Source organism: Peromyscus leucopus, chromosome 5, assembly GCF_004664715.2.
Source record: "Peromyscus leucopus breed LL Stock chromosome 5, UCI_PerLeu_2.1, whole genome shotgun sequence".
Classification (NCBI taxonomy): domain Eukaryota; kingdom Metazoa; phylum Chordata; class Mammalia; order Rodentia; family Cricetidae; genus Peromyscus; species Peromyscus leucopus.
The window spans coordinates 2,267,142-2,339,230 of NC_051067.1; the positions used below are offsets into that span (position 1 = coordinate 2,267,142).

Consider the following 72,089-nt stretch of genomic DNA (forward strand, 5'->3'; position numbering starts at 1 on the left):
TGCCAATGTGGCTTCTGCAGCAAACTGATCCATGGTTTGTTTTTGTTTCTTTTTGTTAAACTCTACACTCAAGGAGGTCCTGGCCACAAAGAGAAGAGGTGTTCTGGTACACAGTAGCTGTTCCGTAACTGTTCTGCAAATCAGTCTGTGACTCCCGTGACAGCTAGAACAGGAGCAGTTCAGGAAGCTGGCTGTGGAGGTGCCTGCAATTGTTTCCCCTGCAGAACACACTCAACAATTCTCCAACTTTAGAAACTTCGAGGAGGCCACAATTAAGGATTCAGACCGGATGAAGGATAGGGGAATCTCCTTCTCAGGAGGTGAGTCAGAGAGACAGGTGACAGGGTGCAGAGAGGTGATCAGAGCGGTTGGTAGGCACTGAACAAGCCAGCTTGGCCCCCTCCAGTTGTGCAGGGAAAGTAACTGAATTAGTTACTCAACCCCGCTGGATTTGCTTTGTATTTTTACTCTTTTGCAGGTTATTGCGGGGATCGAAGGCAATCACCATGCAGGTAGTCCAGAGGAATGCTGCACAACGCAGGTCGGGCCTTGGGGCAACAGAGGAGGAAGTGGCAATGTCTGCGTGGCATCTAGGGGAGGGTTCATGGAACGGAGGGAGGGGGAGGTTAGGAGGATCTTGGCCCGTGAGCAGAACAGTCAGTTGGGTGGAGGCAGGGAGTAAGGAGGTGTTTCCTGGGACAGGGGGCGGAGACCTGACGACTATAAGCTCCCGGAGGACTCAAGTTCATTGAGCTTCTGCAGACACTGGGCGGCCTTCAGTACTCCCGCTGTGACCATCACCTGTGGACCCTACCTGCCAGCACCTGCAGCCGGCACTTGTATCAGGCCCCAGCAATGACGGACCAGGCGTCCTTCGACACGGATATCGACACCCTGACCCGCTTCGTCATGGAGGAGGGCAGGAAGGCTCGGGGCACCGGCGAGTTGACCCAGCTGCTGAACTCCCTCTGCACCGCCATCAAAGCCATCTCGTCTGCGGTGCGCAAGGCGGGCATCGCACAGCTGTGAGTTAGACCTCTGGTGGCTGTGTCTGGTCTATTAGAGCGCCGACGTGTCCTCCTCTCTGGACCCCCTACTGGTAGCCAGTGTGCCCTTTTGACACCTGAGATTCCTGAGATCTCCTGCTGCACACAGCCTCCATTCTCCTTCCTGGTGATGGAGCAGGCACCCTGGGAGGGCTGTCTTACAGGTGCACAACTGCTCTAGCCCTCCTCGGGTCTCAACTCTCCTTGCTGCTCTTCCCAGCCTCGTGGTAAAAGTGGGTGACTTACCAGCTGCCCACCTGCCAGCACCGGCACCTTCCTGCCCATTTCTCTTTTAACCCCTGTTACTCTCTTTGGAATTTCGGCCCAAGTTCAATTTCTAATCCAATATCATCCTCAACCTAGACTAGTTTCGTTAAGCATCTGGGAAGAAGCAGATGTCCAGCGAAGTCTGGCTGTCCACATGGTGCCCTGGGCGCTCCCTCTTTCTGGGGCTAGCTGCAGAGACTCACCTTGTGAGCAACAAACCCTCTCCCTATTTACATTAATGCCATGAGCAGATCCTGCCCAATTAGTGAAGAACTCAAAGACAGGGCAGAAGTAGTAGATTGCTTTTTTTTTTTTTTTTTTTTTTTTTTGGTTTTTCGAGACAGGGTTTCTCTGTGTAGCTTTGCGCCTGTCCTGGAACTCACTCTGTAGACCAGGCTGGCCTCGAACTCACAGAGATCTGCCTGACTCTGCCTCCCGAGTGCTGGGATTAAAGGCGTGTGCCACCACTGCCCAGCAGTAGATTGCTTTTGATGGAGCCAAGGAATGGATCTCCTTCTTCTGAACCATTTGGGGACCTTGATATGCTGACCCTCCTTCAGGGGCAATTGGGGAGGATTTGAGATTCTGCCTTTCCAATAAGTTTCCTTGCAGTGGGTGATTATTATTATTATTTTATTATTTTTTGGCTTTTTGAGACAGGGTCTCACTTATATAGCTCTCACTATTCTGAAATTTACTATGTGTCGACAGGCTGACTTTGATCCCACAGAGATCTGCCTGCCTCTGCCTCCTGAGTGCTGGGATTAAAGGTGTGCACCACCACACTTGGCATGGTGGGTGATTTTAATGCTCTGATCTATAGTTCATACTGTAGGTAGTAGGAAGTGAAGGAACATGGAGTCTCAGAGACACCTTCTGTTTTAAAACTATAAACTCTTTTTTACTTTGTTCCAGTCTGAGCACATGTTTGGTATCTAACTGGTCCACATACAACTGAATGGAACCTGGGTTTTCAGATTACCTGTATACTTCCTTAATATTTCTCATACATATGAACAATGCAGAAATGCTATGTGAGGTTTGTTGCTAACTTGAGCATATAATCCTTTGAAATGCATTTTTAAATTCTCCTCCAACAATACGACATGGGTTATTTATTTCTTTATGCATTTATTTCTCAAAACCTCCGTTTCTACTGTGTGTTTTGGTTGAGATAATTCTTAAGAACAAAGCATCTGGCCACACTTACGTTCAGATGCCAAGCAGGGCTAGGCCTTGCTAGAGAAAGCTAGGAACTGCTATGTTAGAGGTGAGGACTCCTTCACTATTTTGTTTTTGACCCTAAGGAGTCTTTCAGCAAGCACACACAGGTAAAGTCCCACTTCATAGTAAATCTACAGTGCACAGATTTAACTCTCTGAGGACCTGGGGGCTTTGTAAGAGACAGCAGTTGGTGTTTTTTACATTATTTTAAAATGCACCAGTACTTGTCACAATTCCAGAGAGACCTAGAAACCCTAAATCTGCTGTGAGATACTCTACTTTTTAACTAACCTCAGATAATGAGAGTGGGTTTTAGTAGAAGGTGCTAGTTTTGGCACAGAAGAGAATGTGTATTAATAGACTAGACAATCGTGACATCAGTTTTGAAAATATTATCACAGATTTCTTAAAGATTTGTACCCATTGACAAAAACACCAAGCCATTCAAAAGATATGAAGGAAAAAGAGGCCCCCCTCACCCCTGACCCATGCCAAATCCTCAGGGTACCCACTGCTAACTGTTGTTGATTATTTTCTCAGAGGTTACTTTATGCTAAAGTAAATGTCTACATGAACATGCATTTACACATTCCTATGTAGCTAGAAAACAAAATGGGACTGTATTTGCCATGTTTTTCTCCAATATATAATGAACAGTCTCTGCCATCAGGGTGTGACATCCTCCATCTTCTTTTAAACTGCTGCATGGTGTTTCACTGAGCAGACATCTCATGAGTAATGAAACCCTTCTGCAGTTTTGTGGCATTTAAGTCCTCACTACTCTGGTTATTACAGTGGTACAATAGGTGTTGATGATGATTACATGGGTAGCTGATGGGAAGAAGTTGAATTCTTGTGGGACAGGGAGCATGTGACTATTAACTGTATGACATGCAGTGGAACTACTAGCAGACAGACATGATCTCGACAGGCCTCCAAATGACCACTAGCAGCCAGATATGATCTTGACAGGCCTCCAAATTATATTCATTTGGTCTTTGAAGTGTTGAATGAAGAGCCTTCAAAGAGCTTATTAATCCTACCAATTGACCCTAGAAGAGCATGCACCCAAAGGGATGGGGTGGTTGCAGATCTTGCAAGAACCTCATCTGGACTGGTTTACAAAGCTCAGCCTGATGTCTCACAGGGAGTCAGAAGAGTTGTAATTACGGATCATGTTGCTACCCTATCTCAGTCAACCTTAAAGTTGCCACTGTTGCCATTTCCATGGTTCCTAACATGATATCTTGAGGCAGCATCTCATATAGCCCAGGTCAGGTTCTGGGGAAGGGAAGGCTAGAGGTATGGAGTTAGAAGAGAAAGCATGGAAAATGGGTGGAAAAGATGAAGGAGTGACCAGAGCTATAGTAGCAGAGAAGGCAGAAGAAGAACCTGGCAAAGGTAAAGTATGGATTGAATTTGAAAGGCAAAGAGGGTTGTTCTCAAAGAGCTGGTTCTAGCAAATAAGAGTAGAATCATTCTAGCAAATAAGAGTAGAATACAAAACTCCAAAATGGAATTCCAAGGAGGACTTGACTTCTAGAGGCTGGGGAGCAGTGAGGGAATGTGGAATTTTGGAAGCCTTATCTTAGGCTATTGCAGAAACATACAGTCATATTCTGAGGGCATCTATGCCACTGGACTTGACACATTGGCCCTGAGAATGTCACAACTGGGTTTAGAAGAGCAGGGAAATGTGGAACCAAAGAGCCCATTTCAGAGAGAAGGAGCTGGGCTTAGATTCCTGGGCTGACATTTAATTAACGTGATATGGATGAGTGGTGAAGCATGTGTGAGTCTCAGTTTCCCCTCTTGTAAGATAGGAACAACTGTTCTTCAACCTTAGAGTGTTGTGTGAAGATGAAGGAGCTTACTAATCACATATTGATATCATGACTGCTTTCCTGAAGACTTTTATTTATTTCTTTTGTAAACTGTTTTCTTTGTGCTTTGCCTTCATTCTATTTTGCAGCCACCCATATGCATATCAGCTGGAATATATTCTAGGCTACAACATCTGGAAAAGTGTGTGTGTGTAGGTCAGGGCCAAACCTTTGCTGCTGTTTCTCAAAGGGTATCTACCTTGTTTGTTGAGACAAGGTTTCTCATTGTCCTGGAGTTCACTTACTGACTAGGCTAGGCAGGCTGGTCGGTGAGCTCCTGGGATCGGCCTGTCTCTGCCTCCCCAGCACTGAAATTACAATTGTGTGCTGCCATGATCTGTTTTTAATGCTTTTTTTGTTTGTTTGTGTTTTTCGAGACAGGGTTTCTCTGTGTAGCTTTGCGCCTTTCCTGGATCTCGCTCTGTAGTCCAGGCTGGCCTCGAACTCACAGAGATCCACCTGCTTCTGCCTCCCGAGTGCTGGGATTAAAGGTGTGCACCACCACCGCCCGGCATGATCTGTTTTTAAAACCCTGGTTCTGGGGATTGAGTTCACAAGGGCAAACTCATCACAAACGGAGCCATCTCCCCAGTTCTCCAGAAATGTTTCTTTTTTATATATGAGATCTTCCTTGTTTGATGGAGGAAAACAATAAAGAAATTCAGCTTTAAGTCTAGAATTGTGGGATAACTAATATGTGCTTACACTTGTCTTCACATTTGCAGAATTTGTGGCACAAAATTACTTAGAACAGTACCAGATTCTCTTTTGTTTCTTGGCTTATCTGCACCACTTGACTTGAGTGCATTGCAAATCTCATTCCAGGGCAGATTCAGAGCTGGCCTCATACCCTGACATCTGTCCATCTGCAACCTGCATGAACAAAAGCCAGGGTTGGGGTTTGTGACCCTGAAAAGAGCTTGATTGGCACCTCTTCCATGGATTTCTGAACTAACCCTTGGATTTTCCCTCTGGGTGAATGGTTGGTCATTTACCACAAGATGAATCAATAACAGGGTGGAGGCGGAGTTACCCAGGACTTCAGTGATAAGACTTAAATCATAATCTACCTCCCTTGTCCTTGGTTAGATGTTCTGACAACTAGTATGGTCCTCCTACATGCTGCCAAAGGTGCTGCTGCTCACAGCTCTGCTGTAGACTCTGGGAGAAGGGAAATGGCCTGTCAATCAGGAAGTCAAGGATGTCATTTTAGGGAGTCAGACATGCCAAGGGACATGTCTCTAGACCAGGTGTGTCACACTCCCTGTTTCTGGCTAAGTCCATCAGGTTGAGCTTAGCCAGGGAGTTTGGACAGATCAGCAGGGACCACATACTTGGTAGGAGGAACATACAGAATTTGAATGTAGGTCTTTGTGCTGCAGACTTCTTGCTAGGACCTCTCTTTGCTTCTCAGCACGAGCATGCTGATGTTGAAAGAACTAGGGGGAGGCGTAAGATGATAATATTTCTTGAATGTCTGTCTATACAAGGGCATCATTTAGAGCCTTTGACCCTTACAACTCATTCTTCACCCTCCCCACACACTATGAAGCTGATCGTCTGTGTTCCCATGTTATTTATAGTTGAAGAATCAGAGGCCGGGGTATGAAGTGCCTTGCACAGGGCTGCTAAGTATGTAGTAGAGCTGGGATTAGAATCCTGGTGATCTGGAGTTCCAGCCTGTGGCTTTGACTGTCACCTCTTTTGTTCTTCTGACAAGCTGGTGGGAGGGAAAAACCACTGTCCTTGCCTACACAAGTTTGTGCAGGAGGTACACATTAGTTTTTTTCTTTTTTAAAAAACACTTTACTTATTTGTTGTGTGTGTGTCTATGTGTGTGTATGCATGCATACTATGGTATGTATGTGGAGGTTGGAAGACAGTTTGCTGGAGTCAGTTCTCTCCTTCCACTATGTGGGTCTTGGGGACTGATGGTCAGAGTTGGCAGCAAACACCTTTGCCCACTGAGCCATCTCCTCAGCCCACAGGGTGCACTTTGATGGAGGAGTATGCTCATGTACAGCGGCTTTGTGGTGGGTTAGGGCCCGCTCAGATGGCAGAATTCATCCATTCAAAACATGTTTATGGAGCACTTGCTGCACATTGGTTTTACTCCTGAAGCTAAGGATTTGAGCTGAAGGGAATATTCTTTTGTTTATGCTCAAGAACTGTAAATTCTCAGTTGTGTAAGGTCAGTTCCTTTAGCAAATGCCATTGTTGTGTGATATTTGCTTGTGCTCCTACCACCACGACAGTGTTATTGCCTGGCAAAATCCACTCTCCTGAGCCCAGTGTCTACCTTCAAGTCACATTACTGTGTTTCCTTGTGGTGTGTCTTAGTACCTGGGCTTAACGGGGGGAGCCCTCACACTTCATGTCCTAGAGACACTGTACAGCGAATAATCTTTGAGTTTGGAGGTTTCTGGAAAGGACTGTCCTTCTGGAAGAGGCAGGCCCTCACCTGGGGCAAAGAAGGGTTCTAAGGCAAGATGGAGGAGCAGTGTCACCCAGTGGCTGCCACATGAAGATGAATGGGGGTCCTGCCTTGAGCGAGACTGGTACCTCAGTGCAGGAATAAGGACGGTCTCCATACTGCTCAACCTGTGGATTGTTATCTGGCCCACAGGGCTCTCAGCATGGACAGGCAGCAAACCTCTGTGACCCTTAGCTTCCTGAATGCTGGCTTCTCTGTGACCCTAGGGTCAAGCTCTCTCAAGATCCTGGAGCGTGTACACTACAGGCTTGACTTATCGAGTCACCTCTGCGGATAGCACCGAAAACACTCATAGCCCAGGACAAGATGATGCCAGGCCTCATGTTATTTATGGTTTGGTCAAGTGTTGAAGATGAATGCTCAGAAAAGTCAGCTGAGTGGATCAGGGGCTCTCTTTTATTGCATCTCAGGAACTTCCTGGATCCAGGCATTATGGAGAAAGGCCCCACAAGTTTTAAAAAGATACTTCTTTAGATGTTTACACAGCACGAAGCCTCTTACTTCTGGAAATGCAGAAAAGCAGACTATTTCCTCGGAGGTGTTTGTACCTTTGCTTTGCAGTTATAGCTGACTGGTTCAGGGTTCTTCAGGTATTTTGGGTTTCTTCTCTTTCTTAAAAAATAAAACAACGACAGAAAACAAAACAACAAAAACAAAACAAAATAAAACAACCAACCGAACACTAAATTCCAAGCAGTTTGAAGACTGGCATTGAGTGCTTTCTTGATCATCCAAATTAATTCCCCACCCTGCTACCTGACTTCTGGCCCTCCCTGACTATCACACTCACTTGGAAACAGCCATTTTCTTGCTTGTTTTTCCTCACTGCAATATTAAGCCCCCCGAGGCAAGGGGCCTGGTCTGTCCTGCTCAGCACTGCAGCCCTGGCTGAGGAGGTCCCCAGAAAGTTATTTGTAGATTTTATGAAGGCTTAGTTTTTTAAGTAAAAGGCACTGGGGTACAGGAGTAGGTGGGACTGGGATCCATAGAAAGGAGGTCCATCCTTCCCACAAGTTGTGGTTTGCTGTGGTGTAGCATGAATCTTAGCAAGTCTTATTAATTCAACAAACCCGGGGCCAGTTATTGGGGTCAATGCTGGTAGATCAGAGAGACGGAACAAGCCACAGCTACCTCACCTCGCTGGATCCTCAGCTGGCCTTGTTTCCTCAGACTGGAGGCCTCTGAGTCCTCATCCGGAATGGGTCTCAGCTGAATTACTGCTCAAAAGCCTGAATGCTTAACCAGCCAAATGCTTAACCAGCCAAATGTTTAACCAGGCCAAATGCTTCTGGTTTCTGGTCCTCAGGCCTTATATACCTTTCTGCTTTCTACCACCACTTCCTGGGATTAAAGGCTTGCTTTCTGGGATTAAAGGCATGATGAGTCACCATGCCTGGCTGTATCCTTGAACACATGGATCTCTGCCTCTGGAATGCTAGGATTAAAGGCATGTGCTACCACTGCCTATCCTTTATGTTTAATATTGTGGCTGTTCTGTCTTTGACCCCAGATAAGTTTATTAGCATGCACAATATTTGGGGGAACACAATACCACACTGTGGTGTGAATTTCAAGGGATCTTGTGCTGGGAACCTAGTCTCCAGTGTGCTGGTGGTGTTGAGAAGTGACAGTGTCTTTATGGGGTTGGGGCCAGTGGGAGGTGGCATGCTGCCCCTCCCCCTCACACTGGCTTCCTGTCTCACCTGTGGTCTGTCCTTCATCCAGCCACTCTAACTAGCCGTGGGTGCCAACCACCACTGAGGTGATGCAGATAAAAGGGTTGTTGCTACAGCCAGTGCTGTGCTTGTGCCTTCCAGCTCCCTCATTGAAGCAGCTCAGTATTACTTCAGGTTCTTCATCATAGTGTGGCAGACTATGGCACAGTGTCAGTCTGCAGGGCCCCAACCCTCTGCTTGGGGCTCTTCTTTCCTCGGCCCCCACGTCTCAGGGTCCTCAGAACGGTTCCTATCAATCTGTGTCCCCATTTTCCAGGTTAGAAGGGAGTAACTGTCGTTCATGCTGACAAATAAGCCAAGCAGGCCTTCTGCTTGGTGCCCAGACTGTGCTGAGCTCTGTGTGGAAGATACCATTCCCTCTGTGCACATGCGAGAGGAGAGGGAGGCTCAGAAACTAGGGATTCACAGAGCTGAGGTCTGCACGGGGACTGTGGTTGGTATCCTGTATGCTTCTGTCCTCACTTGTCAGCACTGCTCCCCTTCTGAGTCAACGGTGGCTACAATGATGGCAGCTTCAAGCTAGAGGGAGGAAAACTGTCACCATGGGGCCGGTGAAGGAGAAGCACCAGGGATGGTGATCCCTACCAAGAGTCGAGACACCAGTGTGGACTTCACAGTTGACTTCAGAGAGAGGCGGTGTAGAAAGAGGAACAAAGACAGCAGACTGCCAGTCTACATGCTGCTTGGTCTCAGTGAAGAAGGAGGGGCAAGGCAGAAAAGAAGAGGTGGAGGGGCCAGAGGGCAGGGTGCTGTTTTCCAGGCCAGAAGGGGTGACAACAACAGTGGCTGATGCTGACAAATGAGCCAACCAGGCCCTTGCTTGGTCATTTCTAGACTGGGCTGTGATTTGCCCAGCCATACAGAAGCAAGTTAGGTTTCAAGGGAGAAATATGTTTTCAACAGCTGAAGCAAGGGGCTGGGGCTGCAGCTAGTGGGTCCAGTGTTTGTGCAGCATGCACAAAGCCCTGGGTTGGATCCTCAGCTCCTAAGGTTTGGGTGTGGAGGTGGAGGCAGGAGGAGGATCAGTTCAGTTATGTAGAGAGTTCAAGGCCAGCTGGGATACTTGAGATGTCTAAAAGAGAAACACAAAACAGAACAACAGCAAAACAGTTGACACACTCAGTCACTGAAGTACTGATAACTAGTTCTCAGGAAATACAATAGACATCTCAGGGTACCATTGTGCCCCTACCCACTTCCAGCTCTGTAACTTAACCCTCACATCCTCTCTTCATCATTTGCCTCCTTCCTGTGTCTTTCTTCAATCTGTATCAGTGACAACCTGCCTTCTCCTCATTCAAACACAGCCAGGCTGCATTTTGGATGAGCCTCTTGGATTCTGGGAATTCTGCAATGATTGATTGCAGGTAGCTCACAAAGAAAGAAAGAACTCAAGCTTCTCAATTCTTCCTCTCTGGAGGACTGATGTCATGCAGGGGCTGAGGATCATAAGAGCAGACCCTGTTGGGAGTTAGAGGGTCACTGCCATCCACTCTGCCTGCCTGTGTAGTTTGACGTCCAAGGGTGTTGGCATTCAATCTTTCTTCTCTGTAAAATGAAGTGTGAAACATTTATTGCTGCTTTTCTTTCAGGATGATTTCTGTTACAAGTCAAAGCATCCCCGGGGTTAGCTCACACACCAGGCTCACTCCAACCCAAGCTTTCTTGCTTGTTTTTAACCGATGCACTGAACTTCTACATGTGGGGGTAAACATTGGTTCTTGCACAAAACAAGTGGCATAAAAACCACCCATTATTATGTGTAAATCATAGACACAGTAATAAACACACAATGTGAAAACAGGGTAGTGCTCTGTTCATGGGGGAGGAGGAGAGATTGTTTTAAAAGGTTTAATAGGGTCACTACAATGATTGGGAAACATGAATCTGACCAGAGATGTGTGATCTCAGGACCGGAACAGGGCCCCTCTGCCAGCCCTTCCAGGCAAGGCCACCCTGGCATGCTGGTTTTCTTTTTTAGATCCGCTCATGCTTGCCCTCAGTGAGGTTCTGGTGGCCTTGGCTTATTTTCTGTGTTTTTTTTTTTCCCCTCTAGGTATGGCATTGCTGGCTCAACCAATGTGACAGGGGACCAAGTGAAGAAGCTGGATGTCCTTTCCAATGACCTGGTTATCAATATGCTGAAGTCGTCCTTTTCTGCCTGTGTTCTTGTGTCTGAAGAGGATAAACACGCCATCATAATAGAGCCTGAGAAGAGGGTGGGTCTGTGTCTGCACTGTTGAAGGCTTGCATGTAGCTATTTCCCTTCTTGGCTGCATGCAAGATTTCATTCACTTCTCCAAGCTAGATTTCTAGGGATTTCCCAAGCTCCTTCTATTCAGTCCTCCTGTCATCCTAAACCTCTGAACTCTGTCCCAGAGGCTCCATTGATCCTGTTCTTCCCATTTCTCCAGGGTGTGTCTCCATTCCTGAGTGGTCACTGCTGTGTTTAGGTATCTTCAAAGCCTGGCTTCTGCTAATTGCCTTTTCGATATGACCAATTCCCAGCCTTCATGATAGACCCACTGCCAAGCTGAATTGGCTCCACATTCCAGTGCCAGTTCAGGCGATGGGATTCCCTGGAGGTCAGATTGCTTTGTGAAGGCAGAGAACAAGAGACAGTCTGTGTGACCCAGCATCTAGCTCCAGCCTGGCATGCTGTAAAGCTCAATGACAGACATCTGGGGGATGTGGAATAACCACTGAAGAAATGTTCAACATTGCAGAGAGGCTCGGGGATTTCGGACATGACATGCTATAGGAGAGAGTTTGTTGAGCTCTTATGAGACAGTGGCAGCTAGTAAAGCAAACCTGAGACTAGAAGCAGTTATACTTACTGTCTTTCCTGGATGAAGGTGAGTTGGGGGCATGGAAGAGTAGCATTGGGAAAGAAAATCAGAAGCTGATTAAACATTCAGCTTGTGCTGACCTTAGGAAGGGGCAGCAGCCAGCTTAGAGTGACGTGCTCGACAGCCCTTGTAGCAGATCGCCACATGTCTCAGAAGTCCCCATCTTTTCTGCAGTGTTGGCCAGTGTTCCAGCACCCCCCCCCCACCCCCGTGACATGCCATCACAGTGGCTGCAGTCTTATTTTCCAGTCTGCAGTTTCCTGCATCCACAGGAATGAATTGTTAAATCAAGCAGTCAAGGAGTCCCCTGAATCTGGTGCAGAACATTAAACATTCTCTCCACCCCCACATCTAAAGAAGCTAATTGGAGATGGAAAATTCCCAGTGATGAGCTGGTAAGCTGGCTCCCCAGAAAAATTTCTCCAATTTGTTGTACTTAAAAAGCTCAAGGGTGTAAATGTTCAAAGGCTGGACTGTACACTTGGAGTCCCTGACAGAGCTTGGAAAAGCCTGTCCAATGAGCTTGTGAACTGGAGCTGGCCAGCCCAAGCATGCCACTGATGTTTTGCTCCCACCACAACACAGGGCCATTTCTCTTAGGAGTCATATCAGGGATATTGTTGAGAAATCTGTGCACTACAATTTCATGTAGCACCTATCAAACTGAGTGACAAATGTCTTACAGACATAAGTGCTCAGGACATCTTCCCTTCCCCTAAGGCATTATTTCTTTGCCTTACAAGAAAGAGAAACAAATGACTGCTTTTGTTTTTCTTTTTTCCTTTGGCTGCCAGGACACTCCCAAACCAAAATTATGATTCAGTTATACCAGTGATGTAGGAAGTTGTGATTTAATTATCTGTGTTTTACCACTTATATACTTTCTACTCTAAATGATATTTTCTCTGCCTAACATTTAACTGTCTGTCTGTCCATCCATCTTCTCATCACCTTCACTGACAGAATATAAACAAATAAGACTTTATTTCCCACCTTGTCCTTTAGCGTTCATTCAGTGTGTACTTACCTTGTTTGCATTTTGTTTTCTTTGCCCAGGGTAAATATGTTGTCTGTTTTGATCCCCTCGATGGCTCATCCAACATTGACTGCCTTGTGTCAATTGGAACCATTTTTGGCATTTACAGAAAGGTAAGTGTAGTGTACAAAGCCACTGGATTTGATCAGAAAATGAATGTGGAACAGAAAGCTGGGAGCTTGAATAGATTCACGGCAAGGTCTCATTGCCCTGCACATTCTGTGCATGAAAGATCCACAAAACTGCTAAGATACAGTAATAAAATACTGGTGGAAGAAGAGACCATTTCACTCTTTCAGCCATATCTCTCTTTTACAAAGAAACTGAGATTTAAAAAATGTCAAGACAGATACAGTGACAACCTCCCCAAACCAGCCCAACCTGCTTTGTTTTTTTCTTTAAGCCAAAAATCTTTTTTTAAAAAAAGTTATTTTCATACAATAAAGAAAACAAAACCAAACAAATGTTTCCCATGAGATGATTCATCTCTCTTTAGTCTAGTCTTCCTCTAGAAATTGGCAGCATCCTTAAAAACACATTTGGTTTCCATAACTAAGGATGGGATTTTAAAAAGAATGGTTATTTGCCCTTGTGAGGGAAAAGCTTTATGAATGATCCTGCCCATTCTGCTTGATTTTCCCCTCCACCACCTCAGTTGATGGAAACTACTGTGTGCTCCTTATGGGGCGACATGGAATGATACAACCTAATGCTTGTGACACTTGTGGCCTCTGAGGGAGGAGAAGAAAGACAATGCTCAGCAAGTGCTGGCTGTGCCCAGTGCTCTGCACTTGACAATCCCAGGCAGCTGTGAGGGCGTAAGCTATACTTCCAGGGCAAAGGTGTTCATTGCTCTGACTTTTCAGGAGAAAATGCAATCAGGAAGGGTTAGGGTTGGCTGGGGGAGGAACTTCTGATCCAGAGATTCTTTTGAGTATGTGAACATCGCAGAGAAGTGGTCAAATTCCTCATTTCAAGGGCACAGAAGAGTATAAGGGTGTTGGATGACACCATTCAGGGGTGGCATGAATGCGTGGTGCTAGGCATGGTGAATCTATGCAGGACTCTCCTAGGTGGACAGCTGTTTCTGTGAAGCCTTAGGGCAAGGGAGGAGAGATAATTAGAGGCCTGTGTCCCATCTTTGTGTCACTGGCTTCCAGGGACACAGGTTACTGTTAAGATAATCCTGGCAAGCAATCCAAACCGACAAAGGATGTTCATTTTCTTTTAGTGACACGTGGACCAAATTTGGCATTTAGGGAAACCAATTAAAAATTTTTTTTTTCTTTTTCTCACCAACTGTCCAGCCTCTAGTAGCCCTCATTCCCTCTCAGGTTCTGTGATGCCAGCTTTAAAATGTGCGTCTTACTCTGGGTCGTGGGGGAGAAACGTCAGCAGCATCTGGCCTGTCCTTTAATGACTCCAGAGAGAGGCCACAAACTATATTTCTGAGAATTTCTTTGATGTGGGAGTAACTGACCACACTGCTCAGCGAGTGTGTGTTTCTATTGACTGATGGAAGCACACAGAATCGATTTTCCCCTGAGACATTCAGCCCTGCAGCCCTGCGCTAATCTGTTTAAATAACGATGGAAGAAGCAGGTGAAGACAGAGGCCTATAATCAGGTTTCATTAGTGGAGCTGGCGAGAAGGCGTGCTGCTTTTTGGAAGTGATAATGGAGACATGAGGGAATATTACATTAGGAAGATGTGAAGGGGATGTTGATTGGAAAGAAGAATCCTGATGCAGGAAGCTGGGCTGTGGTAGTGATGCAATCAGAATGCTACTGTTGTGCAAAGGGAGGCAACCTCGGGGATGCTGCTCGCTTTCCTTAGCAGTGGTTCTCAACCTGTAGGTCAAGACCCTTTTGTGGGTTGAGTATTGGATATCCTGCATATCAGATGTTTACATTAGGATTCATAACTGTAGCAAAATTACAGTTATGTAGGAACAGTGAAAGTAATTTTACAGTTGGGTGGTCACCATGACATGAGGAACTGTGTTAAAGGGTCATGGCATTAGGAAGGTTGAGAATCACAGCATTAGAGATATGCTGCCATGCATCCAGTTGATGGCTGGACTGGAGAAAAGGACCACAAACCAAAATGAATATATGTTTTGTTTTCTCTTTTGCTCTAGAAATCTACTAATGAGCCTTCTGAGAAGGATGCCCTGCAGTCGGGCCGGGACCTGGTGGCAGCTGGCTATGCTCTCTACGGCAGCGCCACCATGCTGGTCCTTGCCATGGATTGTGGTGTCAACTGCTTCATGCTGGACCCGGTGAGACATCTGTGAGGTTGGGTATTTGACTGGTAGCTTTGACCTTGTGCATGGTGTGTGTGTGTGTGTGTGTGTGTGTGTGTGTGTGTGTGTGTGTGTGTGTCCCAAGTATGTGGTGCCCTCGGAGGTCAGAAGAAGATGTTGAATCTCCTGGAGCTGGAGTTGCAGGTGGTTGGGAGCCATTCAACATTGGTGCTACAAATCTATCCTGAGTCCTCTGGGAGAGCAGCAGTGCTGAACCATCTCTCCAGCCCTTCTTTCTTTCCTTCCTTCCTTCTTTCTTTCTTTTTTCTTTCCTTCCTTCCTCCTCTCTTTCTCTCTTTTGTTTTTCACAAACAACAACAAAACACACACACACACACACACACACACACACACACACACACACACACACGGTACAAAGCACAGCATGGTGTCCTCTGTGAGGGGCAGTTCACTCTTGAAAGGACTGTGGGAGTGTGTATGGGGTGTGGCAAATCTGCTGTAAATCAGAACATTGGCTACCTTTGATCCTTAACACAACTGCACTTTCACCTCCCTGGGAGCACGGGCACTTAATAAATAAACTAAGACTGGAGTGGAGGGTGAGAGCACAAGTCAAAAGTCTCTGCATGAGGCCTCAGGGGAAAATAAGACAGGTTCAGAGCAAAGTTTCTGAAAGCAGTGATGTTTGCTGAAGTATCATCTTAACTCCTCATCCTCCTGCCTCAGCCTGTCTAGTATTGGGGTTAGAGTTGTGCCCTCTCATGTCTGGCCTTGTAAGCTTTCTTTCTTGTTTTATGGAAATCACTGGCACCCTGGCACCTTGGCACCCTCCATCCTTCTCACCACTAGAGACTTTGGCTGCAGTCACTGCGCTGAGATGAGGTGTGGTCACAATCCATGCTCTGTTCATCTGTCTACCTTTCTCCCTTGTTTTAAAGGCCATTGGAGAATTCATAATGGTGGATAAGGATGTGAAGATCAAGAAGAAAGGTAACATCTACAGCATTAATGAGGGCTACGCCAAGGACTTTGACCCTGCCATCGCGGAGTATGTCCAAAGGAAAAAGTTCCCTCCAGTGAGTGAGTAGGCAGGTGGGACTGGTGTGGTGTTCCTCTTTGGGAGGAATGTCCTTGAGAGGAAAAGGGACACTTGGCATTGAGAAAGGCCTGGACTTCATCTGGGACTCTTGCTTTATGAGTAAATCTACTGATGTAAATTATCCTGGAGATGAAAGGAGAGAGAGGTGGAGACCATAGAACATAGGTGTTGGGGCTGGAGTGCTTGCTTGGGGACACCAAAATTGGAACATTATTTAGTCTTTATCTCCAAGCATAACCTAGACAATAAAGTCAACCAGACGAGCTCTTTTACGACAATAAAGCATTTGTGTTTCTGGGGCCCCTGGACCCCAAGCACCTACCACATGGGGTTTGTGCCTTCAGGCTTATGTTCTTGATGACTTTCTGCCTGTTGTATGGATGGTCGGTGGCTGGCAGGAGAGATGCTCAATGGCAAACTGCGTGCTGCACAAGTGTGAGGACTGGAGCCTGGTCCCCAGGTCCAGCTCACAGTGGGCCTGCTTGCCGTACCAGTACAGGGAGGCAGAGAAAGGATGGCCTGAGCAAGCAGGCAGCTGGGACAGCCAAATCAGAAGCTCTGGGTTCACGTGAAAGACTGGGTCTCAATATATAAGGTGGAGAGTGATGGAAGAAGACACCAGGCACCAACCTCTAGCTTCCACATACACATACATTCCTACAAACCCATGCACATACAAACGTGTACATAACTGCATGCATACCATCACACAGACACAGACACACAGACACACAGACACAGACACACACACACACACACACACACACACACACACACACACACACGATGGACAGTGTCTACTTTAGTATCTCACTACAGAGGTTACTAGTTAGTGAATATGAAGAAGAAAAATGGCTGACTGCCCAGGGGGCTCTATAGGGGTGTTTGATTTTGCCTTACCATTGCTGCCTCTTCCTGAGGATGAAGCCCACATATTAACATGGCAATCGGGGTCCTCAAAGCTGGCCCCAGGCTTTCTTGATAGCATGATTTTCCCTCCTTTCCCATACACAACCCCTAAACACATGCATGCTGGCATGCCCCGTGGCAACAGCACTTACCTCTATGCTGTTAAGCCCTTGCTTGTACCAAGTCCTCTCCCACAAAACATATAACTTTGCATATGCTTAGTTCTTTAGTTTGACAAAATCTTTGTCAAACTTCAAGTTAAATTTTTTCATATTGCATGTTCCAACCTCATAGCCAGAACCAATCACACTCCCTTGAGACTATTGCTGGAAGGTGGACTGCTGGAGATATTCAGGAGGTCATGTGCCCACGACTTCCCTTCTTCTTCCCTGGAATGGGGTTGTCTTAGGGTTTACTATTGCTGTGAAGACACACCACCATCATGGCAACTCTTACAAAGAAAATATTTAATTGAGGGGGCTTTCTTACAGTTCAGAGTTCAGTCCATCATGGTGGGGAGCATGCAGGCAGTGACACACTTCCAATAGAAGGTGCCACCCAAATTAAAGGTGTGCCCTCCAGCCTCAAGGTCTGGATTAAAGGAATGTGCCATCCAGCCTCCTCATATAAGACCACATTTCCTCCAACAAGGGCATACTTCCTAATAGTGCCATTCCCTATGAGCTTATGGGGGCCAAATACATTTAAAGTACCACAGGGATTTTCATTTCAAGTCTTAGCTCAGCTCCAAGTGAGCATTTTGTAAGATACTTGGTAAATGACTATGGAATGGAATAAACATCAGGGACACTAATACTACGCCCTTTATCTTCCATAGCTCTAATTTTTTGCTGCTCTTAACCTTGTAGGATAATTCAGCTCCCTATGGTGCCCGATATGTGGGGTCCATGGTGGCTGATGTTCACCGAACTCTGGTGTATGGAGGGATCTTTTTATATCCTGCCAACAAGAAAAGCCCCAGTGGAAAGGTATGTATATCCCCAAAGAAGTGAGCAAGAAGCAGCGGGTTTTGTTTCCAGCCTGGAGATATGATTTCCTTAGGTAGAAAGGTCATAGAGCTGATGAACTCTCCTGTGGTTGCTAAAATGTCTGTGACAGTCTCTAGATTTGAGGCAAGGCCCGGACTGTATCAACTAAATGTGAAAATGTCTCATGAGGGCCCTTCCAAAGCTATGGCAAAAGAGAATTAATGGAACTCCAACAGGGGACTAAAAGCACTCAGAGCTTCCAGGGGGCATGGGTTTGGCTTGCACAGAATGGGTTCCATTCATAGAGAGAAATGAAATAGCCCTGTCTCATTACCAAGATAGCAAATCAAATATGCATTGCAGAGAGGGGTCTGCTTTGATGGCTCCCAAAAGGCATAAAATAGGATGTAGCTAATGAGCTTGGCATTCGCTACTTGGAAAGCGATGTTGTCTGATGAGGGACAAGGCTGTGGGGAAACCCAGAGCTTCCAGGTGGATTTTTCCACTGACTACACTGACCATGTTATGGCCAGCTCTCCAGCAAGTCACAGGGCTGGTGTGCCTTCCACTGCTGGCTAGGGGGCATCCTTTGCGTCTTCATGCAAGGCGACAAAATGTTTCCTTGTCAGATATTCTGTCCTCTTCCCCACCTCTTTTGTTTTTTTGTGACAGTCTCATGTGAGTCAGGCTGTGTAGCCAAAGGTGACTTTGAACTCCTGATCCTCCTTCATCCATCTTCCTAAGGCTGGGGTGTGTGAACCACCATGCTGGGTTTACATAGTACTACAATCAAATTCAAGGTTCTGTGTATGCTAGATAAGCACTCTTAGCAACTGAGCTACACCTCCAGCACCTCTGTTTTATATGAAAGAAGAAATAGGAGGAACAGTGCCCTTAAGATGTCAGGAACTGAGATTGTGGGTCTGATGGGTCTGTTCACGGCTCATGGTGTCTGCTTCACTGAAAGCATTTTTTCTTTGTTCTTTTAGCACACCTGTCTTGCTGTAACAGTCCAGAAGTATTTAGCCAACTTGCTTTATTGCACTTTTCTCAAGTGATTCACTTTCTTTTCTTTGACAGAAATGTGGAGGTGCTTCCCCTTTTTCAAGTTTTCAAGTCTGGCCCTGATTCCCATATGGAAACAGAGTCAGGAAATACTAGCACAGTCTGTCTGCTCTACAGGCCAACTGCATGAAAATGTGCTCAATAAAAAAATTAATATTCACAAGCAAACATCAAGATATATGGCAGACAAAATCCCAACCCTAGAGCATTAGGAGGCTTTCAAGAGGAATGTACAGGGCTGTGGACAATAGTGCACTGTTTGGAGGAGCCAGTCTGCCTTCCAGATGTCTGCAGCCAGACACCACTGTGGATTTTTAAAAATGCCTTTAAAACAGACAGAGCTCCATCCAACACACACGGAATCACTCATTAGGTCCAGTCTCTGGCTGTAAAGAGTTGGGAACTGTTAGTACTGCCAAAATGTCACTCTGTCCCAAATCCAGGTGGTCTGCCTTATGTTTGCATCAGGTGGCTGGCTAGCTCTGGCTCCATGAATGGTTTTATTCAACCAAACAGCTAATGGTTTTGTCTCAGATGCATTGTGGGAGCACTGAGGGAACTTTGCTAATTGAGAAGGAGAGAGGGAGAGAGAGGGAGAGAGTATCAGTTACTATGGAAACTTCCACCAGCTCTGCAGAGCTTTACAACAGAACGAAGTCCCCCACCCTGATGGTAACACCTTCTAGCTGAAGGCCTTGGTCTCTGGTCTTGTTTTCCAGCTGAGGCTGCTGTATGAGTGCAATCCTATGGCTTTTGTCATGGAGAAGGCAGGAGGACTTGCTACCACAGGAAAGGAAGCTATATTAGACATCATTCCTACTGACATCCACCAGAAGGCACCAGTCATCATGGGGTCTCCTGAAGATGTACAGGAATTCCTGGAGATCTACAAGAAGCATGCGGCCAAGTGAAGGCTGGCTTTGCCCTTGCCTCAAAGCAGAGCCTTTTATCTGGACTTGCAACCTCAAGTGGCACCACCCCATTCTGACTGTGTGTTGTATATTCCTAGACAACAGACCTAACAGTGTGGGTAGTTTCACAGCTCAATGCTTTGCAATGCCCAGGACTGCCTCACCCACATGCCATAATGCCATTGTAATAGGCAATATGTATTTTGAGCAGGAGAAGGAGAAATAAACACATTCTTCCTTTATATTTTTTGCACTTTGTGTCAACAGAATATTAGACAAATCATCTAATCTCTACAACAGCTGCATAAGTGTAATGCTATGTTGAGTTCATTTTATCCATGATGAAATGGAGAACTGAGGGTTGATGAAATCTGGTGAAGGTCTCCAGCCAGTGGGTGGTAGGCAGGACTGGGAGATGAACCCAGGCATCCTAGTCACTAAACCCAGTTAATGTCACTTCTTATATGTGCAGTCCTGTTCAGTTTTGGCTGTCTCTGCCCTTCTAGAAATAAATGAATATCTGGCTTCTCAGCCTCCTGCAGGTACCTATAATGACCCAAGATAAAATGACAGTTTATGTTACTATTCAATGGTATTTTTCCTGCAAGAATGGCATTGAACAACAAAGTTGTATAATTTCTAGGGAGGGTCTAGTTGTCATAATGAAAATGATTGACCATATGAGCTAAATTTATGGAAGTAAGCTGTGTGCCAAGCAGATATTTTTTGGGTCACGGGGCTTTCCTGAGAGGACCTGCCACAGCTGGTCGTATGCAGATGGAGCACAATGAGAAATACACCCGTTTGGCACACAGTCTATTCTGCACATGGTTCATCCCTTTCTGGATCAGAAGTTCAAGATCATGGTAAGTTATACCAGGTGTTAGGAATTCTGTCTGTCTGTCTGTCTGTCTGTCTCTCTCTCTGTGTGTGTAAAATGTGCTTTTTTCACATGTGAATGCTCCACCAATTCCATTAGGAAACTTGGTTCAGTCACAAGCCTTAGATTTGCTTTTGTTTGCTGACCAAACTGCAAACAGCCTGGTATCGTTTGATTGAGATGTGGGTTCAGGGTGGCTAGAGTTTTCCTGCCTGGCCCATAGTCAGGACAAATCTCTCTCGCCCGCCAGTCCCACAGCTGCTCAGACCCAACCAAGTAAACACAGAGACTTATATTGCTTACAAACTGTATGGCCTGGCAGGCTTCTTGCTAACTGTTCTTACATCTTAAATTAATCCATTTCCATAAATCTATACCTTGCCATGTGGCTCGTGGCTTTCCGGTATCTTCACATGCTGTTTGTCATGGCGGCGGCCGGCAGTGACTCCTTTTCCCTTCCTGTTCCCTTAATTCTCCTCTCTGTTAGTCCTGCCTATACTTCCTGCCTGGCCACTGGCCAATCAGTGTTTTATTTATTGACCAATCAGAGTAATTTGACATACAGACCATCCCACAGCACTTCCCCTTTTCTTTTTTTCTTTTATTTTACAATACAATTCAGTTCTACATATCAGCCACAGATTCCCTTGTTCTCCCCCTCCCACCCTCTCCTTCCTCCCAGCTCACCCCCTATTCCCACCTCCTCCAGGGCAAAGGCTCCCCCGAGGACTGAGATCAACCTGGTAGACTCAGTCCAGTCCCCTCCTCCCAGGCCGAGCCAAGCGACCCTGCATAAGCCCTAGGTTTCAAACAGCCAACTTTTGTAATGAGCACAGGACCCAGTTCCACTGCATGGATGTCTCCCAAACAGATCAAGCCAATCAACTGTCTCACCCATTCAGAGGGCCTGATCCAGTTGGGGGCCCCTCAGCCTTTGGTTCATAGTTCATGTGTTTCCATTTGTTTGGCTATTTGTCCCTGTGCTTTATCCAATCTTGGTTTCAACAATTCTCGCTCATATAAACCCTCCCCTTTCTTGCTAATTGGACTCCTGGAGCTCCACCCGGGGCCTAGTCGTAGATCTCTGCATCCAGATCCCTCAGTCGTTGGATGGGGTTTCTAGCATGACAATTAGGGTGTTTGGCCATCCCATCACCAGAGTAGGTCAGTTCGGGCTGTCTTTCAACCATTGCCAACAGTCTATTGTGGGGCTATCTTTGTGGATTTCTGTGGGTCTCTCTAGCACTTTGCTTCTTCCTATTCTCATGTGGTCTTCAGTTACCATGGTCTCCTATTCCTTGTTCTCCCTCTCTGTTCTTGATCTAGCTGGGATCTCCCACTCCCCCAAACTCTCTTTCCCTCGATCCTCGCCCTTCATTACTCCCACTCATGTCCAGGCTGTTCATGTAGATCTCATCCATTTCTCCATCATTGGGTGATCCCCATGTCTTTCTTGGGGTCCTGTTTTCCAGGTAGCCTCCCTGGTTATGTGAGTAGCAGTCCAGTCATCTTTGTTCCACATCTAGTATCCTCCTATGAGTAGTCTTGAATGCATTGGCATAGGAGATCACTTCCTAAATATAATACCAGTAGCACAGACATTGAGAGAAACAATCAATCAATGGGACCTCTTGAAACTGAGAAGCTTTTGTAGAACAAAGGATACGGTCAACAAGGCAAAGCGACAGCTTACAGAATGGGAAAAGGTCTTCACCAAACCCACATCTGATAGAGGACTGATATCCAGATATATAAGGAAATCAAGAAATTAGACATCAAAATGCCCAACAGTCCAACTAATAAATGGGCTATAGAACTAAACAGAGAATTCTCAACAGAGGAAACTCAAATAGCTGAAAGACATTTAAGGAATTGCTCAACATCCCTAATCATCAGGGAAATGCAAATCAAAACAACTCTGAGATACCACCTTATGCCTGTCAGAGTGGCTAAGATCAAAAACACTGAAGACAGCTTATGCTGGAGAGGATGTGGAGCTAGGGGAATTCTCCTCCACTGCTGGTGGTAATGCAAGCTTGTACAACCACTTTGGAAATCAATATGGCACTTTCTTAGAAAATTGGGAATCAATCTCCCCCAAGATCCAGCTATACCACTCTTGGGCATATACCCAAGGAATGCTCAATCATACCACAAGAGCACTTGCTCAGCTATATTCATATCAGCATTGTTTGTAATAGTCCAAACCTGGAAACAACCTAGATGCCCTTCAACTCAAGAATGGATAAATAAAATGTGGTACATATACACAATGGAATACTACTCAACAGAGAAAAACAATGATATCATGAAGTTTGCAGGCAAATGGATGGATCTAGAAAAAAATCATCCTGAGTGAGGTAACCCAGACTCAGAAAGACAAACATGATATGTACTCACTCATAGGAAGATACTAGATGTGGAACAAGGATGACTTGACTGCTACTCACATCACCAGGGAGGCTACCTGGAAAACAGGACCCCAAGAAAGACATGGGGATCGCCCAATGACGGAGAAATGAATGAAATCTACATGAACAGCCTGGACATGAGTGGGGGTAATGAAGGGCGAGGGTCAAGGGAAAGAGAGCTTGGGGGAGCGGGAGATCCCAGCTAGATCAAGAACAGAGAGCGAGAACAAGGAATAGGAGACCCATTTTCTTTTTTAAAAAGGAAGGTTTTAACTTTTACACATCTCCAATGCCAGCTTGGTATATTTGGGAATTTGGGCGTAGCTTCTCTTACTACTTCCTGCTGGAGGGGGGCGCTGTATCTTATGGGGACACAAAGAAAATTTAAGGATCATGGAGTAGTCCGTGAGGCTGTGTTCTGAGCCAGTTGCCTTGAAACGATTCTGGATGTTGGGCCATAGTGTCATCAGAGACCTTTCAGGTGGTCTTGGCTGGTCAAACCTGATGTATCTTAATCTGGAACAAATCCATAGCCTCTGGCTTTCTGTGGAAACAAAAGCAGAGCCTCTTTTTCAAAGAAACATATCCTTATATCCAAATTTTGAAGCCAAGGTACCTTTAAAATATACATTTTGGCATAACTCAACAGCTTTTACAATCAAATGTTTTTCTTCAGTTACAAATATCAAAGAGAACATAATCCAGATTCTCTGTGTGGTAGCCATGTTTACGTGGCTTATTTTTTATATTACCTTGAGCCTATTGCTTTAAACTGCAGCATTCTAAGACTGAAAGGGTGCTGGTGCTGTGGCTGCTGGCTCTGCCCACTTCAGCTTCCCAACATGGCAGTGGTACATTTTCCACCAGCTCTGGGAGCCATCAACTCTCAGAAATAGTGGGTCTATGCTTCTGTCAAAGCAGCGTATAGCCCAGAAACTTCTTTTTTTGTTTTGTACTAGCAAAGGCTAAATCCATGAAGCAGCTTAATGTGCCACTTGCAGAGGCCTCATTCCCGCCATACTGCAGGTCGAGCGCACACACCAGGAACCCGCCATAGTAGCTCAAACACACAGGTTGCCACTAACTTGAGAGAAACAACTAGGAACTGTTTTTAGCTCTGTTTTTAGAATCTTTTTACTCAGGTTTTAGGTGGAAACTCTTGCCAACACATTGGGCACCATTTGTAGATGTAACCAACCATCTTATTAAGTAAGAAACACAGAACCAATGCAAAGAAGAAAGCCAAGAGATCAGAGCTAAGAGCCTTACCCACCTAACCTCTTTAGCCAAGAGACCTCTCTGAAAGAGACCTACTTCCTGTCTGTTTGTCTTTATATAGACTTTCTGTCCTGCCTTCTCATTGGTTGTAAACCCAAACACATGACTGCCTCGTCACTGCCTGTCTGTACAGCCCTCCAGGTCTTCTATGGTATTGAGATTAAAGGCGTGTGTCTCCAATGCTGGCTGCATCCTTGACCACACAGAGATCTACCTAGCTCTGCCTACCAAGTGCTGGGATTAAAGGTGTGCACCACCAACGCCCAGCTTTTGCTATGGCTCTAATAGCTCTGAGCCCCAGGCAACTTTATTTATTAACATACAATTAAAATCACATTTCAGTACAAATAAAATACCACCATAGTTCAGTTAATGGAATGCTTTTCAAGAATGCTTATTTGTATGCTCTGAGTACCTCCAAGTTTTTCTCTGTATGTAGCCCCGAGCCAGGAACAGGATCAAGAGCAATAACAGCACAAATATCACTTCTCTTCTGATCACTCGTAGATTCAGTCCTGGAGGTTTTTGGATGCTGTCCTTGGACAGATGAGGTGATGGGACACACTCACTATCACATAAAAATGAATGAGACATGGTTTGTACAGAGTGGTCTTGTTCTGAAGTAGGGGTTCTTTCTACTTTCAAACACACAGCATCTCCTCCCCTCACATAGCAGGCTGTCAGGTCTCTTTAGTGTCAGCAGAAGCAGGAAGTGTCAAGAGACTCCAGTCCCCACCCACTTGGTTTGTTCTTCCAGTTTTCATAGCTCTGCCTCTCACCTTCCAACTTAAATCACAAAGGAAACCAGCAGTGGGTGCATCCATCGTGTATGCAAGAGGGAATCTTTCAGATTGACTGGAAGCAATTCCTGCTTTGGCTTTGACAAGGGCAGGTTACACACAGGGCCTTGGATGAAACAGGTCAGGCAGGGCAGAGACAGAAGCTCCATTTTAGCACCATTAGCTCTCAAAGCCCTTGGAGTAAGTGCAGCTTGATCCCTCAGCCTTGGGTGTGGGAATCATTTCAAGATGCCTGTAGTTGGTTCACTGGTTCCCTCTGGGAAGACACATTTAAATTCAAATCTCCAGGATAGGCTGACATGGCCTTATTTGAATAAAGGGTCTCTGCAGGTGTGATGAAGCTCAAGATTTTGAGATGGGTTTATCTTGGACCCCATGGGTGGGCCCTAAACTCAGCAAGTGTCTTTATAAGATCACATAGAAGGCCATGTGTATTAGTCAGTTCTCTAAAGGAACAAAACTGATTGTGTGTGTGTGTGTGTGTGTGTGTGTGTGTGTGTGCATGTACATGTGCACACACACATACACATGCACACATATGCATGCATACATGCACACACACACACACACACACACACACACACACACACACACACACACACACAGAGTTATTGGATGGGCTTGCATGCCACAGCCTGTAGTTCAATAATGGCTGTCTCCAACAGAAAGGCTAAAGAATGAGTTGTTCTGTCAGTGAGACAGGAGGTCTCAGCAGTTCCAATCTGGTGTTGGAGGTTCATTTGTCCTGATCCACTTAGACTTGTGAGTGTTTTCCAGGGAACACAACCAGGTCACCAATAACTCTGTCACTAACATGTCAGCAGTCCTGAAATACCTGTGAGGGGCAGCTGTCACCCCGCCTCTGGACTGTCACCATGGCTGCTCTAAGTTTACACTCTGTCATGTGCCCCCAAAAAAACTTTGGCATTTGCAAAGGTCAGCAGCTGCCATCACAGACAATGTCAGCAACTTGAACTTCTACCACTTAAATGCCTCTGTGCTCTCACTGAGCACAGTGCTTACTGATTTGATTAGACTGGCTGGCCAGCAAGGCCCATTGCTCCTGCTTCCTCCCCAGAGCTGGGGTTACAGGTATACTCCAATATGTCTGGTTTTTAACATAGGTCCTGAAGAATCCAAACTCAGGTCCTCAGGCCTATGTGGCAAGCACTTTACTAATTAATCCAATCATCCAGCTGTCCCTCCAGCCCCAGAATGAAGCTTTTAAAGGGACCTTTGACTACTTGAGAGGCAGACTGTCAAATCCATGGTCTTTTGAGAAAAACAAAATAATAATACAAAAAAAACCACATGCACAAATTACTCTAAATTTTCAATGACTTGTAGCTACACACAGTTTAATGAAATAATTATCAATGGAAGATTTAAAATTGTAGGGCAATGTACAAGCCCTCAGTTTTGTTATTTACTTGATATAGAATCTTGATATGTTACCCAGACTTGGCACTCTCCTACTCAGCTCTCCGGTGGAGATAATTGACATTGTTTATATATATATATATATATATATATATATATATGCTTATGGTTCTAGGTACACTAAAAAGCGACAAGGGCACAGGTTTCTAAGACACTGAGCTTCATACCAGGCCTACTGACTGATTTTTAATCCTTACAACCATTCTACAAGTTGTTATCTGAATTCATGAGGAAACTGAGGTTTCAAGAGTTTAGTAATACTCCCAAATTATCCACATAGCAGGTAGCCAGCTTAGGACACATAGACAGGTCTGTCTGCAGTCACAGAAAGTGAGGTTCTCATATAAACAGAATGCTGCCAGCTCCACGCACAGTTCATTCTAGGGCACTTTAAAAAAGTGTTTCTTTAAACATTTTTACTAGATCATTTTAGGTATATGAGTGTTCTGCCTGCATGGTATGCCTACCACTTACATGCTTGGTGCCCTTGGAAGTCAGAATAAGATATTGGGTCCCCTAGAACTGGAGTTACAGATGGTTGTGAGCCACCAAATTGGGTGCTAGGAATCAAACCCAGATCCTCTGCAAGAGCAGCCAGTGCTCTTCACAGCCGAGGCATCTCTCCAGCCCTGATGTTTCTTTTCAGATAGAGAAATATTTTTTAAAGTAAAAATAAAAATCCAGCTAAACTAATAAATCAACCCTGGAACTAGACATTTTTCTAGGAATGTCGTATTTATATTCCAGGTTTGGGTACCTCCTACGGACATCCCTCCTGCCATACATGGGTAATGGAAATAAACCCAAAGGAACCCTTGTACAGTCATGGTAGGATTGCCATTAGTTATGTGACCTATGCCCTAGACAAGGTATCTGCCAATCTGCCATCTGAGACTAACAATGAGGCCCTGTGGCAGCTATCTGCAGAGAACACTTTTGTGTCCACATAAGAAGATTTTGTGGGTCATTTTGATAACCTGTTTTTCTTTCCTCTCACCTGCGGCTGATCGTGGCTTCTTGGGACCTTCAAAAACAGGAGCTCAAGTCGAGAATGAGGCAGCCCTTCCTAGCAGCGCTATTCTATTTACAGCCTGCTTATTGCGCCTTGGCAGCTGCCACCATCAGGGAGGCCAGGGAGGGTTCCTTGAGGGCTTGCCCAGCTATCTGAGTCACGTGGGCTGGGGCCCTTTTCCCTTGGGACCTGGCAGAGTCAGCAAGGCTGTCTCTTAGCGTGCAGGCTGTGAGGCTGCTGCCCCAAGAAAGCAAGGATTCCTGTAAGGAGGAAAAGAGGCTCTGAGGTCTCACCTGCCACAATGACGGACAGAAGCCCCTTTGAGACAGACATGCTCACCCTGACCCGCTACGTTATGGAAAAAGGGCGACAGGCCAAAGGGACCGGGGAGCTCACACAGCTGCTCAACTCGATGTTGACCGCCATCAAAGCCATCTCCTCGGCTGTGCGCAAGGCGGGCCTGGCCAACCTGTGAGTCCTGGAGAGCATGCACAGGCACATTTGCCCAGGGCCCAGGTCAGAGTGTGGGAGCCACCGGTGCTTGCGGTAGAACCCAGGTCCAAAGCTGATTTGCCTTTTGTGCCCTGAGGATACCGCATTTAAGTCCTTTGTGTCTGCTTTGATAAGACAGACTTTGGTATATTTTGCCAGAAAAGGGCTGGGCTGGGGCAGGCAGGGCAGAGTGCCTTCGATTGGTTCTCTTTTGCAGAATGAGGCTGCATTCATGCTGGAGCTGCTGGCGGCCATAGCCAGGGGTCTGGTTTTAAACCACGATAAAAAGAGATCACCTTCCTTTAGACTTCCATTTTTGATTGCAGTTATTCCAGTGAAGGCCCCCTTGGAAGGTGAATGGACTTACATATTTTGGGAGGGTGGGGTAGGAAAAGCCCCAAAAGGAGAGCCAACAAATTCCGCCCATTTGAATATTTCTTCTTAACAGTGTGGTACCTTTAACCCCAAACTGTGACAGCAGTCATATCATAAATGCAGTCATAAAACCATTAAAGAGCTTATTATATGAGTGTCAAGGACTAGTAGTGGGGTCCACATTGAAGATGCTTGTCTGCTTCTCTTGCCCATGGATTCGATTAACAGTATTATTATCTCATTTGGCAGAATGGCCAAGCTCTGCCTTTAAGAACACGATTCCAGAATGTGAGGTGCCTACATGTGTGACGATTACCCTGAGTGACATTAGATAGCATCTTTGCCTCTCCTGTGTCCCAACTCTGCTAAAATTAGGGCGGTTGCCTGTGACCAGTCAGGACTTTTGCCCACACCTTTACCTTTCTTCTGTGCAGGCCTCTCAGCTCCACAGCTGCTGTCTTGGCAGAGCACTTACATATCTGCTACAAACTGCTTCTCAGTGATTCCCTGTCCGACCAAGGGATCTTGGGGACTAGATAATTAAGTGCTTTATTTAACTTGGTTTTCCTTACCTTGTGGCTGTGAACAGTGGTTTATCTTGCTAAGATCTCCCTGTTTGTGAACTGGGGAGGTACTAATTGCTCTGACTCACAGGGTTGTGGTAAGGGTTGGTAAGTTATTGTCATGACAGTTCTGACAGTGCAAGGCCTGTGATAAATACTCAGGAAATGCCCCTACTTAACAAACATGGTTCCAAGACCAGACTGGAAGAAACTTGAAGCCTGGGCTATGTGGGATTGACCACTAGGTGGCAGTCACCACCCTAGAAATGGTGTCAGACTGGGCCCTAGGCCCCTGGATCTGTTCCTCCAGAGAGAGACAGTAGCCACAGCTGATGAGACAGGGGCTGCAGGTGTCCTGGCACTGTCCCATGCAGGTGTGTCTAGCCTTTTGGCATTATGACAGCACACTGTGGTTTACAGATGTGTTGGGCTACATTCATAGCTATCCTGGGATGCACGTGGCCTATGGGCTGCAGGCTGGACATTTGCCCAGCTCTTCATGCTCCAGCAGCAGCTGCCTCAGGACTCATTATTACACATGAGGCTGTGATCCTGATGCAAAATAACCCAATTTTATTGTTCCTGTTGTTATTGGCTTGAATGCTTCTGTTTTACACCAAGAGGTAACAGCCTCTCACCAGGGTTGTTTCCCAAGGCTCATCGTACCATACATCAAATTCTGGATGGGAGTGAATTGGGGGGGGGAGGCTGTCAGTTAGGGAGGAGAGGGAATATGTTTGCCATAGTCAGGGTCCATCAGAGGTTCTCAGTTTAAGCTACCTGCTCACATCATCTGAGGATTTCTTTAACAAGTGAAATTAAAATAGAGAGCAGAGGTAAATGGCTTTTTTGCCATCCTTTCTCCACAGCACAGCAAACACTTATTGTGCACAGACTATGGAAATGCAGATAGCAAGATGTGGCTCTTGTCCTTAGCAGGTAGATGATACAGATGGAAGTCTCCCACAATCAGTCTGTGCCTCACCATGAAGGTACCACAGAGGTGTGCCTGGAGTATAGACAGCACATGGAGGATTCTTAAGGTGCTTAGGAAGGTAAATAGAAAGCATCACACTTTGGGGATGGCAGGAGCAGAGAGGTAAGGAGAGGACCGGCTGCCTGGGGTGGAACCGGTCAGATGAAGCAGGGTGTCTATGCTGGTGGAAGTGGAGCAGCCCAGGCAGGGTTTGACAGTCTTGCTGCTGGAGTGGGAGGGGAGACACTGAGGCTGTTCTAACAAGATGGTCTTACACATCTGACATCCATATAAGTACCCGGCTCCCAGGTTAGCTCCCCTGTTGTGATAAATACCATGATCAAAAGCAACTTGGAGGAGGAAAGAGTTTATCTTATCTTACAGCATGCAGCCTATCACCCAGAGAAGTCAGAGCAGGAACTCACAGCAGGAACCTTATGGTAGGAACTGAAGCAGAAACCATAGAGGAAGGCTGTTTACTGGCCCGCTCTTCATGGCTTGCTCAGCCATTTTTTTTTTTTTTAAGAATCCAGCACCACCACCTGTTCATGGGAGACACCACACAGTTGGCTGGGCCCTCCCACATCAGTCAATAATAAAGAAAATGCCTAATGGACATTTCCACAGGCCAATCTCATGAAGGCAATCCCTCAATTGAGGTTCCTTCTTCCTAGGTGATTCCAGTTTGTTTCAAATTGACAAAATTAATGTAACAGAGAGTGAGGTGAGATTGAGGTTATTGGGAACACCCTGAAGGGTTGAGGCATGAGAAGGGGATGGTTGTATATTACTGTTCTAAAGCACAAGCCTCTGTGGGTGTCTAAAGCTGAAGCTTGATGTTCCAGAGTTGAAAAGCTATGGCACCCTTAGTTATCATGATGATTTTAGGAGCTCCCCCATCCTCTCTAGCTGCAAGTGCCAAGGAGGGGTCTGCATTTTAGTGAGGCTGAATCTGGTCAATCTCCCTGAGAGACCAAGGAACTATGACAATGTCCCCAAGGTGTAAAGGAAGTAATATTGATTGCCACTTTGAGTCATAGCACACTCCCTATATATTTACAATTTGGAGATGGCAGAGGCATGAAAGGAGGGTAGGTGTGCTGTTGGTTTGGTCTTGGGAAGTTCTTTACTGGAGTTAAGACTCCTTCAATGACTTAATCCACCCTGTCTTCTTAGGTATGGAATTGCAGGAAGTGTGAATGTGACAGGAGACGAGGTGAAGAAATTGGACGTGCTATCTAATTCCCTGGTCATCAACATGCTCCAGTCCTCCTACAGCACCTGTGTCCTAGTCTCCGAAGAGAATAAAGAGGCAGTTATCACAGCCAAGGAGAAGAGGGTGCGTCCAGGATGGGCTGCAGTGCCCCACTTCATCAGTAGATGGCGCTACTGGAATGAGAGACGGGCTATCTTGCTTAGTCTTTTTCTGGGACGTTTGTTTTAGGAAACAGGGTTTCTCAGTTCTTTAGTTGGAAATCTTATGTGGTCTCATATCCTTTGGGGTATATGCCATCTAGCGCATCATTAAACAGGCCTTGGCATCTTTGTCTTCTTTTTGGGAAGAGCTACACAACGCACTCTCTGATTCAGTTCTTCGCTATTTCTTATCTTTGGCCGTCATTACACATGTCCTCATTTGAAGATCTGCCTGGCTGGCATTCTTCTGCCAAGTTCTCTATGTGTGTGCTTTTCTTAGTCCCAGCCAGGTCTGCATCAGACGTTAGCTTTGCTTACTTTCTGTCAACTCACCTACTTAAGTTATCTACATAGCACTTGCCACACCTTATTGCATATTTGCCATGTATTGTGCTTTTGAGCTTGAACATCGGTTCACCCACTTGAGCCTTGTGGTAACTGATCCCTAGTGTATTTCTGAGCACACACCAGACGTGTAACGGATTCCTGCTGAGCTATGCCCATGAGAAATGGCTTTTGAGGACACAGAAACGCAGGCCCATGTGTCTAAACCTCTTGATAGTGTAGATATCAGTCACAGTTGTGGCCATGGGCAGGTGTGCTGACTGGGTGTTTTTCTCTGTGATTTAGGGGAAATACGTGGTTTGCTTTGATCCACTGGATGGATCTTCAAACATTGACTGCCTGGCCTCCATTGGAACTATATTTGCAATCTACAGAAAGGTGAGTAGACAAGCTGACATCTTTCCAGATAGCTCCCAGACTGACAACTGAGCCTAGAGGTCTATCTTTTTTCTCCACTCACTAGACACAACACTATAGACAATTCCAGAAACATAACAAACCCCTGCCTTGGGTTCTCCATTGGGAATCTCCATCTATCTTTTCCTAGAATCCCCTAGGAGGGCAAAATGGTAGGACTCCCATGGGATCTTGTTTCGATTGTCTGGATGGACCAGAGATGCCAGGCACTGCACATACTGAATATTCTTTATCCAAAATGCAGGGACCAGACATATTAGGGTTTCAGATTTTGGATACATAGTGAGTTGTTTCTAGGGATGAACACAAAACTCATTATTGTTTTTGTTACACTCCTTGGACCCATGTATGTAGCTTTATACAATATATATTTTAGTGTACCTGCAATTTGGCTCTGGCTCACAATACCAGGACAGATATAGAATTTGCCTTGCATGACCTCATGTTGGCACTTAAAAAGCTTCAGATTTTAGAGGATCTTATTTCTTTTTCTCTTTTTAAAAATTTTATATGCATTGGTGTTTTGCTTGAATGTATGTCTGTGTGATGGTGTTGGGTTCTATGGAACTGGAACTACAGATAATTGTGAGCTACTATGTGGGTGCTGGGAATTGAACCGGGTCCTCTGTAAGATCAGTGCTCTTAATCACTGAGTCATCTCTCCAGCCCCTTATTTATTTATTTATTTATTTATTTATTTATTTATTTATTTACTTTTAAACATGATCTTGGTAGGTAGTTCTATCTGGCCTTGAACTTCCAATGTTCTTGCCTCATGTCCCTGAAGGCTGGGATTATAGGCATGTACCTCCATAAGCAAAAGAGTAGGGACACTTAGCTTGCATTAGGTTCTCTAGGAATATGCATCCTCTACTTCTTTGTGAGTTTCAACACTTACTGTTAGTTTTCTGTTGCTGCTGTGGTAATTTATCACCCTCTTGGAGGCTTAAAACACCTGTTGACTGTTACTAAATCAGAGAAGGCTTAGCAGCATTATCTGCTTAGGGCTCATAAACCAGCCAGTTTGATTTCTTTAGTACCTAGAAGCTGGGGTAAGGAGTGGGGAGAATTTGCTTCTGAGTGAGTTAATGAGAGTTTAGGTTGATGGTGGAATTCAGTTCCATTTTGTGGTAGGTTGGAGGTATTGCTACCTTTGCTAGAGGTCCTTTTCAGCTTCTAGAAGCTGCCTTTTGTTTTGTTTTTTGGATAATCTCTAAGATAGCCCCTCCTTACCATTGCTTCACTCTCCCTGACTCTAGCCATTCGAAGCCAAATGAGTTCAAGTTTTCATTTGATTAGATGGGACTAATATTATCAGGACAACCCAGAGTCATCTCCCTACTTTAAATCTATAATCCTAATGTGATGGTTTGAAAGAAAATGGCCCCCAAAGGGAGTGGCACTATTAGGAGGTGTGATTTTGTTGGAGTAGGTATGACCTTGTTGAACGGAGTGTGTCACTGTGGAGGCAGGCTTTGAGGTATCATATATGCTCAAGCCACACACACATCATTTCAGTTCACCTCCTGTTCCATGCAAAAGATGGAGAGCTCTCAGCTACCTCACCAGCAACATGTCTGCCTGCACATTGCCATGTTCCATCATGAAGATAATGGAGTGAACCTCTGAACTGTAAGCCATCATATTAAATGTTTTCCTTATAAGAGTTGCCATGGTCATGGTGTCTCTTCACAGCAATAGAACCCAAAGACACCCCATCATATGGGCAAAATCCATTTTGCTCTGTGATGTAACATACCGATTCTGGGAGTTAATGAAGTCTTGGTGCCATTCTGCCTACCTTACAAGTTTACAAGCAACAAAAGAGGGAATCTTAAGGGTTGGCCTGTGACCACCCAGCATGACCATAAGTTCCACACCAGACTTCACAATCCAGACACCATTTGTCTGTATACCTGTGATGGATTCTCCACATGTGCCTTGCTGGTGTTCCTTCTGGATTACAAACTCTCGAATGAGCAGGAGACAATCACACGAGACAAGAATAGGATAACGTTTCAAGGTTAATTGACACTGAGATGAAGAAGTGAAGGGGCTTTACTTCTAAGAAGAAAGAAAGAATGATATACAGTTTGAAGAGAGGCACCCAGTTATATCTATAGGTGGCTTTCCATATTTTTTTTCTTGGACATGAATCTTTTCTGTACCACACTTGCTGTGGGATAGTCTGTATGTCAAATTACTCTGATTGGTCAATAAATAAAACACTGATTGGCCAGTGGCCAGGCAGGAAGTATAGGCGGGACTAACAGAGAGGAGAAAAGAAGGAACAGGAAGGCAGAGGGAGTCACTGCCAGCCACCTCCAGAACAAGCAGCATGTAAAGACGCTGGTAAGCCACAAGTCATGTGGCAAGGTATAGATTTATAGAAATGGGTTAATTTAAGATATAAGAACAGTTAGCAAGAAGCCTGCCACAGCCACACAGTTTGTAAGCAATATAAGTTTCTGTGTTTACTTGGTTGGGTCTGAGTGGCTGTGGGACTGGCTGGTGACAGAGATTTGTCCTGACTGTGGGCAAGACAGGGAAACTCTAGCTACACACACTTCTGGTGCTTTTCTATTGCTGTGATAAAACACTGTCCAAAAGCAACTTGGGAGGAAAGGGCTTATTTCATCTTACACTTTACAGTCTGTCACTGAGGGAAGTTAAGATAGGGACTCAAAGTAGGAACCTGGAGATAGGAAATGAAGTATAGACCATGGGGTAATGCTGCTTAGTGGCTCACTCCCCCAGCTTGCTCGACTATATTTCTAATATAACCCAGGCTCACCTGCCTGAGGATGGTGCCACCCACAGTGGGATGGGTCTTCCTCCATCAATTAGCAGTCAAGAAAACATCCAATAGACACACCCACATGCCAATTTGATGGAAGCAGTTCTTCAACTGATTTTTTCTCTTCCCAGATGTGTTGAGTTGACAACCACCATATCTGGGCTAGTCTTTGCCTCAGACCCAGGAGGTGGCTACCCACAACACTGCAACCTTTTGACTGAGGAACAGTGGAAGAACGGAGAAGGAGAGTTAACTCAGCTTGACTCACTGAGTCAGTAACTGCAGGATATTGATTCAAATGTGTTCCCCAACTCCATCATTGCAGCTTTTAACATCTGGAGACCAACTGCGTTGGAAACAAGAGTATAATAATTCATGGCATATAGCCATTATGCTCAAATTTAGATGGACTTAAACACAGGGATTTTGCCTTAAATTTTAAATAAAGTACAGGCTCTGATGGCCAGTCCAAATAAGCATGAATCTCCTTGAGTGATATTTCTAAGGAAAATGTAGACTTCAAACACACCAGTGGAGGAGTGCTAGTGTGTTGAAGAAGATATGTTGATTATCTCATCACATATCTGGAACCCTAAATCATAAATAAAGTCAGAATGTTAGGGCTGGGGCTGTATCTGGGGCCACAGTCAGTAGGCAAAGTGTATTAGTTACAAAATATGAAGACTTGAGTGTAACCCCATGGACCCAAATGTCAGGTGTGGTGTGCTGTCTATGCTGTAAATGTGTTGCTCTGATTGCTTAATAAATAAAGTGCTGATTGGCAGGAAGTATAGGCAAGACAAAGAGAGAGGAGAATTCTGGGAGGAGGAAGGCTGAGACAGGAGACACTGTCAGCTGCCTCCACTATGAGAAGCAGATGTTAAGATACCGGTAAGCCATGAGCTACGTGGCAACTTATAGGTTAATAGAAATGGGTTAATTTAAGATATAAGAACAGATAGCAAGAAGCCTGCCACAGACATACAGTTTATAAGTAATAAAAGTCTCTGTGTGTTTACTTGGTTGGGTCTGAGCAGCTGTGGGACTGGTGGGTGAGAGAGATTTGTCCTGACCGTGGGCCAGGCAGGACCAGGAAAACTATAGCTACAGTGGTGGAATGCACTTGAAATCCTAGTGCTGAGGCAGTGGAGACAGGCAGATCCCTAGGGTTTGCTGGCCAATCAGTGTATCCTAGTTGGTGAGCTCCAGGCCAATGAGAGACTTTATCTCAAAGGAAGTGGACAGTGTTCATGAGGATAAACCTGAGGCTGTCCTCTGGCCTCTACATGCCTGCACACACACTTGCACACACACACACACACACACACACACACACACACACACACACACACACCTTTCCCACCCATGCACACACATACATGTGAATAACATGCTAAGGTGTAAATACTCATGGCTTCTAAGTTTCTACCAACTAAAATATTTCAGCAACACATGCTTCATGATGTGGTGGGAGCTTTTTGATTACTGAAGCTCCAAACTCTTCATTTGTAACATGGAAATAATAGTGCTATCTATTTGCAGGGCGGCTGAGTAAAGAACATTGTAATGGTTAGGGACATGGCTGTGGCAGTTTCAAAGGGAGTGGCTTGAGCATCTTCTAGTGCTCTTGACAGGATTTAACCTTCAGAGAGTCCCAAGAATAATCTTTGCTCTGGCTCAGTCTGAGCTGTTCATGAGCCAACAACTTACCTCCTCTGGATGCATTTGCTGCAGCTTAGACTTTTCCCCAAGTCAGCCCCATTTTGTCCACTGTACAGCATGACAAACACTGAAATGAACAATTTTTCAAAATATATAGTTTAAACATGAGGTAGCTATATTATCTTTTCATCATGGTGACCAAATCCATGTTTGCTTGGTCCCATGCACTTGGACAGACATCATGGTGGTGAGAGTATATGCTGGAGGAGATTCTTCCTCTAATGGAGGTCAGGAACCAGAGCGAGACAGAGAGGGGCAAGAGCCATCAAAGACATAACCCCAGTGGCCTCCTTACTCCATGTGTCTCTTCTGATAATGTTTCTAACAAAAATGTAGACTGCAAACACACTAATTAAGATGTGGTAGAGCTTTAGTACAAGATGTAAAATTTCCAGAATGTCCCCCAAACAGTCCCATTGACTGGGGACCAAGGCCTTTTCTTAACATGTGAACCTTTGGGGCTAAAGATGTTCATATTCAAACCATAATAGCAGCTAAGATGGGAGAGCAAATCTCAATTTCTCATTCCGAGGCAAGGGTTGAAGATGCTTATTGGCTGAGATATGCAAAAGCAAGTTAATTCAGGTGAAGGGGGTAAAGGCTGCAGGGTTTTTGAAAAGTTTTCCCACTCTGAGGATGGCTTCCTTCCCTCATTTCAGTAACTCTGAGGTGCACTGTCTGGTGAAGGGCTCTCTCCAGGCACAATAACACACCATGTATTTATTCTTATTTTCCATAGACCACAGAGGATGAGCCTTCTGAGAAAGATGCCCTGCAGCCTGGCCGCAATATTGTGGCTGCAGGTTATGCACTCTATGGCAGTGCGACCCTGGTGGCTCTTTCCACGGGGCAAGGAGTGGATCTCTTCATGCTGGACCCGGTAGGTACTGAATGCAGTGGCATTTGTTCTTGGGGACTCATGGGCTTCTGTGTTTGAATTCTTGTCCCATGGAATAGTTTTCTGGTCATTTTGAGTACTTGTTTTTAGAATTAGAGAACTATGTCATGAAAAATATGAAGGACCTCATGTAATGTTTTTTATAAAAAAATTTATTTTAACTGACACATAAAAACACAAAACTGTTCATATCCAGTAGGTCCCATGTAATGTTCCCAATGTTTAAATCATGATAATATATCTCTTTGAAGACTTATTCTTTCTATTTGGTGAAGACGCTCAGCCTCCTTTTACATAGCTTCTGAAAGTTTCTTTGCACAAATGCATTCACCCTGTGTAGTTTACAGACCATCATGATGTAACAATCCCAGACCAATGTCTAGACAGGCCCATAGATCCTTAGGGCATCCCTGTTCTTGACCCTCTGTGAGATGATGGGTTCTGTTCTCCGATGGCCCAGCCCAGCTGCCTCTCACTTCTGTGATGACCAAACACTGGACATATGGCCAGTGTGCATGAAAAAAGGGAGTTTTACATTATTTAAAATATTAATTAAAATAGGCCCATGTGACTAGTGGTTTCCTTTGTAGGCAGCATGGTCTTGGAGGATTTTCCCCAATGGGCAGGAATTCCACAGTAGGAAGAGTGATGGGTGTAAAATGGTCCCTTCCAGTATTGTGTTATTGTTCATGCTGTTCATAATAGTAGAATGCCCAACAGTAAGAGAGGAAGAGGCATGGTCTTTGGACAGATGCAAATTATGACAGCATAGTCCAGGCCAAGGCAAGATAAAACTGGATAAAGGCAGAATTTTGAAAAAGAAGGCTAAGCTCTTATGGAGTATGCAGATTAAAGCAAAGAAAAATTTTAAAGTATTTCCAAATTATAGAATTCCTCCTTTAAATGTGAACTTCACCTGTCAGTTGCAAGGTGCTTTATTGAAGATGCCAAGCTCTCACAAAAATCCAAAATTGTGACCAAAGACTGCTTCAGAGACTCCAGTATTCACTTTAGTGGGAAATTAAGCATTTCACTCCAATTCAGGTTTGCAAATATTTCAGATATAAAAGCTCACCACTTATCAACCCTGCAGACCCAGCCTCCTTCCTGCATCAGTTTGCTAACATCCTGGCTTCTTATTTTTAAAGAAGAGGAAAAATCCTGAGAAATTCTGTGTTCACAAATATGAACTTTGGGCAAAATCCTTTTGAAAATTGTTCTAAAATTCCAGCCAAAAGTTAGGCAGCACCAGTTAAGTGGTGGGGAGGCACCCATTCTAAACAATTTTCATCCATTCATGTCAAAGCAGCCCTAAGAGGGACCCCCCCATCATTCTTGTTTGTTCCAGTTTTCTGATGAGGTAGGCAAGGCACAGTGAGTCAGTGATTGATAGTAAACAGTTTGGCTTAATTCTGACCAACCTGCCCTTGACTATAAGCCAGATACCTTCTACAACACTATGAAGAATATCTGGAGGCCACAGGGAACACAGAACCAACTTGAAGGCTATAGGCAGTCGTCTTCGCTCTGCCTGCCACCATGACCGTCTGAACAGGCGTCAGCATGAGAGCTTGTCTCTGTGTCTGAAAGAGAAGTAGACACAGCATAATCTCACCAGCCTTTCCTCTGGGCCACATCACACTGCTGAAAACAACACCGCACAAAGAGCAGTGTATGAAGCTTCCACACTGTTTGGGATGGGATTTCAAACTGAAGGACTTTTGGTAGTCATCATAGATAGGAATTCCCAGGTTCAGCAGCAAAGCTTGCAGGAAGGAGTTCTTTGGTGGGTTGGCCAGATCTTGCCTGATGCAAGGATTTGTAGTCTGATAACCTGATTTTGTTGGATCACATCTTTTGTTCAGGCACAGAGGGATTGATGTCTGTTAACTAAACTCTCAACTGAGGGAACAAATCTCAATGTCAAGGCATTTATTTGTAAGTGGGGGACAGTGTTTCAAAGTGATAAGGACCTGTTGCTTGATAACCAGGTATTGTTGTTAAAGTGGGTGGCAGGCCATGTGACCATCAGTGACTGCACAGTCATAATGGAGGAGCATAATTTCCATAGCTACCTTTGTCCTACTACAAGGAACAACACTCCAAGGGGCCAAGGATTCCCATCACCAGCTCAGGCTGCATAGATGAAGCCTTTTCATGGCCAGACTGAAGCAGGACATGCCCCTGTGTGCAGCTGGCTGGTAGATATCCTTGTTTAGATGAGTGTGCAAGTGCTAAGCCCTTTACTGATGAGCAAGAGAGAAGTGACTAAGCCTCAGCCAGGCAAAAGGTGTTGATGTGTTGGGAGAGCTGAGGACCCAGGCCAGATATGAACAGATCTAGGGGAACATGAAGTAGGGAAGTCAGGAGTGGACTTGAATCTTGTCCAGCCAGGTCTCGGTAACACACATTGGTTATATGTCTCTTGCTCAGTTTCAAGGACTAGGAAAGAATATCCAACTTTCAGGATCAGGCACATCCCCAACTTTGGGCTAAAGAGGATAAAATGAGACTTTTCGAGACTGGCATTTAAAGAGAACACCTTTCTCTTGAGATGGGTTCTCACTATATAATCCAGCTTGTCCTCAAAATCATGGTCCTCCTGCCTCAGCCTTCTGAATGCTAGTGCTCCAGTCTAGCCAATACCAGCACACCTGGCAGAAGAGCACCTCTTTAGATAAAGCTAGGATTCTCTTAAGGGATAAAACTAGGGACTGGATAGATGGCTAAGTGGGTAAAACACTTGCTGCACAAACATGGGGACCTGGGTTCAGGTCCCCAGCATCCCTGTAAAAGGTGAAGACAGAGGGCAGGTGATGTGGGATAATCTTTTCCTACACTGTGAAGATGTGTTTCTCTCATTGATTTAATAAAGAGCTAAATGGACAATAGCTGGGCAGAAGAGAGATATAGGTGGGGGAAGAGAGAGAGAGAGAGAGAGAGAGAGAGAGAGAGAGAGAGAGAGAGAAGAGAAGAGAAGAGAAGAGAAGAGAAGAGAAGAGAAGAGAAGAGAAGAGAAGAGAGAGAGCACTCTGGGAAGAAGGGTAGAGCTGGAGAGAGTGCAAGACATGTAAGAGAACAGGCAAGTGCTATGAGTCATGTGGCAACATGTAGATTGATAAAAATGGGTTAATTTAAGTTGTAAGAGCTAGTTAGTAACATGCCTAAGCTATTGGGCAAGCTTTTACAATTAATAATAAGTTTCTGGTGGTTATTTGGGAGCTGACTGGCAGGACAGAATATCCTACCTACAGGCAGGTACCTGCAATTCCTGAGCACCACTTCTGGGGGTATGAGGTGGAGACAGGAGAGTCTCTGGAAATTCAGCCAGTTGGCTTGGCAGACACAGCAGTGAGCAGGAGAGATCACACTTCAGACAATGTGGTAGGCAAGGACTGACACCCGAGGTTGTCCTCTGACCTTCACATGTTCTGTGTCCACACCCACACACAGTTGTGTACATGCATGAACACACACAACACCATATAGGTGTGCACACATATGAATACACCTACATACAGGTTCACACAAATATACACATGCACATACACATATATATGCATACATGCATATAAGCACACACACACACAAACATACATGCTTAGGAGTGCTCACACAGATATGAAAATATACTCATAAATACAGGTGTGTACACACATATGAACACACACAGGTGTGTGCTGTAGAATAATCCTTTTGTATACTGTGAAGATTTGTCACTTGGATTGATTTAATAAAAAACTAATTGGTTGATAGCTCAGGTTTATTACTAACTAGCCCTTACACCTTAAATTCACTCATTCCTATTAATCTATGTGCTGCCATGTGGTTCCTGGCTTTACCTGTCCTCCAGCGTGTCTTGCTCCCTCTGTGTCTCCTGGTGACTCCTCTGACATCCTTCTTCCTCCCAGTATCCTTACTTTGGTTGTCCCACCTATGCTTCCTGCCTTGATACTGGAAAATCAGCTTTTTATTTAATTGGAGTGACAAATCTTCACAGTGCACAAAAGGATTATTCCACACTGTGTCCTGCCTTTTGTCTAATTAAAAAGGAAGGTTTTAACCTTAACATAGTAAAACTATGTATAATAAAAACAGTTACCAAGTAAGAATTACAGTTACAATACCCAGTCCATTTTTATTTGGCAAAATTAGAGAAAATACTCTATTATTTATCCTATCTTGATAACTTGAGTCTAAAGTTTCATATCTAATTTACCTTTTTATTATAACAAATGAAAACTATAAATATAACTAGTTTTCAATTCCATCAAAGACCCCAGAAGGATATAATATTACCCAAGTAAGCAGGAAGTGCATAGCAAGTGATCTTCAAAAATTGAGAGAAATGACAGAAACAGGTAGCTGTCTGGATAATCACCCAAGTTTTTTCTGTAATGTTAGAGCATCCATCCCTGGCATATAGGCCTAGAATATCTGACAGACTCTTTTGAGAAGAGGGAATTTTGAAGGACTGTCCTACCTTGTCTTGGTAATGTTTGGCAGTTGCTGGTTTTTTGCATCCTATTGGTCCAGTTTAGACAGTAACTGTCAGCAATTGAAGCAAGGGCAGTTTCTTTGCCCACATGTCTAGCCTTTGCCATAAAGAAGAAAGCCTCATATAGAGTTTTTTTTTTTTTTGATACCCATCATCTCTGAAATAGATGGTGCTGCCAGGAACAGACTTGTCACACTGTAATGAAAAGCCTTAGGTTACTAAGCATATTAAATGCCATATTCTGTAGGTCTTTGAAGTGTCTGAAGACCATCTATCTATCTAAATATATTGGTGTATTGCTTAGAAGACATACCTAACATGACTAAAAGTTTGACTATTATAGATGACTGTATTTAATTATATATTATATTTTTAAATAAGCTGAATAAACATAATACCCTAAACAAGAGTAGAAACATACACATAGTATAAGAAAATTAACTTTAAAATTGTATCAATATACTAAAATCTATACCAATATAAAGGATTCTGAGATTAATAGTTGATTTTTGGATTAAAGTAGATTCAATAATCTACCTTTTAATTCTGTCATTTCTATATCACACCCCCTTTTTCCTTTATAAAGAGATCTTTGAATTTAACTCCTTTGCTTAGTTGTTTTATGACTATTACCAATAGCAACTTTTAACAACCCCCCTTAAATGATAATAAACATCCCTAACCTATTTTTTGGGAATGTGGGCATCATTCTCCAGACTACTTCCTGTTGTTTGTGGATGCTGTTATTTTTGGGGGAGCTTTGATAAAATCAGGATAATTGTTAGGATAATTGGATTAGTTTGTGAGGCTGGACTATCTCAGTCAGCAGTCTTGAAACTGTTCTGGATGCTGAATCACCTGGGCCAGCAATTTTCATCAGTGTCTAGTCCCCTTGTTCTGAAAATACATAAACCTTCAAAGGTAACATACATATTTGCATCAATATAAATATAGGCTGTGCATTGTACACAAGTCAGCCAAAGATGATTTTTTGTTATATGTTTGAGCGGGTAAAATATACATCATATGTCTTTTAGTTCTTTTAGGTTTATTTCTTTAGATCTACAGTCTGGATTTCAGGAGGTCTTCCTCAATCAAACTTAAATTTCTTTAACCAAGAATGAATCCATAGCTTCTCATTTCCTGTGGAAATAAAAGCATAACCTCTCTCCTGAAACAATAAACTTTTTCACTTAAATTTTGAAGTCAAGGCAGTTTCAAAATATACAGGTTGGTTTAATCTAGCAGTCCTTACAATCCAGTGTGTATTAGCAGTCCAAAAATTCAAAGACAACACAATAACATACAGGGTTCAGAATATCTGTGCATTTTTCATCTTTATATGGCTTCTTAAAAATATTATTTTACTCCATTTTTAAAGACTTTATTTTATTATTTTAAAACTATATATTTCTTTTTTATGACTGTCTATACCTTCTCTTTTCTCTCCCAAGCCTACATATATTTTCAAACATACCACAACCCACTTAAAGGCTCTTTTCATCTGAATCTGTCATTAGTGCACACTGCAATCTTTTCTGCCTGCATGAGCAAAATTTCAAACCTACCATGCAGTGTGCTAGTGGAGCTTACACTGGCAGCTTAAGCCCACAGGCAGTAGCTGAGAGATGCCTTTCTATATCACTGTTCGTATGAGAGACTGCAGGAACATCATGCAGATTAGCTCATGGTGTACTGGCAGCTACCAGGAGATACATCTCTGTACTGTCGCCAGCATGAGAGACATGAGACTAGAAGTCAAGAACACACACACATGAATACACAGGCGTGCACACACATGAACACCCCTGACTGATGGCCAGGAGCTAAAGACTGATTATCAGGGACATACTACTTATAGTAACAAGAAGTTGGTTTCTTTGGCAAAGAGGAAGAGTTGTGAAATGGAGCTGGGGTGGGCTTGTTAAGGCACTTACTTGGTCTAAGGGGGATTTGAGGAGGAAGAGGTCTGTTCTGGATGAGATACTGTTTATATGTCGGTGAAACTCAGGACTGGGTGTCTTCATCTAGCATTTTGCAGGCAGGAATGTTGAGGATCACACAGAGACTCTCAAGAAAGGAAGTGGCTTCACTCCTCTGTCAGGAGAGAGGAAGGGATAGATATCTCTGTAGTTGCTGAGTTTCCTAGTCTCTGTCCTGTTTCAGACATGGTTGGCATAGTTTTGTCTATGTATTTGGGGAGTAAAGCTGATATTTCTTGGGCAGCTTCTGGTCTGGCTTCCAGCTGTGAGCCCTCACCTCAGCTCTTCATATTCTTCAAGCTGCCACCAGAATTAACACAGGCATGGTCTCCAGGCCTGAAGACAGAAATGTTTAAGGCAACACTAGCCATATCAGTCCTGAGGAAGGAGATAACCAGAACCAGATGGGGAGTTGATTAAGGGATGCTCTGCAGAGACTGCAGGGGCCATTGGCCATAATTTTATTAAATTATGTTATCAGAATTCTTTTAGTTTTTGCCGCTTATCTCCTTTTGTGGAATGAATCCAGTAATGGATTGAAGGCATTTCTTCTTTTCTCCTGGGAGATGTGGTCAGGAGATCAGTAAGCAGTAATGGTTTTCAAGACAGACTCATTAACATAGAATAATTGGGCCACAAACTGATGTTGAAACTGTATCTCTCTTTTCTATGTAGCTTTGTTCTCTCATTGTTGATGCACTGAAGACATTAAACAGAGGAAAAGAACCTGGGGATTAGTTCAGCTAGGTTGCTTAGAAATGACATTGAAAAAAAGGCCACATAAAGGAAAAATATCATTGCCTCTCTCCTTTGATCTGTTTCATTTCTTATTCCATTACTTCTTGGGCATATAATTTTATTCTTCCTAGCATTAATGAAAACACCACATGGCAGGTTCCAGATGACCCTAGGAAAGCCCACTGTTCTTCCAGCAGGCTGTTATCTTCTAACATCTCCGGATTGTTGTGTGGTGTGCTACTGGTTTCTGTTTCCTGGTGTGGCTCAACTTCCTGAAGTCTCTTATCTCTCCAGGCTCTTGGGGAATTTGTGCTGGTGGAAAAAGATGTCAGGATTAAGAAGAAAGGGAAAATTTTTAGCCTCAATGAGGGCTATGCCAAGTATTTCGATGCTGCCACCACTGAGTATGTACAGAAGAAGAAATTCCCTGAGGTGAGTGAAGACAACTGGGGCTAACAGCAGGGAACACGCTGTCTCCATATGTGCTACATGAATGACACCTTCATCTCTTTAAAAGGGTTGATGCCACTATTTATGGCTCTGGCCTGCATGAGTTTGATAAACTCTGCTCTTCTTCATGAGCAATCAATTTTCTTTGTACTTGAAAATTACATATTAAAAAGAATACTCCCCAAACCAGTCCCTCTGGGAATTTGTCAAGGGGCCACATTTTGAAAATTTGTAACTTCAGCCAGAACTACTCTCAGGTCATCTGTTTGCTAAGCTATAATCTATAGATTTTGAATACTCAGTTATCTCTGCTTTAAGATGGAATATGATCACATCTGGGAGTGTGATGCACCAGATAAAGCAATTACTCATATTGTTCTATTATTAAATAAAACTCAGGAGTCAGATTTGAGACAAAATCCTGATAGATCCAAAGACTGACCGAGGAATGATCAGCTGACCCTGCCTTCCAGATCCAAAAGGCCTGTGAATCTTTCTAAGCTCCTCCCTATTCCTTCCTGTGTCTCTCCATCCTAATCTGGGTCTGACAAAAACTTTTTGGTTAATTCTGGCCAGATGAATGCTGACTCCACCCTTTGATTCAAAGTTTAACTTTATTGGCAGTCTTGGGAGTGTCAGAGTGCAATCAAAATATCCCACAACATTTCCTTCTTTTTGTCTAAATAAAAAGGAAGGTTTGGACTAACAAAATAAAACTACATACAATAAGAACAAGTATCAGGTATTATCTAAATGAAAAGGAAAGGTTTTAACTTTAACAAACTGAAAATATAAACATTAAGAAAAATTATCAGGTAAGAATTACATTCACAATGTCCAGTCTATTTATACTTGGCATATTCAGAGAAACTACTCTATTATCTATCCTATCTTGATGAATCCAAAGTTTTATACCTAAACTACTTTCTATCATAACTTGTATTATTAACCTAAAATATCTTTTTAAACCTTAAAACATTTTCTTAGATAAACAACTTAAGCTTCTATGTTTCTCAACTTTATATACTTTACACCTCTTTTGTGAGTCTCTTTTCTGAATTTGGTAACAAGGAAAATTGTAACTATAACTATCTAGTCTCAACGTCATCAAAGACCTGAGAAGGATATACTATTATCTGAGTAAACAGAAAGCACAGAGCAAACAGCTTCCAAAACTATAGAAACAACAGACATCTTGGCTGCCTGGACAGTCACCCAAGGCTCTTCTGCAATGTTGGGGGCATCTATCCAGGCCTATAGGCCTACAATATCTGACAGACTTTGCTGTGAATCAGGAATGCTGAAGGACGGTCCTACTTTGTCTTGGAAAAGTTCTCCAGTCACCTTCTTTTGTGGCCTGCTTGCCCAGTTTGGACAGCATACTGTCAGCAGTTGAGGCAAGGTCAGTTTCTTGTCCAGTGACTAGTTTTGCCACACCAAAGCAAACTCTTTATGGAGGTTCTTTGATGCCCACCATAGTTTTTTGAATTAAATTGGTGCTGCCAGGAGCAGATGCATCTCACTGTCATGAAAAATCCTTATGTTATTAGAATGTCTTAAATGCCATATTCTACAGGTCTCTGAAGTGTTTGAAAACCATCTGTCTATCTAAAATATATCTCTTTGACCTTGAAAACAAACCTAACATGGTCACAAATTTGATTGTTAGATGATGCTTTATTTTTAATTATCCTAAATAGTTTGTAATAATAACTTTCAAGAACTAGAAATTTACATTATATTGCTAAATGAGCTGTATAGGCACAATACCTTTAAGAACAGTAGACACATATATACAACATAACAAAAATAACCTTAAATTTTGTATCTACATACAAAAATCCATACCAATGTAAAATGTTTAAGACTAGTAGTTGCTTTTTTAGTTTAAAAGTAGATTCAATAATCTACCCTTTTATCCTATCATTCCTATAATTCCCCCTTTTTTCTTTTCAGAATGAGGTCCCTTAATCTAATTTCATTTGCTTAGTTTCCTCCCTCACTGTGACCAATAACAACTTGCAACCCCCTCCCCAAAGATGACAAACCACCTGCCCCACCTCTTGGGAATGTGGGCATTAAAATTACTTCCTGTTGTTGGGGAAAATGGCTCCTTTGGGGACCATGAAGAATTGAGATAATGATCAAGTCCTGAGAAAGCCAGCTGTTGTCCAGTTTTGATGTGATGGGAAAGTGCAGGGTCTATCTGATATCCTGGCTGGAGTAGTCTATGAAGCTGGACCATCTTAGCTAACCACCTTGAGATTGTCCTTATAAGTCTGTAGTCCAAAGCTAACCTTTGGTTGGTGTCTGTCAGCTTGGTGGCATTATCACAATCCAGGTGGAATTGTCGTTGAGGGGCCCCATCATGCTTTTGGAGATTTCACAAGTGGCTATTAGGAATGGTCACATTTCATTGCAGAAAACTTAAACATTTTAAACGTCATATGCAGCATCTTGGAGAGGTTAAAGGACCACAATCTATTAAATACATGCAGGTACACAAGCTTAATTTTTAGTTATCAGACTCAAACTTGAAATCATGTACAGGAAGCTAGATGAAGCCTTTTTCTAGAAGTAGTTAGTACTCTATATGACCATTAATATCACAGCAGAAAGTTTATATACATACATATATATGTATATATAAAATATAAATCTTACAAAATTTGAGATAATATTTATACCTTAGAAAAAGTTTTAAAGAGTCAAAATAAAACCAAAGGATTATGAGATTAGCAGCAATAGAATAGACCTTTAATTTTGCTTTTCATCTGCCCCATACCAGGTGGCTCTTCTGACATGAGACAGAGATTTTGGATTTTACTTTAACAAGTATGCTTGGGTTTAGAGAAGGAGAGAGTCATGCTCAAACTCTAAAGCCAGCTTTAATTTTTAATTGAATTGGGACTACAAAAAGACCATTTACCATATTTGTCTGTAGAGAACAGCAGAAACAAACATTTGGGAAGATTTATGAAATATTATCCTGTTAGAAGTGTGCTATACCATTAGGCCAATTTACTCTTTTTCTTGGGACATTTTCTGTGGATGATTTATCCTTCTTCTTCAGATGTCTTATTTGTTCAGTGGTCTTCAGACTCCTTAGTTGGATGTTTTTATTCTCCTGGAAAGACAAAAGGCAAACCCTGCCCCAGTTCTAACTTGGGGAAGTTTCTTTTTGGCAGGTTATATCTGATGAAATAAAAGGCATCTGTAGTCTTATAAGTTAGTTTAGATTGAATTGTCACACTGCTTGATGAACTATCACCTCTCCTAATCAAGAGGTCTCTCCTGTTTAAATCTAATTTTGTCAAATTATGATGCTATCCATAGCTTTTTTTCTCCTGTGGAAACAAAAGCAAAACCTCCTCCCCTGTGTAACACATATCCTGGTTTCCATTCTGAGGTCAACACATCTTTAAAGTATATAGGCTGATTTAATTTAGTAGTTTTTTTCTACTACCAATGCCTGTGTGCAGCTGTCATTCCTTTCTTTTAAATTTTATAATTTAAAGTTAATAAAGCACTGTGTAATATATCTATACAGGTCTTTATTACCCATTTCTGTTTACTAAGCATATCTTTTAAAGTGCAATTAGATCTTTCTATAGCTGTCTGTATGTAGAGTTACATGGTATACTTGTAATATGCTTTATGTTGTAATATGCAAAAAACTGTTTCATTTACCTAGATATATATGCTGGAGACATTGTCTATCTGAATTTGTACAGGTATTCCCATGATGGCCATAACTTCTAATAAATGTGTAATTATAGAATCAGCCTTTTCAGAACTCAAAGCAGTTGCCCAACTGAATTTCTAAATATATGTCTATGGCATGGTGCACATACTTTAATTTTCCAAACTCCACAAAATAAAATACATCCATTTGCCAAATTTCATTTCTTTCAGTACCCTTTTGGCTACCTTCTGCATGTAGCAGAGTCTGGTTATACAAAGAACAAGTAGGGTGCTTCCTTATAATTTACTTGGCTTGTTGTCAAGTAATAGAAAAATCTTTCTTCAAATCTTTGCTATCAACATGTTAATTCTTATGAAATTCTGAGGCTTCTAGCACATTTCCTATTAATATCTGATTAATTTCATCATTACCTTGTGCTAGAGGGCCTGGTAGACCCATATGGGATCTGATATATGTTATATGCAATGTCTGATTTCTATTTCTGATTATTTCTTGAAGGTGAATATATAATAAAGTTAATTCTGAATCTGGAATAAGTCTAGTAGTTTCAATTGTAAAACAACTCCCTACAGATTATGTAGAGGGGAATGGCAAGAAAAATATCTACCTTCTCAGCACACACAATCTTTCCTTCCCTCCCTTCCTCCCTTCCTCCCTCCCTCCCTCCCTCCCTCCCTCCTTCCCTCTACCTTTCCCCTCCCCCTCTGTGTGTGTGTGTGTGTGTGTGTGTGTGTGTGTGTGTGTGTCCGTGTCTGTGTGTGTGTTTAGGCCAGAAGATACCTTGGGTGCTATTCACCTATTTTTCCAGACAGCATCTCTCATTGGTCTGGAGCTTGCCAAGAAGACCAGGCTAGCTGACCATTGAGTCCTAGGAATCTCCCCATCTCTGCCTCCTCAGCACTAGGATTACAAGCATGTACCCCATGCCCTACTTTTTAATGTGGATTTTGGGGATTGAACTTCTGTATGCAAGCACTAGTCCAATTTAACTATCTTCCCTGCCCCACATAGTTTTGGGGTTTTGAATAATTCTTAAAATGATTATTTTTATTTTATGTTTATGGGTGTTTTGTCTGCAAGTATATCTGTGTACCACTCACACACCATGTGCCAATGGAGGACAGAAAAGGGCATCAATGGGTCTCCTGGAACTGGAGTTGTAGATAGTTGAGCTGCTATCTGGGTACTAGGAATGGAGCCCAAGTCATCTGGAAGAGCAGCCAGTTCTCTTAACCATTGAGCCATCTCTCCAGTTCCAGGAATGTGGAGGCCATGCCAATTCTGCTTCTAACCCTGGCATGATGCAGGGTATCTGCTAAACCAGTTGGTTCTCATCTCTTCCCCTTTTTGTCCTATAGGATGGCAGTGCACCTTATGGGGCCAGGTATGTAGGCTCCATGGTGGCTGATGTGCATCGTACCCTGGTCTATGGAGGAATCTTTATGTACCCAGCCAATCAGAAAAGTCCTAATGGCAAGGTAACTTCCTGTATCCACTGGGTGCCATGATAGTCAGTGAGATATTGTGATTCTCCTGTTCCAGGCTACTGTTATGGTGTTGTGACTACTGTTATGGCTGCTTCTGGGCACATGTTTCCTTCAGAGCACAGAGGAAGAGAAATAAGGTTTTTCCTCCTAGTAAGTTTTGAAGCTGTGGTAGGTTTGGGAAAGAAAAGGCTAATGTGATTATGATGGGCAGGTCTTATGGACCCTCTAATCCTCTGGTCTAATGCCCACTGTTTGCTACAATTGCATACTCATCTCCCACTTTCTCTGTAGTTTCATGCTCATTTCTCACTTTCACATGCTTTCATAGGCTGTATCTGATTTTTATCAGCAGCTCAAAGTGACCAAGGATCATACTTCCCAGAGAAAATGTGTTGTAAGCATGGTCTTTGCATTTATTCCTCAAGGGTTTGCATGTGCCCTGAGCTCCACACAAGAATTCAGAATAAAACCTTCTATTTAAAACTCCTTTAGTGTCCATAGAAAGGTAGCTTACAGAAGAGCCAGTAACAGCTTTATAAGACAGTATTGAAAACAGTCACTATCAAGTAGGGATCGTGTTATCCAAATTCCCCTAGCATGACAAGAACTGCCCACAGAAATGTGTCAGAATTTGGCCAGCCACCAAAGCCATAGGTGGATCTTCACACCAACAGAAGCCATGTATTATGCATCATCCAAGTTGACTGTTGAGATTTCCCTGGTTGGAATGCCAGATTCAAAGCAGAGAAATCTATCACAGCCTATGAGACTGAATGAAAATTGTCATACACACTGGTTTGTGTATCTGGCATCTCTCTTTATGACTGTTTGCTCATATTTACCGACCTGCTGACATCAGGACCATGGAGAAGTCTTCAAAAGAGGGCCATAGGAAAGGAAAGCATAGCAGAGTATCAAGTGAGATCATGTAGATGTAAAGCTCTTGAACAAACCCACACTTGACACATGCTTAATTCCAGGAGGTAGACCCTATACGTGTTTATTAGAATGACTGTAAGAGAGTCCAAAATGTCCACATATAAGTACACAAATGTGTCTTAAACACAGAGGCATTTCCACGTGGAGATGTGTTCATTGCACCATGACCATCATCCATATTGAAGATACACCCAGTTCCTGATCTCCATGCTTTAGCTCTCTGTGATCATATCTGTGAGTTCAGGAGCATGTATATGTGCACACATATATTCGTCTTGTGTGCTTGACTCATATGATTGTGGTAGCTCTTAAAGACCCTCCAACAAAAAGGAGACCACATGGCCTGAAGGGCAAAGCACCATGAAGTTTTTGCTCTGAATGCCAGTTGTGTATAACAGAGGTATCCAAGGTCCTCACCCCTAAAAGTGCATTATGTGCTAATGTTGAGTTTTTAAAATGCATCTTAATTGACAAACTGGTTACAGTCTGACTTATAGCCCAACATCCAAATCCTCCTTCCTATCCTCAAGTCCCCAAGACAAAGAAAGGGAGGAGCAAAGGGGCAAATCCTAGAAGCACCTACTGCAAAGATCTCCCTGGCTGAACTGTCAATATAGAGTGGGCTGCCAGTGTCCCTCCAGGGGATTATTAAGGACAAAAATAGCTCCCAAGTGTGCCCATGCATGTTAAGTCTCCTTTGTGTTCCATCAGGTGCCTACTACTGTAAGGGTCTCTTCAAAGTGTTTGGCTGATGTGTTAGTATTATCCTCTGGAGTCTGAACCTGCTGTTTATTCAGGTCTGGCCCTTCAGCCCAGACTGTAGACATTTTGTTCCTATCCTTGAGATAGAAGTGGCAGTACCAATAATAGTAATAAATAAATAAAAGCCAGAAAACAAACAAATGAAAAATCAAGCAGTTAGCAAAGGCATAGATGTTACCAGACAGATTGATACACTGCTTCAGATTCACCTGGTCAGTGGTGCCTCCTTAGAGGTTACCAGTCCATGGTACAGAGAGGTGCATACCAGCCTATGGCACCCAAAGGTGGGTACCAGCTCTTGCATCAGGCTCCTGTAGGGCGGATGGCCCAAGGAAACACTCATGCTCAGGAGTCACAGACAGCTCAGGTTCACACTGCTCTCAATATTTAGGGGCATGCCTTGGGCTGTCTGATCACTTTAAAAAATGTGCACACCTGTCTTCATTTTTCTGCAGCTCCGGCTCCTGTATGAATGCAATCCTGTGGCCTATATTATTGAGCAGGCAGGAGGCATGGCAACCACAGGCACCCAGCCTGTACTGGATGTGAAGCCTGAGAGTATCCACCAGCGCGTTCCCCTCATTTTGGGGTCCCCAGAAGATGTACAAGAATACCTCACCTGTGTGCAGAGAAACCAGGCAGGCAGGTAGTGAGCCTGAACAATGAGCCTCCTTCTCTTTGTCTTGTATTCTGTTGTATGAGGGGTTAGATGAATGATCAGTGGAGATGGCAGGAGAGGCAAATGAATCAAATTTGCCAGGTCCCTTTCAGAATATCATCCTGCTGCTAAAGGCAGGTTTAGAAGCCAGGGGTAAAGATATGGTCAAAGGGCTAAAATAAAACATGGATGTGAAAAGAATTCCTTTCTTGGGTCTTCTGTCATGAACAATGTAAATGGGTAAAATAGGACTGTGACTTTCAGTCTTCTAACTCACATCTAGCAGCTATCCATGTACCCAAGGGTGAAAGGCACACGATCAGTTAAGGATCACTCTGCCCACATACATAATCTATGCATATATATATATATATATATATATATATATATATATATGTTGATTATTAGTAGAGATTTTGTGTTTTATTTTGGGTAGGTTTTGAGTTAGGAATCTCATGACTACTAAATGCTGAGTTCCTCATTGAACCTTTTTCAGTCTGTGAATTGGATGGCAAGCAACCATACAGAATGTGGTTACCTTTCAGCAAAGCCAGATGTAACATGGAGTTCATACTTAAATTGAATGCCTATAGGTTTTAATTTTTGCATGCTCATTTTTGGGAACTATTTTAAGAGACCCTAGAATCTAACAAAAATGAACGAGTCAAATGGTTCTACCCTTGCTCACATTGTGTCAAGACTAAAGTTATGCCTGTACAATATCAACTTGTTTGAATGATAGCTGCTATGTATGTGCCTGAACTTGGAAGATCACACACACGCACACATACGCACACACGCACGCACGCACGCACACACACACACACACACATACACATACACACACATACACACATACACACACAACAAATAGAATTTGTATAAAGTATTTGCAAGTACAGAACACCACACAAATGCACAAACTAACATTTTTGGGTTTTGTGACTTAGCATTTGCAGACCATGACAGATGAAATCCTGGGAAGAAAACACAGTTGATGTGTAATTCTGACTTAACTAGGAGAGCCAACCACTCTTTCTCCTAGAATATCAGAACCATACTCGCTTCTGTCTTCAAGATAAATTACGTTAGACCACAAGAATTCACTAGACAAGAATAGAAAAAAGCCAACTTTGTTTTGTTATTTACTTATTTATTTATTTATTATTTTGTTTGTTTGTTTTTCTTTTCTTTTTTGGACCTAAAACATTCTATTTATGTATATTTGTGTACACACATACATATATGTAACAAATATAATAAAATAAAAAGAAACTAACATCTTGAGCATGGGGATTCATGGGAAGGATTTGAGAGGGGGTAGCTGGGAGGACTTGGAGGGAGGGAGAAGTGGTGTAATCCTATTTCCAATAAAACATTAAAAATAATAAAATGAAAGAGAACATCTCATTCTTCCACTAACTGTTATAAATTATGACTGTCCCATGTCATGAACAGGATACACAAAAAAATACACAGTGATACCCAATCTGGCTTCTTGCAAGATAGTCCCATTAGAACAAAGTGGAAGATGGCTTAGTGCAGCCCTGTAACATCATACTTAGATTTTTTTGAAAATAGAACATTTGATTCATGAATGTGAGATGAGGATGAAGTTTTCAAGACAGGGTTTCACTGTTAGCCCTGGCTGTCCTGGCATCCTGTAGACCAGGATGGCCTCTGTTGTGAGAGATTCCACAGAGCCTGGCATCTGGTTTGAATTCTAGAGTGCTAGGATATAGGCTTTGAACTACTTTTTTTGGGTGACCAATACTTTTTGTTTGAAATGCTTGGTTCTTATCTGAGTCCTTTATGAAGGAAGCTAGTGTCTTTGAAAAATTTAGTTATGAGAATAATTGGCAAACCAAGAGATCTCATGGCTGAGAATTACTTAGGCAAATTCTTCCTTCAAACAACTCCAGATAAGAGGTTTTGGTATGTGGAAATTTACTTTCTATGAGGTGAAATTGTGTAACAATAAAAAGACCTTTTGCAAAGCAGGGCAGTTAGTTCACTAGAAGCTGGGTCCCCTATTGCTGCTTTTCTAAGCCTAGATTCATCCTAGAGTGACCGTTTTCTTCCATGGACCCACACAAAACAGAACACTGACAGGCTGTGAACTCAGAGATCTGCCTGCCTCTGCCTCCTAAGTGCTGGGATTAAAGGTGTGCACCACCACTGCCTAGCAATTTTATTTTATTTTTAAGGACCTAATTTTGTAGATATTTTTGAAAATGAAAATTCAGAACTTTTTTCAGGTAAAGTAACAGTGGCGTTAAATGGGTAAATGTCACAGATTCACATCACAACATGGACGGACCTTCAGTGACTCAGCTGTCATTTCCCATGTGGCAGAGGCTAGTTTGTGAAGAAGAAAGCCCTCCAGCATACATGACATTCCAAGCCTGCTCATTCCTTCTTGCTCTCTAGCAGTTCACACAACAGGGTGCCAAGCATTTGAAACAATTCCACAGTGGTTTCTCTATTCTATGGCCATCTCTAGCTAGCCATTCATACCCCAATCTTCATTCCCCCGGAAGAACAGAAAGAATACAGCACAGCAACCTTACTGCAGTCATCTCATTTAAACAATGAGCTAGAAGCCACACTTAACCAACAGATTTAAAAAAGGCAGAGGGTCAACTCCCAAATACCAATGTTTATCTCAAAGAGGACTCTGAAAACCACCGCAGAGTAAGGACAGGACATCTCCCACTCACGTGCAGCTCAGAACTAGAAGTTCAGTGGTTTAAATTCCATGGAAATCCTGCAATACTGCAAACCATGATAGAATCCTAATGTAATGATGATCATATACTGATAGTTTGTGATGAAGCTTCTGGGATCTGCAATAGAAGTCCCTTTGGAATGTGAAGCATAAAGATTTTCCAATTTCCATTATGAATATAGTTGCAAAAATACTCAACAAAATACTTGCAAACTGATTCCAAAAACACATCAAAAAGTCCATCCACCATGATCAAGTAGGCTTTATTCTAGAGATACAGGGATGGTTTAATATATGAAAATCAGTCAATGTAATCCATTATATGAACAAATAAAAAGCAAAACCACAGGATCATCTCATTAGATGCTAAAAAGTCTTTGACAAAATCTAACACCCCTTCATACAGGCATTAAGACAGACAATAAAATGGGACCTCATGAAACTGAAAAGCTTCTATAAGGCAAATGACACCACAAACAGGACAAAACAGCAGCCTACAGAATGGGAAAAGATCTTCCCCAAGCCCACATCTGACAGATGGCTATTTTCCAAAATACATAAAAAACCCAAGAAACTATACATCAACAAACCAAATAAACCAATTTAAAAATGGAGTACACTCTAAACAGAGAATTCTCAACAGAGGAATCTCAAATGACAGAGAAGCACTTAAAGAAATGTTCAGCATCCTTCGTTACCAGGGAAATATTAATCAGATTGAGATTCCATCTTACACCAGTTAGAATGGCTAAGATCAACAACACTAATGACAACTCATGCTGGAGAGGATGTGGAACAAGGGGAACACTCCTCCATTGCTAGTGGGTGTAGATGTAACAGTCTTATTGAGTAAGAAACACAGAGTCAAATACAGAGTTAAAAGCCCAAGAGGTCAGAGCAGCAGCTAAGAGCTGAGACTTAAAACTGCCTTCTTACCCTTCCTGCCACTGTCATCTTTCCCTTTAGAAAGAGGCCTAATTCTGTGTGTCTGTCTTTTTATTGACCTTCTGTTCTGCCTTCTTATTGGCTGTAAACCCAACCACATGACCTCCTTGTCACTGCCTGTCTATACAGACCTTTAGTTCTCTCTGGTTTGTATTGAGATTAAAGGCGTGTGTCTCCATGCTGGCTGTATCCTTGAACACACAGAGATCTGCCTGTCATGTGATTGGGATTAAAGGTGTGCGCCACCACCGCCTGGCTTCTGCTATGGCTTGCTATTAGCTCTGACCCCAGGCAACTTTATTTATTAACATACAAATAAAATCACATTTCAGCACAAATAGAATATCACCATAGGTGGGAGTGCAAACTTGTACAGCCACTATGAAAATCAGTATGGCAGTTCCTCAGAAAACTGGGAATTGATCTACCTCAAGCTCCACCTATACCACTTTTGGGCATATACCCAAAAGAAGGATACTTGCTCAACTATGTTCATAACAGTTTTATTCATAATAGCCACAAACTGGATGCAACCTAGATTTTCCTCAACCAAAGAATGGATAAAGAAAATGTGGTATACTTACACAATGGATTATTACTCAGCTGTTATAAAAAAAATGACATCATGAAATTTGAAGGAAAATGGATGGAACTAGAAAACTAATCCTGAGTGAGGCAACTCAAACACAGACAGTCAAACATGATATGAACTCACTTATGAGTGGATATTAGCTGTATAATAAAGGATACTCACACTATAATTCACAGATCCAGAGAAGCTAGATAAAGATGAGAGGTCTGGAGAGTGGTTCATGGATCTCCGTGGGAAGGAGAAATAGAATAGATTTTGTGGGTAGACTGGGGTTGGGTGGGGATAGGAACAGGAGGGATCGGGTGGAGGAGGGAGAGATTACTGAAATAGGTGGGCACTTAGGGGGCAATATGGAAACCTAGAGTAGTGGACACTTCCTGGAACCTGTGAGAATGACCTAGTGATGACTCCTAGTAATGGATGATATGGAGCCTGAAACAGCCATCTTCTGCAACCAGGCCAGGTTCCCAGGGTTGGGACTGGGATACCAACCCAGGCACAAAATTTATGACCCACAACCTGCCTTGCCTGCCAGATATTCTGGGACAATGGTGGCTCAGAGCTTGTGGGCGTGGCCAACCAATGACTGGTCTAACCTGAGGACCACACCACTAGAGGGAGCCCATGCCTGATGCTACCTAGATGGCCAGTATCTAGAAGCTGGAGGGCTCAGAGACCCAAAGTAGAACCAAAGAAGACTGACAAAAACAAACAAACAAACAAGCAAACAAAATGAAATGACTCCTAATGATATTCTGCTATATTCACAGGATAGGTGCCTAGCCCAATTATCATCAGAGAGGCTTTCTCTAGCAGCTAATGGGAGCAGATTCAGAGACCCACAGCCAAGCATTAAGCAGAGCTCAGGGAGTTCCAAAGAAGAGGGAAAGGAAGGATCTTAGGAGCAAGAGGAGTTGAGGACATCAGGAGAACAGGACCTACAGAATCAACTGAGCAGAGCTCATAGAGGCTCACAGAGACTGAAGCCACAACTATGGAGCCTGCATGGGTCTACACTAGGCCCTCTGCATACATGCTGTGGTTCTTCAGCTTGAGGTCTTTGTAGAACTCTTAACAATGGGAGCGGAGATGTCTCTGACTTTTGCCTGCTCTTGGGACCCTTTCCCTCCAGCCGGGTTACCTCATCCAGCCTTGAGATGAGGGTATATGCCTAGTCTTACTGGATCTTGTTATGCTGAGTTAGGTTGACATCAGTAGGAAGCCTGCTCTTTTCTGAAAGGAAATGGAAGAACAGTGGATTTGGTAGAAAGGGGATATGTGGGGGATTGGGAAGAGAGGAGGAAGGGGAGACTGTGGTTGGGATGTATTGTGTGAGAGAAGAATAAATAAATAAAAAGAAATAATTCCATATATATTATCAAAAACAAAAATTCATAGGATAGGAGCAATGATATAGAGATTAGCATACATAAGAAGTTCACAAATCAATTTCACAAATCAATTTTTGGTAATATTCAACTAGAAATTGTAATACAGAATTATACTCAGGTATTATAAGGGTCATTTTACCATTGTTTATCTTAATTCAGCTCATAGTAAAGTACCTGTGATGGTTGATAATCTAGTCCTGTTGTGGACATTGACATCAAAAGGACTCTCACACCTTTCCAAACACTGCTTGAAGTTCCAGCTGGTAAATTCTCTTCAAGGTGGAACCCAAATATTTGGCTGAAAATGTTTTCTTTTGGATTCAATCTTAATTTTACTTGTGGAACTAATATATTCTGCCTTCTATTTGTTACTTAATTCCTAATTTCTCAGATGATAATGGTTCAGCCACACTTTCCTCAGAACTAAGGCAATGCCGAGGAGGAAAAACCATCTACAACAGTTGAATGGACTCAGTGACTGGATTGTTTGTTACCTTGAATCCAGCCTTGAATGAATTGTCATGTTCCATGGGATCCCCAAATTTTTATTAGCAGAACACTTGTATTTTAATAGTTCCTCATGGCAACTTAGATAAAAAGTATGCACAAAAGTGCTGTGCATTAAGTGCCTATACTTATATAACTCAACAGCATTTATACCCCAATAACACATCTAAATTAAGAGAAAAAGTGTTTTTATTTTTAAATAATGAAATTTTCTAAGGAGATGCATGAGACATTGAACACTTCCTCCAGTATAAAATTAAAATGGAAAAATCCACATTTATTTTCAGTTCTATAGTGATTTTGTGTCTTTTATTTGTTTTTTATCATAGTGTTCACTGAAAACAGCTTTCAGAAATAAAAGCACTTGTTTGTTAATTTAAAAAAGAGATTTTTGGCTGTATATTGGCTGTATACCTGTTCTTGACCTTCCAGTATTTCTTGCCATCAGATCCTGTACATTTAAAGCCACAGCTGACAGCCAGAGCAGCATGGTCCTGGTCCTTACTGCTACACTTTGCATCATAATAGATGCCTGGAAAATAAAAACAAAGCTAGGGTTAGAGGTTCAGTGCCCCACAGTGACCTGTTTCCACCAGCAATGAAGAAAGTATTTTGGAGGAGTTTATTGACATGATATAAACTCCAGATAAGACATAAAAAAGCCAGATCTATTGTTATCAATATTGCTCTTAGAGCAGTGGTTCTCAATCTGTGAGTCATGACTCACATGAGGGGGTACCATATCAGATATCCTATGTATCAGATATTTACATTATAATTCATAACAATAGCAAAACTACAGTTATGAAGTATCAATGAGATAACTTTACAGTTGGAAGTCGTCACAACATGAGCAACTGTATTAAAGGGCTGCAGCATTAGGAAGGTCGAGAAGCACTGTGCTAGAGATTGTCACAAAAATTGCAGAAATACAAAATAACATAGATCTTTTTGTAAGAAAATTTTCTATATGCACATAAAACTGTTCTTTAAAACCTTGTATTTCTACTTAGAAAACATCAGTCCAAAAGTAACAGCATAAAATTACAGGAATGAAATCTTTGGTAAAAATCTTAAAGACACAACAGTGGAAAAAAGATTATGTAAAGCTACCCAGTAAGTGATGTAGCTATTTAAAAACTAGGAAGTACTCATATCCATAGGGATGTGCTTATGCCATTGTCAAGCGGGAAGTGCACACACGGCTCTTGGTACGCCACGTGTTAGATCCGTGAGGCTAAATACATGAAATTTTGTGTACAAGGAGGACCTCAAACTGCTATGTTATGTGACGTCATAATTATTTTTATGAATCGTTAGAAGGAAATACACTTACCACTACTATAGAATTGGAAGGAATCTTGGCTAGTCAATAGCAACAGACACAGACCCCGCTGTAGCCATGGCACTTTTCAGGGCACCTCCATCCTCTGGGATTTGCACAAAGCCTGGGTTATTAGCAGCAGAATTCTCAGGTTTATACCTACAATTTTGCCCCTTTTAGAGGTAAAGGGAGAAGAGACTCAGTTGCTTCCACTCGTCTCTTGGCAAGCAAAGAAACACTTTGCACTTTGCAGGGGACACTAAAGTCTGGGCTGTTATAAATCATTCCAGGAATTGAAACAAATTGGAAGATTTGGAGCTCAAAATCATTTCCCACGTCTTCAATGACAAGCCAGAGGTCTTCTAGTCCATAAGAAACATTCATATGGAGAAGTCTGTCTTATATGTGGAATGGTTTGCATATTCTCTGTGTGCAGGGAAGCAGAAACAGGTACATGGAAACCACTGCATCAAAAAGCTGTGCAAAGACTGGTACTGTGATGAGACCACTCATGGGTACAGTGACCCCATTTTCCAATGTTGGTTCTGAAGACAGTAGATTATATCCGCAATTGTCCCCTTCCCATTTTCCAATGTTGGTTCTGAAGACAGTAGATTATATCCGCAATTGTCCCCTTCCCATTTTCCAATGTTGGTTCTGAAGATAGTAGATTATATCCGCAATTGTCCCCTTCCCACAACCTGAGCTGCAATGACAACATAGGCATTGCCGTTACCACTTTTCCTAAGGATAGGACTCCTCAATGCCTTCATTGTCCTTCACATACAGGAAGGATGGTCAGTCATGCCACCAGTGCAGCCCAGGCTTCCCTGAGACTGGGAGCAGTCTAGTAAGTTCTGTTCACTCACTGACATCAGCTTGCCAGTTTTCCAGAACATCTGGTCTTCAAAGGCATATGATGCCCAACAGGAGCAACAATTACCCTCAAGAGAGAAAAATGATTTTATTTGAAAAATCCACAGTCGGTGTTTGACATCATACAAAGCAAAGCAGCACTTTGTTCCAATTGGCCAAACTAAGGATGCCAATTCTTTCTTGGCTTCCCAATGGGCACTGGATGACAGAGACATGACATGTCATGACTGATCTTTCACAGGAGTCACATAGCCTTCCATTCTCCAGTTCACAGATCTGGGGACTTGACTCAACAGGGTTTTCTGGAAAACTCTTCCTTACTTGTGTTTCTGGCTTGTTAGACCATTCATCACTTTCCTGAATTCTGTACTATGCAGGGAAAAGGAGCCAGTTAAAGAAACCCACCCTGACTCAGGAGCCCAGATCCAGTGAAAGAAACATAGCTTGGATCTGGGATCCAAGCCAGAGACAGAAACACTTTGTCCCTGAACCCAGAACCAAAGAATCATGCCCTGGCTCTGAAACCAGTACCAAAGAAATACTCATTGTCCCTAGAATCAGAGCCAGTGAAAGAAATATGCCCTGGCCTTAGAATTAGAGCCCCAACAGCTAAGAAAAGCCAGTGAAAGAAAGACAGTTTGGCTTTGAAATCAGGGCAATCTCTGCCCCTGACCAAGGAAACCAACCAGTCCCTGAGCAGAGGAAAAACAAAACAAAACAAAACAAACAAACAAACAAAAAACCCAAAAACAAAAACAAAAAAACCCTAACCAATCCCTGGACAGAAAATCTCCCTGGAGAAACTCCACTCCTAAGAAATCCTATATAAACCACCCTGCCTGTTCAGTTGGGGACTGTTCTTTCCCATCCTAGTAGAGGCAGCCACTCACCTGGACTCCTCTTTCCCAAATAAATCTCTTTCTCCAAAGAGTCTTGGGTGTGAAGATCTTCATTCGCCACAGGCACAGAGAAGAAGAACCCTGCTAAGACATCCCTTACAGAATTGAGCAGAAAAAACCTCTCAGAAACATTCCTTTGGGGTGGGGGTGGGGGGCTGAGCAAGGCAGAACAGAAAAAGTAAAAACTTTTCCCCGGAGCTGGAGAAGACTGCTGCATTTCTGAAGGGTTTTCCCCTTCAGAGTGAAACAAAAGAAGCAACATCTTGGACCAGAGAAGAAGCAGAGCTCTGCTGGGAAACCCCCGTAAGCGGAGGCTGAGTAAAGTTCAGCTATAGAGGCTCTCCAGGAGAGGAGCAGGATTGCTATATCCTGTGGGGAGACCATCCCCTACTGCACCCCAACTCCAGGTATTGCCCGACTCCCCAAGCAGTCAGGATACCTTTCCCCCAGAGTTGCAACACCTGTTTACATACTGGTCTTCAAGGAAAAACACGTAAATTGTTCTGAAGCAAGAGAATACTTGCTAAGAGCTGACAACCAGAAGTGCAGAGCTCAGCCATCCCAGTAAAACTCACCAAGTCACCAAAGGCATTCATGGTAAAGTCATGCTCTCCCTAGCCATCTGTTTCATTGTGCATCTCAATCGTGTTCATGTTCTTCTCCCACACTGTTCTCCTTTCTCCTTCACTCTGTAAATAAATGCTAGTTCAACCCAAGCTGTGGGCAGTGATGGCTGAACAGTTCTGGAAGACATTTCCCATACCCTGTGGCAACAAAGATGCTTGCCGTATTGTGCTCATAATCAGTGTCATTAACTCACACTTTGTTATGAGCTGGCCTTTAGAACCTATGGTATGGTCATAAACTCTGGGCATGGCATATTCTCTGAGGGACCCCTTTGTACAGTTTCTATGTTACCAACCAGGCTGTGTGGAAGTGAACACAGGAGTCAAGAGGATGGACAGAGAGATGCATAGGAAGTTGAAGGGAGGGGCATGAGTTTGAGGATTTTTTTTTTTTTTGAGATGGCAGAGGAGAGGGGGAGTTGTCCTATTTGCCATTATTTTATCAGATAAAACAGGCTTTAAATGAAGGGAGGGACAGACATAAGTCAAGGTTAGTAGTTTAGCAGGTGAGGAATTACAGTTCTAAAAGTGTGTGTACCCAGAACAGAACACCCAGATCTATATATAGACATTCTTAAAGCTAAAAAGAGAAATGGGCTAGAATGCAACAGTAATAGGGACTTAGCAACCCACTGTTTTGATAGATTTGTAATCTAAGAAATAAAGCTTACCTAAAGATCAGGCGACAGAGCCAGCCACAGAATTAGCAACAGAGCCAGGCAGTGGTGGCTCACACTTTTAATTCCAGCGCTTGGGATCACACACCTTTAATCCCAGCACTAGGAAGGTTGAGACAGGAAGTGATATGGCTGGGCAGAGAAAGGAATAAAAGGCAGGAGGAGACAGGAGTCAGATCCTTTCAGCTGAGGACTCAGGGGCATTCAGTCAGAGGATTCATGGAGTTGGTGAGGTGAGAAGTGGCTGTGGTTTGTTCCTTTGTCTCTCTGATCTTTAAGCATTTACCCAATATTTGTCTCTGGGTTTTTATTATAAGACCATTTAAGATTTGTGCAACAACTCACTCTCATGGATGGACAGATCACCCACATTAAAAACAAAACAAAACAAAACAAAACTCAGAAGAATTAAATTGAATCTTAGGCCAGATGGTGGTAACAGAAATCTACAGAACATTCTGTCCAACAGTGGCTGAAGACACATGCTTCTCATCAGCATAGGAACATTCTCTAGGAAAGATTATGAGAGGCCACAAAGAAATTGCAACAAATTTAAAAATAATCAAAATCCTATCAAGCATTTTTCCAACCACAATGCAATAAGACTGAATATCAATATCAAGGAAGGATTCTGGAGAATACAAAAATGCGCAGAAAAACAATTTACTTTTCAACAACCAGTGAATCAAGGAAGAAACTCTGAAGGAAATTGTATATATATATATATATATATATATATATATATATATATATTTAAAGAAAGAAAAGAAAAGAAACCAGAGACAGTACATACTCAAAACTATGGGATATATCAAGAACAGTCTAGGAAATTTAAAATAATCAGCATCTTTATCCAAAAATAAAAAAATAGAGAAAGTTCTCAAATATGTAACCATCCTGTATTTCAAAGAATGGGGAAAAAAAACCCCACCAAACAAGAGCAAACCAAACCCAGACTTGGCAGAAGGAAAGAAATAAGGAAATCCAGAGCAGAAATAAACCAAACAGAGGTCCAAAACAGTATGAAGATCAGATAATCATTGCATCAGTTGTACACCAAACAATGAGCCAACTAGTGTCCAGTGGATAGTTCCTAACCTGTGGCCACATGGATGGTGTCCGTGAAAAGTCAGTGGGGTGAATACTGGAGAGATGGGCTCAGGAGTTGAAAGCACTGGCTATTCTTTCAGAGGACCAGGGTTCAGTTCCCAGCACCAACAGGGCAGTTCACACCTGTCTGTAACTCCAGTTCCAAGGCTCTTGATACCCTCACACAGACATACATTCAGGCATAATTAACACAAAATAAAAGTGAATTATGTATTAAAAGTCAGTGGATCAAGCCAGACATCAAGCCTTTATGCCAACAGCCAGGAATCAGAGGCAGGAGGATATCTGTGAGTTTGAGGCCAGGCTGGGAGACCTAGTTGAGACCCTGTTTCAAACAAAGCAAAACAAAATAAACCTGAAACCAAACCACATAACATGCCCCTATACACACACACACACACACACACACACACACACACACACACACACACAGTGGGTCATAAAACCAAGAACAAAGGTATGAAAGTGTTAATGAGACAGTAGGAAAAATGGAGGAATAATAGATGTGGGAAGGAGATCAGGAAGGTGGAAGTGGGAAAAGACAAATTTCACTGTAATATATGTATGAAACTGTTAAATAATACATTTAATAAAAAAACTGAAAAACCCAAACAATATTCTTATTTATTTGATTATAAACAGAGCCATTCACTAGCATTGGGCCATTGGAATGGAGAGGCTGAGGGTGATGAGGTGAGCAGTCATGCGTGGTCCAGGTGGGCATGGTGAGATCCAGAATGTGAGCGTGGGGTGTGGCTGGTGACAGGCATAGCCCAAACTGTTCCTGTCTCTGGGAAGATCTTCCTGGAGGTGCTGTCTTGTAAGGTATTGTAAGCCATTGACAGGAGGTAGATAATATGAGAAGAACAACAAAGCCCCTGTACTCCTTCGTTTGCATACTCACCATGAGTATCCTGGAAAACAGGGTAATGTTGGGGTTTTCCATAAATGATGCCACAGTGGATGACATTTGCGCAATCAGGGAACCCCGCTCCTTCCACCTGGGTCTAAGTGCATTCTACCATGTAAAAGCCACATCTCTTGGGGGGGGGTCTTCTCTGGCTTCTCTAAATTGTGGATGGTTTTTCCTGTCAGCGTGTGGAGATTTAATCATTTTTCCTGATGAGAAAGTGAAAGCTAATTTGTCAGGGGAATCCATGCTGAAGAAAGAAAATCCGGAGACCTGCCAGGTTCAAAGTGCGATGTAGCTCTGGCTCACTCTCCCATGTGCTTAGATAGCTCAGGGGCTGCTGTGTGCCCGGGCCAGTTAGGTACATGGGAGAGTGAGAGAAACCAGTGAATAGAAGACTCAGCCAGGGAACAAGTCAGTAACAGACAGTGTAGGGAATCAGGGCTTAGCAAACAATGGCCTGCAAGGTGATATCAGTCCATCGCTTATCTCTAACTAAAATGCATTGGGATGCAGCCACATCTGTTCCTTCCTCTTCTTTTTGGCATGAGTGGGAACTGGGCAGGGTGAGGTGCTTTGCGGACCTTCTAACCCTTTGCAGGAATGTCTCCTGCCTCCTAGTGTATGTGCTCGGCATGGCAGTGGATGAGAATGGTGTGAGACAGTGATGGAGGCTGCCACTGTCACCACTCTGAGAGTTTGAAACTGACCCCCGAAGGAAGGCACCTGCCAGAGAAAGCACAGGGGACAGTAGAGGGAATAGTGTATACAAATGAGTTGAGGAACAGAGTTAGTCTTATCTAAGGGAACAGATAAGAAAGGATATTGGCTGGGCCAGTGTGAAAGCTGGATCTTGGTGATGTAGGGAGTCAGTAGTACATGATGGGATTAGACAGGCAGGTGCAGCTCACAGGCCTGGGAAACGGGCTGATTTGGTTCAGGTGGGCCAAGCAGGCAGGTGTGAGACCTGCCATACATTTGCCGTTTTCAATGACCCCTCAATCTGCAATGTCAGGGTCAGGAGGAGGAGCAGAGAGCCCTGGTAGCATTAGATGTTGGTGGCCAGATAGAGTATGCTGGGATTTGGTTGTGTTTATGCAGGCTCTGTTAGTATCTGAGCCCTGGGCAAGAAAACAAATGGAAGCTAACATTCACACAGGTGTTTAGAGCAAGCGAGCAGAGCATGTCTACTGAGTCTGCCTTAATGACCACCTGGATGGTTCCAGTTCAGACTTAACTATCACTGGGAACAGGGAGTTGTACTCTCTTTCCAGCCTGGTCTCAACCAAACTGAGGAAGACTGGTGCCCACATTCAAGCCTTGTGTGTGTATTCCAGTTACACACATATACCAAGAGGACATAATCTAGAGAAAGTTTTAAGGCAACAGATAGCATTTAGAAGCTTGGAGTCCCAGATTTCTACCCTCCAGGGAAGCTTGTTTGGTGGACAAATTGCTGTTCAGGGGATTCAGAGTCTGAATTTGTAGCTAGCCCTGGCTTTAGGGTGCTTTCTCCTAGGTATTCTTAAATACAGATCTTGGAGGGATTTTTGTGCCACCCTCCAAAAAAATTGTTTGCACCACATTCCGTAACCAGACACTCCAGATCAGAGAGCACAGACCTGTGGGTGGATAAAAGCTGCTTTCTCAGGAGATTGCTGTGGGCCAGGAGCTCCTGCTCTCGCATGCCATCTAGTGGTAACAAGTGAAAACATGCCAGATTTCAGAAGAGCAATGAGAGAGTCCAGAAATTTGATGGAAGACTGAAATGTGTATGTTTCAGTTCCTCAAGGTTCTCAGCAAGAAGAATGATTGGGGAGGGGGGTATCTTCCTGTAAAGTGATTCTAGGTTTCATTGGAAGGAGAAAATGTAACAATGTTTGGCATTTTCTTGTCTTTGGAGATTGTGCTGTACTTTGCTCTTCTTGACAGAGACCAGGCTCCTGGTTTGTTTCCAAAGCCATGGAGAGAAAGAACGGCATATCTTAGCCCAAGCCACCATCTTCTGGAGGGAAAACAGTGCATCAGGGTGATGGGAGAGAGCAGAATCCTTTCTTATCTACTGGCCACTGAAAAGTGAGACTGTATGTTTGTACCATGATTCAAAATAGATAACACCACAGGCAGGAACTTGTTTGAGGTTAAGACAGTAATTTCCTGGGTCAGTTACTATTTTGGAAATGTGTGAATAGAGAATTGCTGACAAAATGTCAAAGCTCTCTTCTTCCTCTCCTCCTCCTCCTCCTTCTTTTTCTGTGCTTTGCTGGTGAGCCTGCTGAGAGTCAGGCTAGAGTAAGACACCACAACAATATATATATATATCCATGTTCTCCATCCATGGTGGCCCCAGCATTTTATAGCATACCTTTCACAACATCTTATTTATCCATATGAACTGAAATTTTTAGGTGACAGTGGTTGTTTTTCTGTCAACTCATTGGCTTCACCCGAATCTACTGATATTTTGGCTACCTTCTGTGGCCCCATGGCCCCACAGTCAGCTCCCTGCCACTCAGGCCTTGGCCTAGAGGAGCTTCTGGTTCTGCTGACATCAGCTCTGTTGCTGCTGCCAAATTTAGTTTTTAAACTAAGTCTCTGTCATTCTATTTACCAATAAAGACTCAGGAGTCAGATGTTGGGGGTGAAAATCTGCTAGCTCAGAGAGACCCAGAAGTAACCAGCTGACCTTCCTTTTTGGCCAGAGATCCAGCAAGAGCCTCTATCCATCTGTCTTAAACCAAAAAGACCATGAAACTTCAAGTCCTTCCCTACTGCTTCCTGTGCATCTCTCTTTATCTGTCTTCCTGCCTCCTATGGCTAATTCCTGTTAACTAGTTGCTGGCTCCACACCCTGATCCAAGGTTGATTTTATTAACACAGTCTCAGGTTTTAGAGTGAGATCAAATATACCACAAAATACCCTCCTTTTTGTCTAAATAAAAAAGAAAGGTTTTGACTCTAACACAGTAAAATTACATACAACAAGAACAATTATCAGGTAAGAATTACATTCACAATGTTCAGTCCATTTGTATTTGGCAACTTCAGAGAAAGTACTCTATTATCTATTGTAGCTTGGTGAGTCCAAAGTTTTATACCTAAACCACTTTTCTATTATAACTTGTATTACCAGGTTAAAAATATACTTTTAGACCTTAAAAATTTTTCTTAGATAAACAACTTAAGCTTTTATGTCTCTCAACCTTTATAGACTTTACATCTCTTATGTGAGTTTCTTTTCTGAATATGGTAACAAAAAAAAGTAAAACTTTAATGATCCTTCAACCCCATCAGAGACCTGAGAAGGATAAAATATCTGAGTATACAGGAAGTGCAGAGAAAGCAACTCCAAAAACTGTAGAAATGACAGAGAAAGCTGGCTGCTTGGACAGTCACCCAAGGTCCCTCTGAAATGTTGGGGGCATCCATCTTTGGTTTACAGGCCTAGAATATCAGACAGGCTTTTCTGTGAAGCAGAAATTTTGATGGACTGGCCTACTTTGTCTTGCAAAGTTTGGTAGTCAAATTCCTTTATGTCCTGCTTGCCCAATTTGGACAGTATACTGTCAGCAATTGAGGCAAAGGCAATTTCCTGGCCAGTGGCTAGTTTTGCTATATCGATAGCAAACTCCCTATGGAGGTACTTTGATGCCCATCTTCTTCTTTGAAGTAAATTGGTGCTGACATGTCTCACTGTCATGAAAAGCTTTGTTATTATAACATCTTAAATGCCACATTCTGTAGATCTCTGAAGTGGTTTGAAGACCACCTATCTATCTAAAATATGAAAATATATCTAACATGACTACAAGTTTGATTGTTATATATTCCTAACTTGCAGGGTAAAAAGGGCCAGGTAAAAAGAGACCAGAGCCAAGAAAACATACTCTGCCCCTAACCAACTCAGGAACTGAAACACAACTAATCCTTGAGTATGAAAACCAATCAGTCCCAGAACACAAAAATCAACCAGTCCCTGAGCATGAAACTAACCAATTCTCGAGCATAAAATCCAACCAATGTCCGAGCTTGTCCCAAACTCAGGAATTGAGATCCTACCAATTCCCACCCTGAAAATCTCTTAGAAAGCTTCGCCCCTAAGAAACACTACACAAGCCCTGTACCTGTTCAGTTTGGGGCTGCCCCTTTTCCACCCTGGCAGAGGCGGCCACTCTCCTGGATTTCTCCCTCCCAAGAAATCTTTTAAGTGAGGTTTGCTGTAATGACTTTCTTTCATTGGAGTGGAGCAGAGATATAACAACTTTCACCTGAGCAGAGCAAATCTGTAAGGCTCTTGACAGAGTGGAGCAGGAGCAGAGCAGAACTGTAACACTGGCTCGGGAAACTTTCCCTTGCTGGTGCAGAATTAATACACTCTGGGAAAGCTGAGCAGAGCTGTAACAGCCTGGCTAGGGAAACCCTGTCCTGCTGGAACAGAGTTGTTACACTTGCATTAGTGAAAACTTTCCCAGAGCAAGGGTTGTAGCTTTCTGTTGGGGTACCTTTCCCTTCAGAGCTATAGGTATTCCTTGGCTTCTGACTGCTAGGATACCTTTCCCTTCCAAGCTGTAATACTTACATAATTACTCACCTGCATTTCTTAATTATCCTAAGCAGTTTGTAATAATAGCTTTCAAGGACTAGAACTTTACATTTTTAAATGAGCTGCATAGGTACAATATCTTAAACAAAAGTAGAAACATGTATGTTTATATATACAGTATGTTATAACAAAATAACCTTAAAATTGTATCAATAAACAAAAACCCACTCATTGTAAACTATTTGAGACTAGTAGTTGCTTTTTAGTTTAAAAGTAGATTTAATAATCTACCCTTTTATCCTATCATTCCTATATCCCCCACCTCCATTTTTTTCACTAGATAGGAGAGAAAGAGGGATAGAGGAAAGAAAAAGAAAGGAAGAAATCCCTTAATCTAAGCTCCTTTGTTTAGTTTCCTCCCTGACCATGACCAATAACAATTTGCTAATAACCCACTAAACAATGACAATCATCTATAACCCATGGAATCACCAAAAACCACCCACCCCACCTCTTGGGAATGTAGGTGTCATGTCCTTAAAATTAGTTTTTGCTATCTGGGGGCAACAACATCTTTAGGGGACCCTGAGAAAATTGGGGTAATGGCCAAGTCCTGGGAAAGCTAGCTATATATCATTTGTTGTCCAGTCCCCGTGTGATGGGAAAGTACAGGGCTTAACTGAAGTCCTGACTAGTAGTCTGTGAGGCTGGACTCACAGCTAGCAGTTTTGAAGTTTTCCTGAGCAGTTTATAGTCCAAAACAAATTCTTGGGTGGTGTTTGTCAGCTTAATGGCATTATCACAGTCCAGGTGGATTCGTCATGGCAGGGCCCCATCCTCTTTTTGGAGACCTCAAAAGTTACTGATAGAAATAGTCATGCTTCACTGAAGAAAACTTAAACATTTTTATGCCATATACAGCAGATCTCCAAAAGGTTAAAGGACCACAATCTATTAAGTTCATCTGGGGTGCAAAAACTCATTTACTAATTACCTGCTTCAGACTCAAACTCACATTTTAAGGCCTAATCACCCTTTTACATCCTGAATTAGCATGTTCAAAAGTCAAAGATTCAGCCGGGCGGTGGTGGCGCACGCCTTTAATCCCAGCACTCGGGAGGCAGAGGCAGGCGGATCTCTGTGAGTTCGAGGCCAGCCTGGGCTACCAAGTGAGTTCCAGGAAAAGGCGCAAAGCTACACAGAGAAACCCTGTCTCGAAAAACCAAAAAAAAAAAAAAAAAAAAAAAAAAAAAAAAAAAGTCAAAGATTCAATTCATAATATTCATCTTACTAGTGGTTCAGATACTATTTATTCTACTTACAGCTGAAGTCAATCTTTGTAAAAAAATCAGCGAATGCTTCTTTGGGGCCTTGTATAATTTTTGTAACTGACTCAGACCTCTTTCTTGATTTTTCAACCTCGTCCCCAGCATTAATGCTGCTAAATGACATAAGGCCAAGGTGTGGTCATCAAATTCACACAGTTTGCAAATCAGCATATTGGCCTTCACCTAGGAGCTGATCTTGGGAAATATTAATGTCTCTAACCCTATTTCATTGTTCTATGGACCTAATTTCCTCTTTCTACCATGTTCACCATTGTAACTGAGGAACAGCTTCCAATATTGCTGTTATCAAATCTTTCCAGTCCTGGGGGAAGGTTCTGTTCTGAGTTGCCCATGAATTTAACATTTGCATTACCTACGGTGAATGCATACCATATGAAACAACTGCTTTCTTAAATCTCTTCAAATATAATATTTCCATAGGATTCCATTTAACTTCTTAACAACCTTGGGGGTGCCTGTTGTCTCCTGGTATTTCTTGTATAGTAACTGGATAAGATAATGGTTTTGCTTTGTTTTAACAACCTTGGGCCACACCTCTTCAGTTTCATCATGTGGTGGCCTGGTAGGTTCTTGTCTAAATTCCTCTTTCTATGTCTGAGTATGTAGTTCATAATAGTTCTTTCTAAGACTTGTATCTTATCAGTCAAATTTTTCTTATTTTCATTAGTAAGTCTTTCTAAGGCTTGTATTTTATCAGTCCACTTTTTATATTTGTCGCAAAAAGCCACTATTGCTGTTAAGGCTAAAATATGAATTGCTAAGACTGATAGATGGTGCTTATAACTGGTAGGGGTGA

The 72,089-nt window shown here is 43.1% G+C and overlaps 2 protein-coding genes across 2 annotated transcripts; both read left to right on the forward strand.

Annotated features, from left to right (window-relative positions):
- Positions 1-628: 628 nt before the first annotated feature.
- On the forward strand, positions 629-20,016 carry Fbp1 (fructose-bisphosphatase 1). Its single transcript, XM_028862075.2, has 7 exons — positions 629-1,025; positions 10,707-10,869; positions 12,556-12,648; positions 14,676-14,816; positions 15,740-15,877; positions 17,679-17,798; positions 19,583-20,016. Exons 1-7 carry the CDS (start codon positions 856-858, stop codon positions 19,772-19,774), a joined length of 1,017 nt encoding a protein of 338 aa, XP_028717908.1. The 5' UTR covers positions 629-855; the 3' UTR covers positions 19,775-20,016.
- Positions 20,017-27,782: 7,766 nt separating this feature from the next.
- Positions 27,783-53,017, forward strand: Fbp2 (fructose-bisphosphatase 2). Its single transcript, XM_028862077.2, has 7 exons — positions 27,783-28,066; positions 31,178-31,340; positions 32,048-32,140; positions 37,438-37,578; positions 45,109-45,246; positions 50,329-50,448; positions 52,614-53,017. The coding sequence occupies exons 1-7, from the start codon at positions 27,897-27,899 to the stop codon at positions 52,806-52,808; spliced, it is 1,020 nt and encodes a 339-aa protein (XP_028717910.1). The 5' UTR covers positions 27,783-27,896; the 3' UTR covers positions 52,809-53,017.
- The last annotated feature ends 19,072 nt before the right edge of the window (positions 53,018-72,089 follow it).

Excerpts from the sequence above, each read along its gene's own strand:
- Fbp1 (XM_028862075.2), top strand. The coding sequence starts at position 856 with ATGACGGACCAGGCGTCCTTCGACACGGATATCGACACCCTGACCCGC. Across the intron at positions 10,870-12,555 it reads TAATAGAGCCTGAGAAGAGG|GGTAAATATGTTGTCTGTTT; the intron begins GTGGGTCTGTGT and ends TTCTTTGCCCAG. Across the intron at positions 12,649-14,675 it reads TTTTTGGCATTTACAGAAAG|AAATCTACTAATGAGCCTTC; the intron begins GTAAGTGTAGTG and ends CTTTTGCTCTAG.
- Fbp2 (XM_028862077.2), top strand. The coding sequence starts at position 27,897 with ATGACGGACAGAAGCCCCTTTGAGACAGACATGCTCACCCTGACCCGC. Across the intron at positions 31,341-32,047 it reads TCACAGCCAAGGAGAAGAGG|GGGAAATACGTGGTTTGCTT; the intron begins GTGCGTCCAGGA and ends TCTGTGATTTAG. Across the intron at positions 37,579-45,108 it reads ATCTCTTCATGCTGGACCCG|GCTCTTGGGGAATTTGTGCT; the intron begins GTAGGTACTGAA and ends TTATCTCTCCAG.